Genomic DNA, 72,089 nt, shown 5'->3' with positions numbered 1-72,089 from the left:
GTTTGAACACCCAGTGATCATCCATGTTTGTGTTCGTTTGGAGTTCCCGGAGGTCTTAGCTACGCGCTTTGCCTCAAGATCTCCGAACTCGACCGTTTAGTGTCTGGTTTTGTACCAAACACTTGTATTTTTCCTTGGAGGGGCAGGGAATGCCTTGTGAGGCATCCCCACACATCACTGGCCATGGCCATAAGCCACCGGCTGGTGTTTTGATGCCATCGGCAATGTATATTGCCGGTCGGTATTATTTGCTGCCGGTCGGCACTCAATTTTGACAAAATGGCAATTTTGAGCAGCCGACTACTGTTCATCTGCTTTTGCAGATATTTTAAAACAGCTGGCTTGCATTTTGTTCCCCTCCATACACGTGTATGGAGGGATGGCTTCCTTGTTAGCTTACCCTGTAAGCTTTACAAGATTGGCTCCTCTATAAGAGGAGCCCTCCCCTCTTGGCTATAGGTTAGACATTTTAGAGACAAAAAATACAGAGGAGAGCTCTGGATTAGGGTTAGGGTTTGTGTCACACCTATCTCCATTTCTCTCTCTCTTTTTACCTTTGTGTGTGTATAAGTGTATTTGTGTCTTACTATTGCACACAAACACATAGTGTTACACCTTCCCTTGGCTACTGAGGTTCTAAGAGGTTGTTCTTGAGGTTTTTGGGTGGTTTTGAGCTTGGAGGAGCAGCTGGTCCACCATTGTTGAAGAGGTCTCCAAGGGTAAGAAATTAGTCCCTTTTTACCCCATTTTTGCATTGTATTTTTGCCTATCTTAGAACTATTTTTGAGTTTAGTGTATAATACAAAAAAGTTCTGTTTTTAGGCCCTCTAAATAGTTTGTTTAGAGTGTTTTGTGGTTTGAGGTTGTTTGAGCCCTCCTAAGCCTTGTAAGGCTCCATTTTGTGCTATTTTGTGTAAGCTCTGAGACCTTAGTGTTTGGGCCTCCTCACCACTGAAATCTTGAGGGATTTCAGAGGTGAGGACGGTGCCTTGAGGTCCCAAGAAGGAGAGGGCCACCCCCTCTCCTTGTTGTCCTTGAAATGGACCATTTTTGGCCTCTTGAGGGAGCACCTAGCTAAGCTTCATGTTGACCATGCCTTGGCTGTTTTTTGTGCTTATTATATCATAACATGCCTCTGTTTTTTGTTGGTTTTGGTATACCATGCATGCTTAGCATACCTACCTTGTAATGCCATGTTTAGGCCTTAACATGCCTTAGGTTGTGAGCCTTTGTTCTAGCATGTTTTAGGTCTAGTTTTGTGAAGCTTTCATGCTTATTTTGCCATGTTTAAGGTCTGTCCATAGTTGTTTAGGTCGACCATGGCATGCATTGTATAGCCCCTTTGCATTTTTGGTTTGTTGGCCTTAAGTGTGTGAATGTGTAGCATGCATCCTTGCCTTAATTTAGTAATTTGGGACCATTTGCCATGTTATTTCAGTCCGTTTAACATGCTTGTATGCTTGCCTTGGATGCCTCTTTGAAGCTTTGAAAGCTTGTCTTGCATGCTCCATGTTTTGGTCAATGTGCATGCCTTTGAATTTGAGCCGCTTAGATGCCATCAAGGTGCCCCTCGAGTGTTGTCTAGGCCTGCCGTAGACCTATTTTAAGTCCTCTTAGCCTTGTGAGGCTTGGTTGATTTAGACTTGGTTTAAGCCTCTTGGCTTGTCCTGGATTTTGGCTTTGTTTGCATGCTAATGTTTGTCTTGTTTAAATGGGCTTAGCACCTTTTGTAACATGATTTTCAATGCTTAACTTGCATGCGATTAGTCCATGTTATGCCTCTCTCAAGTGTGCTTGAGAGTCGCCCTTTTGTGCTTGAGTATTGGTCCTTGTATACATGCATGCTTGCATGCCATTAGTCCTTCATTTTGGGCACTTTGGCCACTGTTTTTGGGCCTAGTGAGGGTTGCCTAAACCATGCTTAGGTCCACCCTTTGCTTGTTTGCATGTTTGCCTCGCGTATTTTCTTGCATAATTGCATGAATGCATTGCATTGCCATGTTGCATCCTTAGCTCACATACCTAAGATTGTATCCCATTTGCATGCATGCTTGGCCTCTTGAAGTGCTTGTGATAGAGGTTGAGTCCCATTGGTTTGTTGGTTTGCATTGCATTTGACATCAAAATGTGCAAACTTGGCCCCTTGGGCCATCACGCATGGAAATGTGCGATTGATGGTCCGAGAACCAAGGAGCGTATCCCTTTGAGTCACTAACATGATAAGGGACATGATTGGTGCACACATTGTTTGAATTGCATTGCCATACTCTGCCTTGTCCTCTGCTGCTGTCGATTGCAGGTTCTGCAGGCATTCTCTGCCGACCGGCATTTTTCAGTACCGACCGGCAACCCAGTGATGGCCGATGGACTCATTCACATCCGGTGACCATATACCACTGCCGGTGGATATTATACTCAGCCGGTGGTGTCTCCCAGTGTCCAGGGAAGTAACTCTGAGACTTTGACAGTCTTCAGAGGAGTATAGCAGGGAAAATAGAGGCAGCTCATGTATGGCAGTGTACTTCCGAGCAGGACCGAGCATGCATCTCATTGGGCTCTTTTCCCAAGGCGACTTATCTGTTTTTCCTAGCTTAGTTAATTTGTCAATTAATTAGGTGATTTGTAATAATTAATTAGCTTGTAGGTTAATTATCTGTACTATTCTTTCTGTCCCTCCGAGCGAGGATAAATTTGTAATAAGTGTAGGTGAGTGTGTGCATGTCTTCCAATCCTCACTTCTTTCTTCCCTTTTATTTACTTGCTTATGATGGTAGACTAGGGCATATTTAAATTAGCATACCTTATGCTATGCATGCGTGCATCTATACATTTGTCTTGCATGCACCAGGCTCGGTACATCATGCTAACTGCATTTGTATTTCAATTCCAAATTGAACACGTGCATCAACTGATTACATTTCACATACCATGTTTAGGTTAGCCGAGCCTACTCTAATTGCATCCTGTATGTGTTGCATTAGACATTCAAACATGGACTTGGATCATGCATTGTTTACTTACGAGTTTATTGTTTTGGCATGGAGTACGGTGTAAGTATTTTCATGTTTTAGCGTATCGCATGCGTGTGAATGCTATCATAACAGCATGTTTGCCATGTGGCTAGCTGCTTATGTGATATAACTGCTTGAATGTCTGTGGGTGAAGGTTGGATTGTCTGAGTTGGAATAGTTCATTGAAATCCGTGTTTTAGCCTACTTGCGAGTAGCAAATTCCAAAACATTTTTCAAAAACAAACGGATATGCAATGCTTATTCCCAAATTAGGCAATCTAGTCTATACTTGTTTGCTGTGCGCATAACATAGTAATTCTAGGCTAATAACCGGAATAAGAACACATAACGTTTTCAAAAATGGATATCACGGTTAGTAGAGGTCGGTCTTCGGACCGGGCGAGAGGGGGTGCTCATAGCTGACCTTCCCCAATCGTACCCAAGCTCCCGAGCCGAGGCAACTCTGGTGATGACGGACACGTGGCCTTTGGCACCGAGTCAGGGTTTCCTAAATTTCCCATTTTAAAATATTTAGGTGGCGACTCTGTATCTGGCAAAGCAGTCCATGTTTGGCACTTCTTTTCAAAAAATCTGTTTCTCAAAACGATTTGTCGGATTTGGACTCTTTGGTTCAGACTTAGAACCGTGTAACAAAATCGAGTCGGAGCTGTAGCAGCGGGGTCCCTCGCGGGCGCGTCTACAACAAGGAACTTGAGGTCTGCCTCTAGAATGTGCATCCTGATAACAGGAAATGAGTCGAAATGAGCATTGGTAAACACTTGTGCCCCCTTTTCCCTTATACCTGTTATTTAAAATTACTTTCCTTGGGTGTGTAATGGTATTGATTTTCCATACTTCTTTCATGTAGCCAAGTCTCCTATCAAGACCACTCCTTTGGCTATAGAGATGCCTGCTCAGGCTGATGCAACCCCTAGAAACAAAGTCAAGGCTCCAATGAACCCATCACAAAAGTCCAAAGGTAACCCCTTGAATACCACCAGTTGTGTAGGGTTTGTACCTTACAACCAAGGTGTTGAGATTGAAAGGAGAACTAAGAAGAGACACGAATAAATTCAAGAAGTTCTTTTTTCTTAATCTCAATTGGAGGGTGGTGCAGCTCTTAAGAGGAGATAAAAAAGAAAACAAGAACAACCAGTTCCTCCTCAAACTACAGCTCCTGTTGCACCAATTCCTTCTCCATCTAGCAGTTCTTCCTCCCCATCTATGATGGTATAGATTTTACTCAAACCTTGCTAAACCACTATATATCATGTTTAATATACTGACACTGCATTCACTTTTCTTCTTTTCAGACATACAAGAAGAGAAAACTTCTCTCTCATGCTGTGTCTCATTCCTCTCATGAAGGGCTGCCTGAAAACCAAACCAACCTGCCCTCTTTTTTGCCTGAAAATTAGACCAACTTGATCTCTTCTCAAACAAACTTAGAGCAACAACATTCTCAACATGAAGAACAGACTAGTCAAGAGAGAGCAAGCCTAATAGAATTGGCCCCTGAATTAGCCCAACTTCTGTCTGACATTCCTCAAGGGATAGCTTTAGGGGACTTAATGGTCTTCCCTCTTAGAGAGGTACGCCATGGAACAAATGAAGTCATCAATTTTCCTGGTGTGGCCTCTTCCTTAGAAGAATTAGAAACCCCTAGCCATGTTAGAGAAACTCCAATTGACTTAGGCCATGTCAGAGAAACTCCAATTGATTTAACCGATAACCTTGACAACCATACATCTCATGTCGATAGAAGTTCTCCTGTCCATGATCCTGTCCTTGAACAAGATGATGACATTCATTAAGACAACCATGTCCCATTCTACAATTAAGGGAATCAAGCTGACAAAGCTGATACTAAAGTTTTGGGGAGTGAATCAACTTCAAATGAAGAGAGGACCCCCTCTGAGGGGATAACGTACCCTTTTAGCAAATATACTCAGCCCTTATCTGCCTCTTCACAACAATTGGAAAAAATGCCAATGGTAGATGCTCCCATCTTCATTTTTTCATTCAAGGGGAGGTCTGCTCACACTTCTCCACTATCTCAACCCGAAGTTCCTGTTGGTCAAGAGACCTTATCCTTATCCATACCAATCACCATGGACATGGGGGTTCAAACCTCTCACATTTATAGTCCTATCAAAAAACCAACTCCAGATGTTCTGGCCACCAATACTTCTATTGCTCAAACATACCAACACAGGTAACACTTTTCTTACACATATACATGTAGACACCCCATTTTTGACCGTCCTCAAGACATGGACGTCATCGTTTGAACACTCGATGATCATCTATGCTCGTGTTTGTTTTGAGTTTCTGAAGGTCTCGGTTGTGTGCCTTGCCTTGAAGCCTTTCAACTTGTCTATTTTGTGCTTGGTTGTGGACCAAGATCTTGTGACTTTGTTTCTGAGGGAAGAGGGTGGCCTGCTGGCCATCCCTACAACCCATCGGCTAGGCCCCATGCCCATCGGCCATGCCCTCTTTCCATCGGCCATCAGTGGTGGCCGGTCGGCTTCACTGATGGCCGGTCGGCACCTTGAATGGCCAGTCGGCCATACTTTTTGGCCCAGGCCCTTTTTCTTGCTTTTGCAAACATTTTTATTGCCACCCGTGCCAGCTGGTGAGCATAGAACTCATCGTCCATACACGTGTATGGAGGGATTGCACCAAGCCTCTAGCTTGTTCAACAAACTTGAGATTTGGATTTCTATAAGATGGGAGGTCCCTCTCCCTTTCCAGAAGTTCAGAAATTTTAAGATACAAAATATATCCCTCTCTCTCTCTCTATATTTCTCACTCTCTCTCTCTCTCTCTCTCTATTTGCACTTGTTTGTGCCTTAAAGTGGTTTTTCTTCACACTTTTGCACTAAAGCACCTAGTGAAACACCTTCACTCATGAGCTGAGGTTCTTGGAGGTTGCATTTGAGTGGTTTTAGCTTGGTTTTTGCCTCTGAACTTGCTATTTTTGTTGTGTTTCAAGGGTGAGTCCCATATCTTCTTTCAAGCTTTGTTTTTGGTTCAGTATTTAGCCACCTTTGCATGCTACTTTTGGCTTAACTTTCAACTACAAAAAGCTTCTTTTTTTAAGTATTAAAAATGGTTGTTTGAGGCTTGGTTTGAGTTAGGGGTGGTCTACCCCCTTTGGTGGCTTGTTTTGCTTTGTTTTATGCCACCTCTTTGGGCCTTTGAGATCACCTTCTCTTGGCCTTTTAACCACTAAATTCTAGAGGAATTTCAGTGGTGAAAAGTGTGTTTTGAGGCCTCAAATAGGAGAGGGTTGCCCCCTCTCCTCTTCTCTTGTTTGCTTGTATTGGTGGCTCACCAAAAGAGCATGTATTTCTATCTTCTTGAGGCTTTGTTTGAGCACTTTTTTGTGATTTTTCAGACCTGCCATGACTCTATTTTTGGCTGTCTTGGTCACCCCTTGCATGCTTCTTGTACTTATAGTATAATCCTACTTGTAGCTTTGCAAAGTAGCACGGCTTTCTAGCATGTTTAGGCTCTATCTTAGCATGTTTCAGGCCTTGTTTTGCCATGATATAGCTCTGTTTGGGGTTGGTTTGGTTGCCTCTTGCATGCTTCATACCCTTGTAATGCAATCCTCCCTATAGCCTTAACATGCATCATGCTTTGGACCATCATTTTAGCATGTTTTTGGCTCCACTCCAGCAAGATTTTACTCATGTTTTTCCATGCTTAAGCTCTATTTTAAGTGATTTTGGTCATGCATGCCTTGCTTTGTATAGCCATAGTGCAATCTTGCTCACTAGCTTTGAGTTTCATAGTCTCTAGCATGGCTTACTTGAGTTGTTTACATGCTTTGGCCTCTTTTCTACCATGATTTCAGTGTATGAAGTGTAGTCATACTCTCTCATGCTTCACTCTTTCAATGCTTTTGGAGAGTTATGATTTATGCCTTAAACATGAGCCAATATGTATGCCATCTTGCCTAAGCTTTTGGGCTACCATTGCAATGTGTTTTGGGTCTTATTTTGCCATGATACAACTCTATTTTTGGTTGATTAGAGCATCCCTTATTTTCTTCTTACATGTGTAGTGTAATCCTCCTCATTGGCCTTGCATGCTCCATGCTTCATGCCTCTAATTTTAGCATGTGTTGGCTATGTTCAAGCATGTTTTTGGCCTTGTTTTGACCTGCCTTTGGACTATTTTGAGTTACTTTGGCCCTTTGGGGCTGGCTTGATATGACTATGGTGCAAGTACTTTGCTAGCCTTAAGCTTTGAGCCTCCTAGCATGCCTCATTTCTCATATGTGCATGTTTTGGCATCATTTGAAATGATATTTCAGAGCATATAGTGTTGTCACACTTCCATGTTTTTCACTCTTTAAGTGCTCTTAAGAGTTGCACCTTTATGCCCTATTCGTGGGCCAATGCATGAGCATGCATTTTCTTGCTTTTAATGCTAGCATTTCGGAGCATTTTGGCCACTGTTTTGGCATGCAAGAGGTCTGTTTGTAGTTGGTTTAGCCATTTAAACTTGGTATTGCATGCCTCTTATGAGATGCTCTTTCTTAGCTTTGATGCCTTAAGCTTCTAAACTTGCCATACATGCATTGTTTCCGTGATAGAATCTTGTGCATGCCATTCTAGCATTGATAGAAGAGCATGTCTGTAGACACCCAATTTTTGACCGTTCTCAAGACTTGGACGTCACCGTTTGAACACTCGGTGATCATCCATGTTCGTGTTCGTCTTGAGTTCTCGAAGGTTTTGGTCACGCGCCTTGCCTCAAGACCTCTCGACTTGTTTGTTTTGTGCTTGGTTGTGCACCAAACACTTGTGTTTTTGCTTCTGAGGGCAGGGAATGGCTTGTTGGCCATCCCCACATCTCACCGTCCTTGGCTTGAGGCCACCGGCCCTGTTTTCTTGCTACCGGCCAAAGATTTTGGTCGGTCGACCATGTTTTTGGTCGGCCGGCCATTTTTGTTGGTCAATCGGCCATATTTTCCAGCAGACCCCTTTTCATCTGCTTTTGGAAGATATTTTATGCCAGCTGTCACAGTTGGCATCCACAATACACCCCCTCCATACACGTGTATGGAGGGATTTGCTCCCTTGTGTTGGCTTCTCCAAGAATCTTAGAAATTGAATTTCTATAAAAGGAGGGCCTCCCCTCCCTTTCCAGAGGTTGAACAACCTGTGATATATGATGTATATCACTCTCTCTCTATATCTCCCTCTCTCTCTATATTTGTGTGTGTAATTGTGTTCAAAAGGGGTTTTTGTTCTTAGTTTTGCACTAAGACACCTAGTGTTACACTATACTTTGGTTGCTGAGGTTTTAAGGGGTTGATTTCAGAGTTTTGAGTTGGTTTTTGATCAAAAAGAGGTGCTGGAGTTGGTGTTCTTGAAGTGTTCTTCAAGGGTGAGAACTTACTTTTTTATTTCCCATTTTTGCTTAAGGTTTTAGACCTATTTTCATATTGTTTCGAGCTTAGTGTATAACTGATAAAAGTTCTATATTTTTATGCTTGTTATAGTTGCTTAAGGTCATTTTGGTGTTGGGGGTTGTCTACCCCCTCTTAAGCCTTGTTTGACCCCTTTTGTGCCTTCCTCTTTAGGCTTTAGAACCCTTCATATATTGACCTTCTCACCACTAAAATCCAAAGGATTTTTAGTGGTGGAGAAGTGGTTTTGAGGTCTTGTATAGGGGAGGGACAACCCTCTCCCCTTGTGACTCATTTGCTTGCATTTAGGGCTCATAAAGGTAGCATGTTTGCATAGCTTTATTTGGCTCCATTTCAAAGGGTATTTGGTGTTAGTCTATCATGTTAGATCTCTGTTTCATGTTGGTTCGATGGCCTATTGTTTGCATCATGCACTTGCTTTGTAATCCCCTCTATTGTCAAAACATGTATCATGCATTTAGACCATCATACTTGCATGTTTTAGCTTGACTTCATGAAGCTCAAGCTCTGTTTGTTGTTGATTTGGTCATGTTTGCCATGTTTCATATAGCCACCATGTATCCTAGCTTGTTAGCTTTGAGTGTATGAGTCATGAGCATGCTTTATTTCAGTTATTTCAATGATTTGGAATCATTTATCATGCTATTTCAGTCCATGCTCCATGCTTGTATGCTCGCACCTTAAAATAGGTCATTGTGCATGCCTCTTTGCTTAAGTCCTTGGGCTGCCATATCAGTGGGTTTTGGGGCTCCTTTTGGCATATTATAGCTCTGTTTTTCTTTGAATAATCCATGCTGTGTGTGGTTGAGGTAGTTGTAGTGGAGTGCTCTCTTTGTGGCTTTGAATGCCCCTCATTTTTGTGCCCATTTCCTAGCATGTTTTGGTCTCATCCCATGCATGTTCTAGCATTATTTTGGCCTGCCATGGGACTGTTTTGGGTTACCTTGGTCCTTTGGGGCTTGGTTGACATGGCCCTGGTTCAAGTCCTTTGGCTAGCTTTGAGCTTTAAGTCCATTAGCATGCCATGCTTGTCTTGTTTAGTTGATTTGGCACCACTCTTAACATGATTTCAGAGCCTATTGCATTGTCATATTCTCATGTTTGTCACATCTCACTCATATTTGAGGATTGTGCATTGTTGCATAGTTTATGGATCAATGTGTGAACATGCGTGTTTTGCCCTTTCGGCGCCTTAATTCATCACTTTGGCTACTGTTTTGGACGTGGCTGAGGTCTTCCCACTATGGTGTAAGTCCATCTTTGTATATAGCCACATGCTTAACATGGTACATCTTGTTGCATACTTGCTAGTTTACCTTTTGTCACATGCTTGTGTAGGTTGTTTTGCATTTGGCATGCTCGCTACTTTAGCCTTTGTGTGCATGCTTGAGCCATGTTGCACTTGGCATATTCATGTTACATTGCATTACTTTGAGTCGGCATGCTCATGTTGCATTGTTTGCATGCATTGCACTATATTTGGCATACTTGCGTGCATTGCATTGTTGTTTGGTTTGGGGTGTCAAACCAAACATGAGGATCAAGGGACGTTTCGTACTTAAAGTGATGAAGCGCACCTCAATTCTCGGTCGCCGACACTCTTGACCCAACATGATAAAGTGTGTAGCATTCATCTATTTGTTGCATTCATGCCATATTGATATGCACCTTTGACACCTTTGGCCATCATGCATCGAAATGCGTGATTGGTGGCCCGAGGGTCGAGAGCCATACTCCCTTGAGTTCATAGCATGATAGGGAGGGTGGTCGTGCATACATTTGGCTTGCGAATTCCATGCCATGCACTGTCTGTCCTCTGTTGCAGCAAAACCAGTGTTCTGCAGGAATAAATGGCCGGTCGGCAACTTTCAGTGCCGGCCGACTACCAAAATCGAGCCGGTGATCCCATTTTTTGGTCGATGACCATATTTCCACGGCCGGTGGTGTTTTCTCTTGGCCGGTGGCATCCCAAAGTGCTGAGGGAGTGGTTCAGAAGCAACCTTAGGTTTTTCACAATCCTCAGAGGTGCAGAACAGTGCAAATAGAGGTAATAGAGGCATGGCAATGGGTTTATGAGCAAGGTGAATCGAGCATGCATCATCCAATCATTTCGAGGCAGTGCTGCGGCGGCCTCTTTAATTTTATACTTAGATTGTTTTGTAATTAATTTATTAATTAATTAAGGGCTTTGTAATATTTGATTAGCTAGGGTAGTTGATTAATTATTCGGTCTGTATTATTTATTCGGACCCTCCGAGAGAGGGCAATGTTGTAATAAGTGTGCGTGTGTGTGATGCATGTCTTCCAACCCCACGTATTTCTCCCTTCTATTTACCAGCTTATGATGGTTAGTTTTAGGGCATGTTTCAATTAGCATCCTTATGCTCGCATGATTGCATCCATTCATTTGTCTTGCATGCACCGGGCTCGGCGCATCATACTAACTGCATTGTATTTAAGTTCCAAGTTGAATATGTGTATCGAATTGTCGCATCTCACATGCCATTTTAGATTAGCCGAGCCTATTCTAGTTGCATTTTGCCTACGATGCATTAGCCATCTTAACATGGACTTGGATCTTACATTTGATTACTAACATGTTCGTTGTTTTGGCTCGGAGTACACTGTGAGTGTTTATGCTTTAGCATCTTGCATGTATGTGAGTGTTAACATGAAAGTATGCTTGCCATGAGGCTAACTGCTTATGTGATATAACTGCCTGAATGCCTGTGGGTGAAGGTTGGATTACCCGAATTTGACCAATTCATTGAAATCCGTGTTTTTAGCCTACTTGTGAGTAGCAAACTTCAAACCATTTTCCAAACAAACGGATGTGTGATGCTTTGCTCGAAATTAGGCGATCTAGTCTATACTTATGTGTTGTGCGCATCACATAGTAAGATTAGCTAATTAACCGGAATAAGAGCACATGTATTTTCAAAAACAAGATATCATGTTTAGTACAGGCCGATCTTTGATCGAGCGAGCGAGGGTGCTCATAGATGACCTTCCCCAATCGTACCCAAGTTCTCGAGCTGAGGCAACTTTGGTGATGATGGACACATGGCCTTAGGCAATGAGTCATGGTTTCCTAAATTCCCCCAAAATAAATATTTAGGTGGCGACTCTGTATCTGGCAAAGCAGTCCATGTTTGACATTTCTTTCTCAAAAATTAGTTTTCCAAAACGATTTGCCAGATTTGGACTCTTTGGTGATTTATCAGTCTTGCATTGCACTTTGCAAGGTCAGATTAAGAATCGTGACAAATGAGTCCGAACTGTGGTAGCATGAAGCCCGAGGGCGCGTCCACAATGTCGTTTGCATGTCGTTACATTGCATTGTGTTTGCATGTTGTTGCATTGCATTGTGTTTGCATGTTGTTGCATTGCATTGTTGTTTGCATGTTGTTGCATTGCATGTTGTTTGCTTGTTGTTGCATTGCATTGTGTTTGCATGTGTGTTGCATTACGTTGTATTTGGATCGAAAGTTGATCCAAACACGAGAAACGAGGGGCATTTCATACTTGAAGTGATAAAACGTGCCTCATTTTTTTGTCACCGTTCCCCTTGATTGTGCATGATAGTGTGGAGGCCTCTCGAGTCCTATGTGTTATTTGTGCATTCATCGACATTGTACAAGCTTGACTCTTTGGCCATCATGCATCGAGATGCATGATTGGTGGCTCGAGAGTCGAGCACTTCATTTCTTTGAGCTTGAGACATGATAAGGAGTGTAGTTGCACACATATTTCCTTACAAATACACTGCCATGCCTCTGTTTGTGCTCTGTTGCAGCAAAATGAGAAATTGCAAGAAGCAGTGGCCTACCGGCCATCAAATCTGCCGACCGGCCACCAAGGTTGCCGATCGACTATCAGAAGTGGCTGATGGCCATCAACTTTGGCCGATGGCCATCTTTCTTGGCCGACCATCCTTCAGCATGTTCCTAAGGTGGATCAGAAGCATCTTGGAAGTTGGCACAATTTTCAGAAGTCCAAAAGAGTGCAAACAGAGGCATCATGAGGCACGGTAGTGGATTTTCTGGCGAGGCAATCGAGCATGCATATCTCCCTCCCCTCGAGGCCATTTTAATTGCTTTGTTTAGATAGTTAATTTGTTGATTCTGTAATTAATTAGTTAATGTATTTAGCTAATTTATTTCATCTTTGTAATATTCTAATTAGCTTAGTATAGCTAGTTTCAATTCAGTTTATAATTAATTAGCTTAGCGTAGCTAGTTAGTTGATTTGTTCGGATCCTCCATCGAGAGGGCACATTGTTGTAATAAGTGTGCGTGTGTGTGTGAATGTCTTCCAACCCCACGTCTTTCTCCCTTTTACTTATCCGCTTTCAGTGGTTAGATTAGGGCACATTTCAATAAGCATACTTATGCTTGCATACGTGCATCATTCATTTTGTCTTGCATGCACCAAGCTCAACGCATCATTCAAACTGCATTGTATTTCAATACATATTTGAATACGTGTTTCAAAGCATGTTATCAAATTGCATTCATATGCCATCTTAGATAGCCGAGCCTACTTAGTTGCATATTGCATGTGTTGCATTAGGCATCTTAACATAGCTTGGATCATGTATTGATTTCTAACTAGCTTATGTTTTGGCTTGGAGTACACTGTAAGTGTTTACGCTTTAGCATCCTTGCATGTGTGAAAGTGACTACCATGATAGCATGCTTGCCATAAGGCTATTTGCTTAACTGATATAACTGCGTGAATGCCTGTGGTTGAAGGCTTCATTACTTGAATTGGAACAATTCATCAAAATATACGTTTTAAGCCCATTTGCAGTGGCAAAACACCATGTTTTCTAAGCCCACTTGAGGTGGCAAAATCATGTTTTAAGCCCACTTGAGGGTGGCAAATTCGCGTTTTAGCCTACTTGCGAGTAGCACTTTCAAACCATTTTTGAAAACAAACATGAGATGTTTGGTTCCAAATTGAGCGATTTAGTCTATACTTGTATGCTGTGAGCATCACATAGTAAACTAGCTAATAAACCGGAATAAGAACACATGTGTTCTCAAAAACAACATATCATGTTAGTAGAGGCCGATCTTTAATCGAGCGAGCGGGGGTGCTCATTTCAGGACCTTTCCCTCTCGTACCCAAGTTCTTGAGCCGAGGCAACTTTGGTGATGACGGACACATGGCCTTAGGCACGAGTCAGGGTTTCCTAAATTTTCCAAAATAAAAATTTTAGGTGGCGACTCTGAAATCTGGCAAAATAGTCCACGTTTGGTGCTTTTTGATTAAAATCGATTTTCCAAAATGATTTGTCGGATTTGGACTCTTTGGTGATTTATCAGTCTTACATTGCACTTTGTGAGATTAGATTTAGAACCATGACACGAGTCTGAACTGTAGTAGCTAAGAACAACGATTCGCGCCCTCGCATGTGGAGCGGAGTTCAGGGCGGTCTACAGTTTCTGGCGACACTGCTGGGGACTTAGAGAACTTGACTCGAACTCATAATATCTTGTTTTGTCTACACTTATGTGTTTCTTTGCATTGTATTTGCATTGGTGTGCCTAGGACATCATGTTTGCCGTCTGCTATTCCTGAACGGTTTGCTGAAGGCTTGCTTGGAAAAGTGTGCCGTAAGGCTGACCGGTTACGGGCTCTGCCATGATGGGAACACAAACCTCAGTTGTTACCGAGGCACCCTTTTTGACCATTCGACCTAGTTGCATATCGAAAACTATAGTGACCATTCCAAGCTAGGACAGGTTGCTTACCTGATTGTAGGTTGTTTGAAACCGCTGCGTGCGCAGTGAAACCCTAGTTCCTGACAAGATTAGGGATGGCAATAGATAACCTACCCTGTGGGTATCCATGGAGACCCAATCCAATTATATGGGTTTTTCCCTCTTTTTCTTATCCATTGGGTAGGGTAAGTGATATTCTTTAAATATCCACAGGGGATGGGCTAGGGATGGGTTGGGGATGGGTACCCACTAATTTTCCCATATTTTTATTTTTTATTTTATTTTATTTTATTTTTTATTTTTTTTAAGATTCACAACCAAAATTAAATATACATTCAATCTTTTTTTTTTATTTATTTACTTTTTCAGGTTCACAACTTTTTTTTTTTTTAAGATCCACAACCAAAGCTAAATATACCTCCAATCTTTTTTTTTTTTTTTTATATTATTTTTAAGGTTCACAACCATTTTTTTTTTAATTTTTAAGATTCACAACTAAAGCTAAATATGCATTCAATCTTTTTTCTTTTGTTTTTTTTTTTAAATTTTTTTTAAGGTTCACAACCAATTTTATTTATTTATTTATTTATTTTTTTTAAGATTCACAACCAAAGCTAAATATACATTCAATCTTATTTTATTTTATTTGACTCAACAATAAAATCAAATACACATTAATTAATATTGTCACATTATTCTTGTCAAATTTTATGCATATCTAGAATTTTTTAAATTTATTTAAAAAAATTGAGGACACTGTCTAGTGTAGGTTTCGGTTTGCTTTTCTATGTTATTTTATTTTGTTATGTATTGTAATTTTCAGAATGATTTGCTTGTTCTGAAATTTCAATTAACGAGTATGAATCTATTTGTTTTATGTAATCACACAATTTATACAACATATATATATATATATATATATATATATTTGAAAATAAGGAAACTGTAGAGAATCAAAACAAGCATGAGTCGTGATTGGTTAGAAATGATGGGTACAAAGATTTATTTGCTAGAAAAACAAAAAGGGGATACAAAGTCTTACTAAATAATTTTTTTTAAATTAAAAGAATTTTTCTTAGTTATAAACAGATTTAACTGAAATCAGCTTGTTTCCCAATGTTATGCTTCATTTATTTAGATAGAAAATATTTTTTAATGAAAAATATTTTTTATAAAAAAAATTAAAAATATATATTTTTATATTTGGTGGTGGTGGTGATGGAACGAAGGTGAAAGTAGAGATTGTTACATAATGGTTGGGTGATGGCGGCAGTGATGATGGTAGTGGCTATGGTGATGGTAGTGTGACAGTGAAAGTGAGAATAGTGGTGATGGTGTTGTGAAATTAAAACAAATTTAATTGAAAAAACATTTTTTGTTTTTTAAAAGTAACTAAAAACAAAATTCGTGGGGGACTAAAGGAAGAAGATGGATGATGGATTGGGTATGGTAATGCATAGATATCTTAAAATGAGTGGTTCAGATTTGTTAAAGGTATAATTAGATTTTGGATACATTAAAATGAATGGGTCAAATTTGCTAAGAGAAAGATGGTTTAATGTCTAAAATGTCCGTGGCTAAAAGATCAACAAACAATTCTTTGTTTATGCCCTAATGCAATTTAATATGAGTCTTATAACACTTTTTTCAAACAGGTTCTTTCACATTTTATTTCTTCAAACAGACTCTTATAACATTGTAATCAGGTTCTTATAACATGTAGGGGAGAGTGTGAGAGTGAGAGAGAGAGAGATGGTTGTAATTTTTTTTAATCTTCCACGTTCTTCCACATTTTTTTTTCAATTACTAAAACTTATTTGATTGTCTCAAAATTATATATTTGATTATTATAAAACAAACTTTTTAATTAATTAATTAATGTGTATTTGATTTTATTGTTGAACCAAATAAAATAAAATAAGATTGAATGCATATTTAGCTTTTGTTGTGAACCTTAAAAAAAAAAAAATAAATAAAAAAATAAGTTGTTAACATTAAATATATAAAAAAAAAGAAAAAAAAAGAAGGTTGTTAACATTAAATATATTAAAAAAGAAAGAAAAAGAATTGAAGGTATATTTAACTTTTGTTGTGAACCTTAAAAAAAAAATTAAATAAAAATAAAAAATAAAAATTGTTAACATTAAATATATTAAAAAAGAAAGAAAAAAGATTGAAGGTATATTTAGTTTTTGTTTTGAACCTTAAAAAAAAAAAAAAGTGGTTGTTAACATTAAATATAAAAAATAAAAATGGGGATTAAAGTGGGTTGGGGAAAATCCATACCCATTAAAAAATGGGGAGGGTGGTACCCATGGGGAATGGGGAATGGGGAATGGGGAAAATTTATTATAGGGGAATGGGGATGGGGAATTAATATCCACCCCATTGCCCCCCATTGCCATTCCTAGACAAGATAGGACAGGGAAACCCTACCCCTCCATAGGGGTGTTTTGGCTCTTACTTGCTTGATATGTGCTGTCAAAGTGTGTCTTTACAGGTTGTATGTGTTAGTTTGCAAGTCTGGGTATCAGGCCTGCTGGCATTAGTATTTGGGGGAATCAGTTTACCTGAGGGTATCAGATTTGAGGCAGTGATTTGGGAACAATAATCAGTGTTGAGAACAGTGTGTTCAGTTTACAATGCCAACTGTGTGTTGTGTTTATTTAAGTCGAAATGCTGTCCGTTTTTTTGGTTGTTTGTTTCCTTATTATGCTTTATTTATCTTTTTGCAAGGTAGTTTAGCATCATTGCTTCCAACCAGGCATATATTTCCTAAGCACTCAGGATCAGAGGTCGAAGGCTTCATCGATCCGAGGATCTAGTTGACGGACAAGCAGTGTTCCTTTCATTACCCCCAGTTACTAGATGGAGGTCAGTTAGTCACAGTTTATCAGTACAACGGTTACCAGATCAGCGGTCCTTATCCACCCCACCAGTGAGTAGTTGGTTCTCGGTTTCCGTTTTTACCGCAGAGAGAGATATACTTGTTATTCAGTCAGATCAACACCTTATGGAAAGTGTGGAGGACATGATGCGTCAGCTCCAAGAGACTATGCAAGCCATGCAGCTACATGCAAGCCATGCAGCTGGATGCTGCTTGCCAAGCAGAGGTCGCTGCGCGTCAGGCAGAGATTGTAGTTCAATAGACAGAACTGATCGCCAGGCTCCAGCAACAACAATAACCTAAACAAGTCGGAGCATCTGCTTCGCATCCACCCCGCCCCCACTTAGAGTTTCAACACTTGGGGAAACTGCAGACGTCCAGGAGAATACAGACATCCCAACAGGGCCAGTTCCACCCCCAATCCTACCTCAGCTGTCCAAAGCACTGACTAATCTAGTGGATACACTGTTTGAATTTGAGGTGGATCCAACAGCACTGAAAGTGAGCAAATTAGAAAAGCTGTTCAAAAAAGCTCAAGGCATTAATTCCATTCCGGACATAGAGGATGGATACACCGATTCGGCGGTGACTTTGCCGGACCTGTTCAAGTTGCCACATATAGACCATTTTGACAGTTCTGGGGACCCCATGGTACATCTGCGATTGTTCTTGGATATCCTAAGGCCAATGGGTCTCTCCAGATTGCAAAAGCTTTCCTTCTTCGGCCGGACCCTGTCGGGTGTTGCGGCTATTTGGTATGCAAAGCTGGGGGACTCTGTCAAGAGAAGCTGGGAGGAGGTGGCTGAGGCCTTTATAGCTCAATACTCCTACAACACGCAGATTGATATCACAACTCGTGATCTCGAGACAACCAGACAAGAGCTCACTACAACAAAAAGTATAATTAATAACATTTGTCTATAGCATTTTTTTATGAATGTTATAAAATAAAAGGTATACATAACATTTTTTAATAAAATGCTGTAAAAGATTTTTGAATAATAACATTTAATTTTTTATAGTAATTTTTTATATTTTAATAGCAATTGAAAACCAATATTAAAGCTTTCCTTAGTACGGAACTTCAATCAACAGGATATAGCAAAGAAAGAATGCTATTGAAACCTGAAAGAAAAAAGGCGCTCCAAATTTGCCGCGTTTTTTCCATTCAGTTCCCATCTCTTGCACGACCCCTCTCTTGCGTTGTATTTCTTCCACATATAATCGCAAATCGAGCATACAAAAAAACCCTAGAAAACACTTGGAATTTGTTTCAAGTTTTTGCGTTTGATTTGGCAAGTTTGTGTCTCCGATTGGACGAGTTGGTTGATTTACTGGATCAGAGTTGTAAGGAGTTGAAGCTCTGTTATTCATCGTTGAAGTTTCATAGGTAATTTGATGTTTTATGTACTTCTTTGTCTTTGGGTTATTTTTTTTTTTTTCCGAAAAACTGAACCAAAAAAAGAAGAAGAAGAATAAGAAGAAACACTCAGTGCTCTGTTATTTTGGATGATTTGGTTTTAATTTAGTAAGAAGTACATTCTCTGATATATTGCACTAGTATATATTATTATGCTTCTTAGGTGCTTGATAAAATGCCACAAAGAGTGGCTGAACTTGTATACTGTTTTCTTATGAGTTTTTTTAATATCTGTATTAGTATCTATATCTATATCTATATTTATATATATGTACACATAAAGATAACCACTATATTTGAAATTTATCATGTTATTATATATGAGAACTCACCAAGGAGATGAAAAGTTTGGTGAAACAAAAATGTTATATATAGAAGCCATCACAAAAAAAAAAAAAAAAGGATTCTGGATTTTTATTTTTCTTCTGTTTTCAAAGAAAAAAAATTATGGTTTATGGTAAAATGGCAATAACATTGGCTAAAAGTAGATATTATATCAGTGCATTATATTTTATGTCAACATTTCCAACCATTTGTGAAGTTATGTGTGAGTTTTTCTTCTATCCATGCCGTCATTAAAAACACGATGGGTAAAAGAAAATGGGTAGGTGAGTAAGGATTTTTGGCCTATTGATATAGCAATACTATGTAGTTTGAGGTTGTTGTTTAACTTTTATGGAGTATAGTTCGATCGGGTTACATGTAGTTCTTCATGTGATTGTTATTGAGTTTGGAAATTGTTGACTTTAAAGATATTGTTGGATTTTGAATCATTATTTGAAATTAATCTATGACCGATTGAACCCAAAAAAAAAAAGGTATGTGATTTAACTCCAAATAAACTGTATTTGGATATGTAAATTTGGATTTGTAAATGAAATTAAAATTTATAGATTTAAATTGATCTCAAGTTATGGGAACTTAATTAATATTCAAAACTCTCTTTGTAAGAGTTAAACTGATTATACCTGAGCAATTATGGACCTTTTATTAGATATTAGTTAACAGCAGCAACAAGCACTCGAATGGACACATCTACACCCAATCTGCTGCTGCAAACTGCCATAAACTGTAGAACTGAGAACTAGCAGCCAACTCTTATATACAAGCTGAACCAAGAAATGAGAAAATAGAACTGCAAACTGACCTCTCCCTCTTATAATATCCATAATTTAGAAAGTCAGTTTGTATGGTTTCTTAATATAGAACGTCAAAAGGATACTTGACAATAGTTTAAGGGATCACTGTGTAAATACCCTTTTTTTTTGGGTCCAAAAGTTGAAAGAACTAGGGTTAAAAAACGTGCACTTAAACGAAGTAGAATGTTCTGAATTTTTCTTGGTACGATTTTTTCTTTTTAAACTGTATAGTGATCAAGTACTCCAACCATATAACCGTTAACTTCCCACCATGACTATCGTTGAACACTTCAGCCAAAAAGTTCACAATACCACTTATTATGCCACTACACCGTACTACTCGAAGAAACTCATTACCCCACACCAAAACAAATATACACATATACGAAAATTCTATACCATCTATACTATTATATATGTGAGCACCTAAATTGGTGTCTTGAAGCTTTGTCTCTCTTCATGCTAGGTGTCCAGAGATCTATCAAAAACCAAAAAAAAAAAAAAATACTAGAGAAGAGAATGGGCCAACACTTAGAACTGAAGACCACAAATTTAATAAGGAAAAATCTTATCACTTGAGATTACAACTAACATATTTTAAATATTTTATTTGTTTTTATCTACACTATTATATATGTGAGCACCTAAATTGGTGTCTTTTAAGCTTTGTCTCTCTTCATACCAAGTGTCTAGTGATCTATCAAAAACCCAAAAAAAAAAAAAAATGCTAGAGAAAAGAATAGGCCAAGACTTGAAGTTAAGAGCACAAATTTGATAAGGAATAATCTTAACACTTGAGATTACAGCCAATATATGTTAAATATTTTATTTATTGAACTTGCACACGCATCACGTGAGCCACCTACTATCTTTTATAAGTCCTACAACAAGATGTTAATTATTATTACCATTTGTTTTGAGAGATAGAGGAGAGATTGAAATTGAGATGGAGGTAAAATTTATTAATATTGTATTAGTGTTTTAATGCTATGGAATATATGTATCATATACACTGTTAGTTACACATTTTTAAAATTTTTTAACATTATTAGAAAATATGTAATTTTATTTATGAAGTACAAATTATGTATCAAAAAACAATCCGTAATATTCGTCACAAATGATGCAAGAAAAAAATGAAATATTTGCCTCAAAAAATAAGTAAAAAAAGTTATATATGATACACAACTACTTAATATTTATTATAAAAATACATAACATATATTACAAAAATATGTAAAAATTAGGATTGTACACGGATCGGATTGATCAAGTTTTAGAGTAAATTACGAACTGAACAGTAGGAACTAGTTTATATATATATACTGCAAACTGATAAGGAACCAAACAGTAGGAACAATAGGAACATGGATCGGATTCTTCTATGTCTTGTTCTTCATCACAATTGGTCGATCAAGTAGTTTGACATATCTAATGCTTTCCTCCATGGAGTTCTTGAAGAAGAGGTGCATATGTTGCAGCCTCTTGGCTTTTTCATCCTACTCAATCCACTCATGTCTGCAAACTTCACAAGGCCTTATATGGGCTCAAACAAGCACGTAGAGCCTGGTATTGCACCTTCTCTGCATTTATTCTATCTCAGGCGTTTTAGAATAGTAAATGTGATTCATTTGTATTCATTCAGAAGTATGATAGCACTGTTACTGTGCTTTTAATCTATGTTGACGACATATTACTCACAGGAAATAATGATGCTCATATTACCTCTCTTATTGCTCATATGCATGAGGTTTTTTCTATGAAAGAATTGGGTCCTGTGTCCTATTTCTTGGGCATTTCAGTTCAAGCTATTGCTACTGGTTATACAGTTTGTTAACAAAAGTATGCTCATGACATACTTGTGCGAGCTGGATTAGCTGAATGCAAGCCCTGTTCTTCACCTATGTCTGTCAAGGCTAGTCTCACTAGTTCTTTCACTGAATTGTTTGACAATCCGTCTCTTTATCGCAGTATAGTTGGGGCTTTGCAGTACTTAACTATCACCAGACCTACCATCTCCTTTACTGTTAATCAGTTGTGTCAACATATGCATGCCCCCAACTTGGGTCATTTTTTTGCTGTTAATCAGTTGTGTCAGCTTCTGTTCCTATATATGTCTATTAGAGATATTAGATATTTGTTAGAGTTAGATATTAGTTAGAAGATTGGTTAGAAGTTTGTTAGACAAGTTGTTAGATAGTTAGACAGTCATTATACAAATGTCTATATAAACAATAATGTAGCTACAATACAAGTATTGAATAAAGAATTGAGGAGTTTATCTTTTTTTCATTGTGATGAAGAGCAAGACAAAGAAGAATCTGAATACAGTAGCAGTTGAAGTCACAGCTTATGTTGCTACAGTCTAAGACATTAGTACCACCACTATATCAGCAGCACTCACGCCCATCTCACAGCTGCAGCTTCAGATCTAGCTCAGTTTCTGTTGGTATATCTGTCTATTAGAGATATTAGATATTTGTTAGAGTTAGATATTAGTTAGATATTTCCAGACTAAAATCAATCAAGTTTCTGTCAATGATCCGGTTACATAACCTGAATCAGGTTCGAAGATGCCTGGATTAGTAGGCTTACAGCAACAGCTTCAGTGGTCTAGTACATAAATCTATTGGGATGGTCTGATTCTTATTCTGTTCTGTTCTAGCTTTCTGGGTGAGCAACTGCTGCTTTGTGTCATTAATCCTGGTTATTGCCTTGGTTCTGGCCCTGGCGAGCAGCAGCAGCAGTATTGGGTTTGGTTGGAGAGCTCCTGAGAAAGTTGTTACTCTTGTATAGTTACCTACTACTGTGTGTACAGAGGTGTCACACAGGGGAGGCTAACTGCTAGTTGCTGTTTTGTACTGCTATTGCTGCTGTTTCATTATAGAAAGAACAGTTGTAGTTGCAGAGAAGAAAGTTGGACTAGGAGGGTAGAAGATCTGTAAAGACCTGCATCTGCAATCTGCCATAGGCTGTAGAGTAGAGAAAAGTAGGATATTAGCCAACTTTTCGATGCAGGCCTCAACCTAGAACCAACCTGGATACACCTCAAAAAAGCACATAGCTAGCCAATGAGACTTCAATACCCTGGATATGGAGAAAATGAGACCATAACAAAGAGGGACAGATCAACCTGCAAGTATACATGAAACCTTTTTTTGGGTGAATAAGTCATAAATAAAAACGAAGAGCTCACACGACTAGAAGGGGCATAAGAGGCATACCGCAGGCCCTACACCACCACTATACATGAACAAAAACCAGCCAAAAGCCACACAAAGGCAAGAGAAAGCAAACAAAAAATAAAAATAACAACCAAAAATATACAGCCCCAATACACAAACACTAGGGACTAGAGTTTTCTTTAAGCTATGGAAAACATTCCAAACGAAACTGAGAAGACTTAGACCAAAACAAGCTGCACATCAGATTTCGATCCTTTTAATGTGTTCAGGGTCCCCATACCAGCTGTATGTGGACCATGAACTCACCCTATAATCCCAAAAGCTGAATCAATGTCAGCACAAAGATACGAGTATTTTTCCTTGCACAGCCCGCAAGGGTAGGCCACAAAATATTCACCTGAACATCAATACTAGTATAGACTAAATAAGAATGACTTTTACAATCAAAATTAAAGGATTTCTTCACACTTGAGGCGCTTAGAGCAGCCATCATCCCTTGCTGCCAGATTCCTAATTCCAGAGGACAAACTACTAGCAAGTGTTCCCAGTGGCAGAAGACATCCGACAGACATTTTATGTAACCCTTCTTTCCAGCAACAGACTTGAAACAAACACGCAACCCGGTACATGAATTCCTATCACAGCTAAGAACCAATGCTCTATGCCATCGGCAAGAAAAAGCTTTACATACGAACCACAAAAAGCCAACATTATATGAACTCACATCACTCAACCCATAATATGAGACCTCACTACACTCTAGAAATGTTGACAGCAAGCAACTTGCAAGATAGAACAACAATTCATAAACATGTAAACAAGTTAGCAACAAAACTTCTCAATATGGGCAGTGAAAGGTATGTGATTTAATGTCCTCCCTACACTCAACCCTCTATGATATGGTCTAGCTCCCAGAACAGTACCTTCCAACCTGCACATTAACCATACAATTAGATAACACTCTATTTATGCTCCCATTCACTCAACCCACTTGAAGTGATCTCACATCCCTAAAAACTCTTCTAATCGGATCCAGAGAGGTAACTCTATTCTTCAAAATTGAATCTGGCAACCTCCATGTCTCCAGAGACAACCTATCACTTTGATTACTGTTTAGGTTAGTAACAGAAAACATTCGAAATCGAACCATATCAATTATTTGCTTAATAACCACCTCCTCGGGGAGGAACTCTCCATTAAAAAATCTGTTATTTCTGGTCATCCACAATTGGTAAACTGTGCAATTAAAAACCAATCTGGAAATGACCGAAGCTGAAACCATGGCAGATCTGGCCAAGAAACATTTAACTTTATTTTCATGACATTCCACACTCTATCAGAGAAAGGGCAGTGGAAAAACAGGTGGTTGTGATCTTCATAAGGGTTATGGCAAACATATTAGTTTAGTTATTTATTTATTATATGTATTTTTATTTGATTTGGATATTGCTTTGCTGTTTATTAGAACTATATTTGTTTTATGAAAATTCATGTATATTATGATTCTCTTTCTTTATTGCATTCTTGTTTTTTTTTACTCTAATCATATGATCTTCTCATTATACATGACCATTTATAGGCAATTTTATATTTTTGCGTTCTTATGAAAGTTAAGACAATGGAATTGATGCCTATAAGACACTTTTAAAATATTCATTACAGTTATCACAAAATGTCTCAAACCTTAATATAGCCTTGGTGTAGCATTGCCTACGACTAAAATTCATAAAGGTCATGTTCGAAGACCTGTATATTTATGTATCATAGTTTATTAAGAAATCCCTATTTTCACTATTTAGATGCACTTCTATTTGTGTGAAATTTCTATGCACTTCTATTTGTGTGAAATTTCTCCACCTTTCTGATCTAAGCAACTATATGTATTACTTGGCCATATTAGGAAAACCGTTACTTCGCGATTAGTGATGGAGAAAGATTGGGTACATCTTAATAGGTAATGAAAATTATATTTGGAACCTGTTGTGCTGAAAATATTCATTCTCAAATGTTTTGATAAATTTGGACTTTGAATGGTAAAATAGAACTACAGATGAATACATGAAAGCAGCATGGAATTTTGTGGACATGGCTAAAAGGAATGCAGGGTATCCAGAGAAGATTATATGTCCTTGCAAAGATTGTCGAAACTTAAGTCACCATTGTATTGAGGTTGTGTATGAGCATTTGGTCATAAAGGGAATGGATGAAACTTATACAAATTGGTTTCATCATGGAGAACAACCACATGTCAGTGATAAACCTGATATGGAAATGTTAGGCTCATACAATTTATTTAAAGCTGCATGTGCGCGAGATGACAATTATGAAAAATCTGTTGACGAAAGTGGGGATGAGGATTTTTTCAAATTACTGGAAGATGCAGAAACTCCATTATATTTAGGTTGTGAAAAATACACAAAGTTGTCAGCAATTGTAGCTCTTTACAAGCTCAAAGCTGTAAATGAATGGTCTAATAACAGTTTTAATAAACTTCTGGAGATATTACATGATATGTTACCAATGGGAAATGTCATTCTGAAGTCTGTATACTCTGTGAAAAAATTTGTCAAAGCATTTGATTTAGGGTATGAGAAGATTCATGCTTGTGTGAATGATTGCTGTTTGTTTAGAAAAGAGAATGCTGAAATGGAGAGTTGTCCAAAATGTGATTTTTCACGATGGAAGGTCGATCAACGCACCAATAAAATTAAAAAAGGTGTTCCTGCTAAAGTGCTAAGATATTTTCCTATAATCCCAAGGTTTAGGAGGATGTTTAGGTCATCACAAATGGCTGAAGATTTAAGGTGGCATTCTGCTCATAAAAGTGAAGATAGCAAGATGAGACACCCAGTTGATTCTTGCTCATGGGACTTGGTAAATAATAAGTGGCCACTCTTCTCATCAGATCCTCGCAATCTGAGACTAGGTCTAGCGGCTGATGGTTTCAATCCATTTCGTAATTTGAGTTCTACGTACAGTTGTTGGCCCGTGATGCTAGTTGCATATAACTTCCCACCATGGTTATGTATGAAAAGAGAAAATGTTATGTTGACATTATTGATTCCAGGAAAAAAGCAACCAGGTAATGACATTGATGTATATTTACAACCGCTTATAGAAGACCTGCAAGAGTTGTGGAATAATGGGGTGAATATTTATGATGCTTTCACAAAAACTGTTTTCAATTTGAGGGCAATTTTGTTATGGACAATAAATGACTTTCCAGCATATGGAAATCTCTCTGGGTGTACTACGAAGGGTAGAATAGCATGTCCTATCTATGGCAACAATACATATTCACAGTGGCTAACATTTAGTAGGAAGTTTGCATACATGGGCCACAGGTGCTTCCTTCCGCCATCTCACCCTTTTCGAAAGAAAAAAACTTGGTTTGATGGTAAGGAAGAAAAGAGAAGAAATCCAAAAATCATGACTGGCAACAACATTTGGGTTTCTATTAAAGACATGAAGAATGATTATGGAAAAAGTGGAAAGAAGAAGCGAAAGCGAGATAATGAACCTATTCAAACGTGGAAAAAGAGGTCAATTTTTTTTGAATTACCTTATTGGAAGGTAATTGTTATTGACTATTTTGATATATCTTATTTATTTATTCTTTATTTTTTTTGAGTTTTTTATAGTAGCAATTTTATAAGTGTTTTTATAATGATTTCTCAGGAACTTACATTACGTCATAACTTAGATGTAATGCATATAGAGAAAAATGTTTGTGAGAGCATCATTGGCACCTTGTTGGATATCAATGGAAAATCAAAGGATGGTCTCAATGCTCGTAAGGATTTACAAGAAATGGGAATACGACACGACTTGCATCCAACAGACCATGGGACTAGAACATACCTCCCTGCAGCTGCACATACACTATCAAGGACTGAAAAGAAAATATTTTGCAAGAGGTTATTTGACCTAAAGTTACCCGATGGGTATAGTTCAAATATTGGGAATTGTATATCAATGGAGGAATGCAAGATTATAGGCCTCAAATCCCACGATTGTCATGTTTTGATGCAACAATTGTTGCCTGTAGCTTTGAAAGGATTAATGCCGGAAGGACCAAGAAATGCCATAATTCGGTTGTGTTCATTCTTCAACAAAATATGTCAACGAGTCCTTGATAGAGAACAAATAGCTGCCCTCGAAGAAGAAGTCATTGAAACCTTATGCATGTTTGAAAGGTTCTTTCCACCTTCATTCTTTGACATCATGATACATTTAACGATTCACATAGGACGAGAAGCACGATTATGTGGACCAGTCCAATACCGTTGGATGTATCCCTTTGAAAGGTGAACACCTATTTTATGATTATTAAATATGACTATGTGTTAAGAAGTATCATTTTAATATGATGTTCATTTTTCTGAAGATATATGAAGATACTCAAAGGATATGTTAGGAATCCTGCACGACCTGAAGGCTGCATCGCAGAATGCTATCTTGCAGATGAGTGCATGTCATTTGTAATAAAAATATGAAGACAACTATTGAAGTAGATTATCAAGTAGGCCGCAATCAAGATTTTGATAATGATGTGATACTTGAAGGTCGTCCAATTTCAGGTGGAACATCAATCACATTGAGTGATGAATTGTTGGAAACTGCACATCGTTGCGTGTTGTTCAATACAGCCATAGTGGAACCCTATTTGGAGTAAGTATGATAGAATTTCCAATGCATAATTTACTACGTACCTGATATCAGTTATAAACCACTTACATATTTTGTTTTCAATCAGGATGCATTTAGAGGACTTAAAGCAATCAAACAGGAGCCTTGGTCTTCAAAAAAATAAAAGCTTACTTTTGAAGCGACATGCTGAAAATTTCGCAACATGGTTAAAGGAAAAGGTTACATGTTATTTCAAATCTGTTTGTCTAGAAGAATATGATAACATAACATATGAATTTATTTCCTTATTTTTTAACAGATTCAGTTTCATACCCCATCAACTAATGAGTTGGACAATGATGAGGTGGACAAACTAAAATGGCTTGCATATGGTCCTAGAAAGTATGCAATGTCCTATAATGGATATATAATTAATGGGCAGCGATTCCACACAAAGGAAGCAGAGAAGTCAACTCAAAATAGTGGTGTTTCTATTGAAGCTAGCACCATGTGCAGAGCAAGTGCAAAGGACACTTCACAAGTTGTTGATGTCGTTGCATATTATGGTGTGATCAGAGATATAATTTTATTAGATTACCATACATTTCAACTTCCAATATTCAAGTGTGATTGGGCAAATATTGGACATGGTGTTAGATTTGAAGATGGTTTTACACTTGTTAATCTGCCCCAAGATGAGAACCAATATGAGAGGGAGCCTTTTATATTGGCCTCACAAGCAAAACAAGTGTTTTATTCGAGAGAAACTGATTCATCGAATTGGTATGTTTTACTAAAGGCACCGCCAAGAGGTTATTATGAGTTGGAAATGTATGATGAGAATGAGGATATGTCTTCCAGGCCACAACACGTTTCATCACTTGATTTGAACATTGATGATGATAATGACGAAGGCAGTTTTGTGAGAGAAGATTGTGAGGGCATATTGGTGTGATTTGTGTGCTACTCTTGAAAAGATTGTAGTTTTTATCTCAAGTCTTTTTGAGTTTATAATGTTATTTTGAAATTTCTTTGTAAAGCACTAGTTTACATTCTAAATTTGTTTCAGAATTCTTTATGGTGGTTTGAAACAAGATAAAAGAGTTTTAACTTATGATGAATGTATAATATTGCACTTTAAAAGTTTTTATTTAAAATTTTTTGGGAAATGATGGTATGTACAGGGTTTTTTTGCTTGGTCATTTCTATCACTTTTGTAGCCTTTATGTATTTTTAAGGTATACAACTCAATTCTTGTTTCAAAATACTTTCTTTATTTCAATTCATTTCTCTAACTAAGTTTGGAATTTGATGCTATGTTATTATTTTGTTGAATAGGTTGGCTACCATGGTTGCTAGTTGTAAGGGGAGGTTACGTCCAAGGCAGACATCAAGTGAAGTCTCTCTTGAAGGACCATCCAACCTCTTGCCTCAAGATTCCGTAGAAACAACTGCAGTTCCTACAGAGGATTCACAAAGTCTTAAACGAAAAAGGGGCCCAACCAAATTGAAAACAATTGCAGTGGATGGCGGAAGTCGAATTGAAATACTGTACAATGACTTGGGTCAACCAATTGGTGATGGATCAGTCAAATTATCCTCCTTCTTAGGAGCTCTTGTTCGAGAGATTGTACCTGTAACACTTCCTGATTGGAGGAAACTTCCTTCGGGGATGGAAGAAGTCTTATGGAAATCTATTCAGGTGTAGTATACCAAACTTAAATATCTTTGCTTTGAACATAAAATAATCATAACATTAATGGTAATACAACTTGCAGGTAAGATTTAAGGTAGATGAAGAGTGGCAAAAAGATCATATATTTATGTCAATGGATGATCTTTGGAGGGCCTCCAAATCAAGATTAGTTACCAAAATAAGGAAAGCATCAAACGAAGAAGAAAGGCTTAAACTACGACCTGATAACATCAAATCAATTCATGAGTGGAAGGATTTCTTGAAGGAAAAGACAAGTGAAAAGTTTAAGGTAAGAAACTTCTGAAGTTGTCAATACTATTTTATAAAGGCAACATATGATAAAGACATTCTATTGTTATCAACACTATTTTATAAAGGCAAATTGTATTTGTATCACTACTATTATGTTTCTCCACCTTTTTGTCATGTTTTGTTGCAAGGGGATCACTAATCATCATTGTTGATTGATCTTTCTTAGGGAGCATGCTGTTATTCCATTAAGCAAGTTAATTGTCTATTTTACTATAATGTTGTATCAATTTCAATAAAATAGAATGTTTTCGTTGACCAAAAAAAAAAAAAAAAAAACTGAAATTGATTAATTGCTTTAGGCTAAAAGTGAGAAATTCAAAGCAATTAGAAGGAAACAACTCCCACATACATGCAGTCGCAAGGGATATGCACGGTTGACTGAGGACATGGTAACATTAAATTTTATTATAAATTTTATTTAGTTCTGTTTGTATTTTTTTTATAGTATGAATCTTTTGTTTCCCCCCTAGAAAAACAAGGGTGCAACCTCCTCATCTCTATCTAGAGTTCCTGTCTGGATTCAGGCACATACAAAAAAGAGTGGTGAACCCATAAACACAACTGTTGCTGAAACTATTGTAAGAACATTTCTCTATTTAATAATTTTTATTTTTTATTTTTTATAATATATCTTCATATTCATATTGGTCATCCTTATCTACTCAGACATAATAATAATATTATTTTTTTTTAAGGATGAATTGAAAGAAGTTGAACTTGATGATCCAGTATCATCATCTATTCTTAAGGTAAAACAAGATGCTCTTTCAAAAATACTTGGTCGTGAGAATCGCGGGCGAATAAGAGGGCTTGGCAAAGGAGTTACTCTTACTAAATTATGTGTACTCTCGCAAAGGGATAGTTTTAAAACTCAGGAAAAAGAAGAAGCTACTCAATTGAGAGAAAGAGTGGCACATTTGGAGAGTGTAGTTAGTCATCTAATGAGAAATGAGGCAAGTAGTTTTATGCATTTATTAAATTTACTTATATAGGTTTCAAACCTTTTAACATAATTACATTATTGTCTTTCATTTTTTGGTGTCAGAAGCAAGCAAGCGAGGAAGGATCAACAAGACCTATAGTTTCTCCCTCGGTAAAAAATATTATTTACATTCCATTTTACATGAAAGTAGTGTGCGCACATGCACACACATACATTTCCATTCTATGAGTATATTTATATGTAGAGATCAACTTTATAATACCACTTAAGGGGTTTGGGTCTTCACTATTCAGTGATACTACATGAATTAGAAATACTTAGCTAGAATGTGAGGGGTTCAAACACCCCAGATAAGATGATGGTCGTCATAGCTCCCCTTAATGATTGGAAGGTTGATCTTATTACAATTACTTTCATGTTTTGGAAAATGTAAGGGGACTGTTTCTATAATATAATTTAAACAGCTTGAGTAATGTTACTTCAATAAGTTGTTTACTAATACCAAGTAAAAATAAGAAGTTAGGGAAAAAAATACATACAGGCAAATAAACACACTAGGATACGTACATGCACGAAGCAATTACTAACCTTGCGAAGGCAAAATGAACTCATTTTCTTCTGATAAAGAAAAATGGTGGTCAACAGAATAGCAATCAAAGGAAAAAAATAATGCCTCCCAAAAAATCTACTTATATAGCCTCCCTTCATCTCTGCATAAACACTCAAACAACAGAACTCCTTCTCAGTCAAACCTCATAGCACTGGCGTGTTTCTGCTAGGTGAGGACTTCAAAGTTCTTCAAGTGAAAGATTTTTCAAAAAGAAACCCTCATTGCTTTTAGTTGCAAATTGTTGAAAACTTCAGCTGAGGACATTGAAAAAGGAAAACAAATGATCAGCTTAACTAAGATTCCAAATAAATTGCACACATGCAGTTTATCTTCAGTCATTATTATACAGACAGTAGTTTTTTCACCTTTTTTTAATGGAGAGGTGATAAAAGCTATGGCATTGGGTCATTCACTAGAATGTTAACTGTAATTAGTTCTCTGGTTGAGGAATACTCAAGGCAATGTTCACAGATGGATTTTACTCGCAATATTGAAATTTCGTGGTTGACTCATGAGCTATGTCACACAGACTCAGGTAAGTATCAGGTGCGGGTTCAAGTGTTAGATCTTCCTAAACCTAAATCTTAGGATATTGGATATGCATCCAAAAGTTGGGAATGGATAAGGGGATACATGTTAAACACACACACACACACACATATGTATTGCTTATTGTATAATCTTCTTAGATCAGATGTTATACATTATTTAAAAATGTACTTCAAATAAAAAAGGATTTAGGAAAACATAGAATTTGCATAATAGAAATGTTTTCTTTACTAGCAAATGCAAGTGTCTTCTTCTTCAAACATCATACAAAATTAGAGGATCCAAATGTCTATATTGGGTACAGGTGTTGGACACATATCCCCCATGTTTACCCTTGTCATATCCAGTGGACACAAGTACAATGGGAGAAGTAGAAAAGTCTGTGTAACACATCTTATGAGTATTGATTTAGACAATTAAAATTCTTGGTTCACTCATCATTATAGTGTATATATATAGAGAAAGAGGGGCGCTAACAACCATATATGAGTGACAGTTTCTCTTGTTTGTCATTGCCTTGTTACTAAAATGTCAGAACACTAACACCCCCAACAAGAAATGCAAGTTGCTGGATTGGATGGGGTCAGGGGAAGTAGTTGCTGAAGGGCGTTGGTCTTCAAGTGATCCGAAACAACTTGTCCATCACATTCCTATTGGACCTAATGCCATGAGAGTATGGGTAGATCTCGTAAGAGAAGCTGGAGCATATTTATGGAGGCCTACTGCTGACATGACTTACATTGAAGACGCTGTGGGTACTACAGTTGCATGGCTAGCTGACAAAGTTGTTATGGGGCAGTGATCACTTCTACAGGTTGGTAATTTTTTAGAAGATTACAAATATTACTCTTCATGAACAATTTAAATCTTATTATATTTGTTTTTATTTATTCCACCTGCAGAAATGTATTTGTAGAGAATGTAGAAATGTTTTTTTTTTTTTTTTATGAATAGACAGGTCGGATCTAAATCGGAATCCTTATAATGCAATAGAAGTATATTTATTAAGAACAGATCAACCCAAATAACAGCCCACAAATAGCATACACCAGCAGATGAGCACTGTTAGACATATCAGGAAGTGGCTTCCTCAATTCCTCACTGAACCTTGCATATCAATTAGATTTCAAGCCAGAACCCACCAGCTCCACCCTAAACAACAGACAACATAACAGCAGCAGACAACATAACACCCTACCCACTCACCCTTGGAATTCCATGATTTTATCCACTCAATCCAGAACCAACCAGCAAACAGCAGATAGCAAACCAGCCACCAAACCAGCCACACTAATTTTCCTAAAACCTCATACAGCAAAAAGACCTCCAAAACCATAAAGCAGACCAGCAACCAACACTCCCAAAACAAATTAGCAGCATGCAGATTAGCTTCCAAATCAGCAAACAAATTACCAGCATGCAGATCAGCTTACAAAGTAGCAGCTTGCAGGTCAACATATTCTGAATCTGGAAGAGATCACCAGCTTGGGTGTGTTTCTGCTGGTGTATGCTGTGTTGTTGATCTGTTATATGCTGGTGTATGCTATTGGCTGATTCTGGTATGCTGTGTTGAAGAAGTGGTGTTTTAGTAACTTTGGTATTTTGTTAACAATTTGTAATTTTATTTTGATCCAGCAAATCAAAGGATAACATTTTGTAATCATAACATTTTGTAACTTTTAACAGATCAAAGGATAACATTTATCGAATGTGTTGTTAGATTAGGTATATAACAAATCAAAGGATAACATTTTGTTAACAATTTTTGTCTGCTGTGTTGAAGAAGTAGGCATGGTGCTCTGCCTTTGCTCCAGTAGAGGAGTGCTTTGTTGCTTTTTTGCTTTTGTTTTGATATAATTTTATTTTTATTTTTCCTTTTTAATGATATACAGTATTGTTAAACTGATTATACTTATTGTGACGTGTTGATTATTGTTTTACAGTTATTAGGTTTGGAAAGAAGATGGAACCAATAGAAGTCAGCTTGGAAGTTTGTGGGTGCAGAAAAAGGAATTTGAATGTGTTATTGGCTTGTACATACCGACATTATGACTTTAAGTTTTTGTTTTTATTTTTATTTTTTTGAACATAGTGACAGATTGTGTTTTGGTACTTTATTAAGACAATGTTATGACGATTTTATTATTTCTTGAAATTTGCGGTGATGAGTTATTTTTCAATGATAATATTGTTTTGTATGTGATGGATGAAAATGTGTTTGTTGCATTTACAGAATTTAGGTTTCCAATATTGGTGTTGGAATGGATTTTTATTATATTTATAAATGGAAAAAGCTTCGGACCCCCAGTGGGGGTACTGCGGTCGCCTCTCATTGGTCCAAAAAAAAAAAAACAGTTATTTATTTATTTTTATTTTTTTTTATGTTTTCCACCAACCCCGTGCTGCCATGTCACTGGGGGTGCGACTCCCACTGGGGGTCTGAAGCACGGCTCATTTATAAATACTATATGATAGCATTTAAAATTGCTATCATAATGAGGTATTTGTAGCATTTAAAAAATGTTATCATGCTTTATTATAACATTCTTAGTTAGTTATGATATGGTAAATTGTAACATTACTAGATTGCTATAAAAACAATTTTATAGCATTAACAAAATGTTATCCTTTGGTATTTTTAGTAACTTTTAACTATTTCATAGCATTCAAAAATTGTTATAATATATTTACGATAGCGTTCAACGATAACATTCAATAAATGTTATTAAAAATGATACACTTTTAATAACATGGGCAAACATAGCATTCTAACGAATGCTATTGCTTACTTTTGATAGCATTCCTCGAATGCTATAAAATGTGTTTTTTGTTGTAGTGGCTGAAAGAGGGGCTTTCTAACTTTGTAACTCGTTGAAGGGCCAAAGCTTCTATGATGACCACCAGGCTGGTCGAGAAGGATCAGATATGGATGGTTGTGCGCAACCTCCAACCCAAGCTGATGCAAAAGACGATCGTCTTACCCCTTCCCACCTTTGCGGATTTACATGAGATTGGGGTATAGATTGAGGACGCCATGAAGCAGGGTCTAATTGACCACGAGAGGACGCAGTCCAAGAGGGCATTTACCCACAGTTTGAATGCAAGCACAAGTAGTGCTGCAGTTGTCAGAACTTCTGATGTAGGTATGGTCACCACCACCACTCCAAAAGCAGCCAATCCCTTTGCTGGTACTTCCACTTCAAACCCCCAAACTCCGAATTATCCACCCCGAGGCAAGAGGGTTTTCACCCTGCTGTATATGCCTTTGTCCAAAGCTCTCGGAGTCCTACTCAAGAAAGGACATCTAAAACTGTTAGAACAATGGCCTCTACTCGATCCTCTCCCTCCAAAGCATGACTCGACTAAGTACTGTGCCTCCATCAATAGCACGGTCACGACACCGACCAGTGCTTTAGGCTACGTCATGAGATCTAGGATCTCATTGACAATAAGGTAATTGCACCACCACAAAAGCCAAATGTCACAACCAATCCTCTCCTCCCACATAATCAAAACCCTCCCCCTACGTAGGTAAACGTCATCCAGTCAATGACCATTCCATATGACCCAAGCATATCACACCCTCCTACCTACCCAAGCCTGAGGTGTTCATCCTAGACAGCACAAACTTGTGCATGTTGAGCACCTCCGTAACCCAACCCGAACTGGTGGTGGTGACTGTCGAATACAGAACTAGGATGACTTTGGGGGCAGATGAGAATGTTGATTCAGAGCCCGAGGGGTCTGGGAGCTTCGTGTACAACCCGAGTGGTTATATCACATCAATAGATCAGGTTAAGCCGAGGGTAGAGTTGCCAGTTGGGGCAGAGATCAGTGTGGTTTGGTGTAGACATCCCATTTTTGACTGTCCTCAAGACTTGGACGTCATGATTTGAACGCTCGATGATCATCCATGCTCATGTTCGTTTTGAGTTCCCGAAGGTCTCGACTGTGCGCCTTGCCTTAGGATCTCTCAACTTGTCTGTTTTGTGCTTAGTTGTGGACCAAGGACTTGTGGTTTTGCTTCTGAGGGAAGAGGGTGGCTTGTTGGCCATTCCTACAACCCATCAGCTAAGGCATTATGCCATCGGCCATGTTTTCTTGCCATCGGCCATAAGTGTTGGCCGATCAACACTCTTTTTGGTCGATCGACACTCTTTTTGGTCGGTCGGCCATATTTTTCAGTCGAGACCTTTCCATCTGCTTTTTGCAGATATTTTGTGCCAGTTGTGACAGCTGGTGAGCACAATTCTCATCCTCCATACACGTGTATGGAGGGATTGCATTCAAGACTCAAGCTTGTCCAACAAGCTTGAGAATTGAAATTCTATAAGAAGGGAGCCTCCCTTCCCTTTCCAGAGGGTCTGAGAATTTGATATACAAGTCCTATATCTCTCTCTCTATACACATATATATATATATATATATATATTTTACCTCTCTCTCTTGTTTGGCTCTTGTTTGTGCCCAAAAGTGTAAATCCCTCACACTATTGCACACAAACACCTACTAGAACACCATCCTTTTGTTGCTGAGGTACTGAGGAGTTGATATTAGTGTTTTTGGGTTTGTTTGAACTCAGAGAAGAGTGCTAGAGTTGTGTTCTTGAAGGTGTTCTTCAAGGGTGAGATTCTAGCTTTTAATCCCCTATTTTGGCTTAAGCTTGTAGGCCTACTTGCATATTGTTTTAAGCTTAACTCTAAACTGTAAAACGTTCTACTTTTTCATGCTTGTGATGTTTGTTTAAGGTCACTTTTGTGTTGGGGGTAGTCTACCCCCTCTTAGGCCTTGTTTGGCCTTGTTTTGTGCCTTTCTTTTTGAGCTTTGGGACCACCTTGTTTTGACCTTCTCACCACTAACATCTAGAGGATTTTCAGTGGTGAAAAGGTGGTTTTAGAGTCTTGAATAGGAGAGGGACACCGCCCTCTCCATGTGTCTTGTATGCTAGTATAAATGGCTTATAATAGTAGTATGTTTTCTTAGTATGTTTTGGCCCCATTTCAGCAAGTATTTGGTGTTATTTTTCCATGTCATACCTCTATCTAAGGTTGGTTTAATAGCCTCTTACATGCATCATGCACTTGTAGTGTAATCCTTTCTATTGCCTTAACATGCATCTTGCATTGGGATCATCATTCTTGCATGTTTTGGCTCAACTCAAAGAAGCTTTTAGTCATGTTTTACCATGCTTGAGCTCTGTTTCATGTTGTTTTAGTCATGCATGCACTGTTTTGTATAGCCTTGGTTCAATCTAGCTTCTTAGCTTTGAGTGTCCAAGTCATTAGAAAGCATTGCTTAGACCATTTTCATGATTTGGCATAATTTCATATGTGATTTCAGTCCATGTAGTGTAGCCATACACTTGCATTTGCCACCCTTTGGATGTTTTGAAGGTTTGGTGTTTTATGCCTTGAGAATGGATCATTGTGTATGCCTCCATGCATAGGCCTTTGGGCTGCCATCTTAGTGGGTTTTTGGGCTTATTTTGACATGCCATAACTCTGATTTTTATTGGTTAAATCATGCCATGTTTGGTTGTCATAAGTGTAGTGTAATCCCCGTTTATTAGCCTTGCATGCCTCATGCTTTTTGGAATTTTGTTTTAACTTGTGTTGGCTAGGTTCAAACTTGTTTTTGGTCTTGTCTTGACCTATCTTGGGATTGTCTTGGGTGCCCTTGACCCTTTGGGGCCTGCTTTGCATGGCCATGGATTATGTCCCTTCGCTAAGTTTCAAGCTTTGAGCTTTCTTGCATGCCATCCTTGTGTTATGTGGTTGATTTGGCATCATTCCATGCTTAATTTTAGGGCCTACAGTATTTTCACTTATCCACACCTTTCACTCTTTAAGTGCTCTTAAGAGTTGGTGTCTTCATGCCTTAATTCTTGGGCCAATTGGCATGCATGTTTGTATGTGCATTTCATGTCATCAATTCATCACTTTGGCAAGTGTTTTTGGCATGGCTGAGGTCTGTCCATCTGTGGTTTAAGTCCATTATGTATGTGTCTTGGATGTTGTTGCATGCTTGTTCCATTTTGTGGTTTTTGCATGCTTAGGTTGCATTGCATTTTGCATGCTTGTTACATTTGCGTTTGGCATGCTTATGTTGCATTGGACAACATCTCCATGTTGCACGCATTACATTGTGTTTGGTTTGGGGTGTTAAGCCAAACACGAGGAACGAGGGACGTTTCATACTTGAAGTGATGAAACGTGCCTCAATCTTCGGTCACCGACCCTCTTAATCATGCATGATAGAGGTTAAGGCATTATGTGTTTTTGTGCATTTCATTCACATTGAATTGTGCGACTCGGTCTCTTTGGCCATCATGCATCGAAATGCGTGATTGATGACTGGAGAGTCGAGCACTACACTCCTTTGAGTCTCAAATATGATAAGGGGTGTAGTTGCACAACATTTTCTTGCAAATGTATTGCCATGCCTCTGTTTGTACTCTGCTACAGCAAAAGGAGCAGCCTGTAGGAAGAAATGGCCGATCGGCTATCTGGAGTGCCGATCGGCTAACATTTTTTGGTCGATGGACTCAAAAGTGGTCGATGACCCTTTTTCCTTGGCCGATGGCCTCTCAACATGTCCATGAGGTGGTTCAAAAGCATCACAGAGATTTGTATAGTTTTCAGAGGTGTAGAACAGTGCAAACAGAGGCAACATGAGGCATGGCAACGGATTTCCGAGCGAGGCGATCGAGCATGCATCATTCATCATTCCGAGGCAGAGCTGTGGCCGCTCAATTTAGCTTATGTCCTTCCTTACTTAGTTGGTTTTTGTAACTTAATTAATTTGTTTAATTAGTTAAGAGTTTTGTAATAATTAATTAGCTAGGGTAGTTAATTAATTAGTTGGTTTGTATTATTCATTCGGACCCTCCGTCGAGAGGGCGAATTTTGTAATAAGTGTGCGTGAGTGTACTGCATGTCTTCTAACCCCACGTCTTTCTCCCTTTTACTTAACCACTTACGATGGTTAGTTCTAGGTCATGTTTTGATTAGCATACTTATGACAGCATGTTTGTATACATTCATCTGTATTGCATGCACCGGGCTCAGCGCATCATACTAACTGCATTGTATTTCAATTTCTACTTGAATACATGATTATCAAGTTGCATCTCATATGCCATTTTAGAATAGCCGAGCCTATTTCTAGTCGTATTTTGCATGTGTTGCATTAGCCATCTTAACATAAGCTAGGATCATGTATTGATTACTAACTAGCTATTGTTTTGGCTCGGAGTACTAGGTAAGCTTTTATGCTTTAGCATCTTGTATGTGTGTTAGTGATTGCCATGATAGCATGCTTGCCATGAGGCTAACTGCTTAAGTGATTAACTGCTTGAATGCCTGTGGGTGAAGGTTGGACTACTTGAATTGGAACAATTCATCAAAATGTGTGTTTTAAGCCCACTTGAGAGTGGCAAAATCATGTTTTCTAAGCCCACTTGGGGTGGCAAATCCACGTCTTAGCCTATATGCGAGTAGCACCTTCAAACCATTTACAAACGAACATGAGATGTTTTGTTCCAACTTAGGCGACCTAGTCTACACTTGTGTGTTGTGCGCATCACATGGTAATTCTAGCTAATAAACTGGAATAAGAACACATGTGTTTTTATGAACAAAACATCATGCTTAGTAAAGGCCTATCTTTGATCGGGCGAGTGGGGGTGCTCATTGCATGACCATCCCCTCTCGTACCAAGTTCCCGAGTCGAGGCAACTTTGATGATGACGGACACATGGCCTTAGGCACGAGTCAGGGTTTCCTAAATTCCCCAAAACAAAATATTTAGGTGGCGACTCTGTATTTGGCAAAGCAGTCCATGTTTGGCACTTCTTTATTAAAATCAATTTTCGAAAACGATTTGCCGAATTTGGACTCTTTGGTGATTTATCGGTCTTGCATTGTACTTTGCGAGATTAGATTCAGAACCGTGACATTGAGTCCGAACTGTAGTAGCTAATGAACAAAACGGATTTCGCGCCATTTCGCCGCGCGGAGCAGGGACGTTCGGGCACGTCTACAGTTTCTGGCGACTCTGCTGGGGATTTAGAGAACTTGACTCAAACTCATGATATCTTGTTTTGACTACACTTATGTGTCTCTTTGCATTGCATTTGCATTGGTGCGCCTAGGACATCGTGTTTGTTGTATGCTATTCCTGAACGGTTTGTTAGAGGCTCGCTTCGAGAAGTGTACCATAAGGCTGACCGGTCGCGGGCTTTGCCACAACGGGAACACAAACCGCGGTTTTTACCGTCGCACCCTTTTTGACCATTCGACCTAGTGTATATCAGAAACTATAGTGACCATTCCAAGCTAGGATAGGTTGGTTACCCGATTATAGGTTGTTTGAAACCGCTGTGTGCATAGTGAAACCCTACCTCCTGACAATAGGACAGGGAAATCCTACCCCTCCATAGGGGTGTTTTTGGCACTCACTTGCTTGCTATGTGCTTTTAGAGTTGGCCTTTACAGGAATGCATGTATCAGTTTGCAAGTCTGTGTATCAGGCCTGCGGGCATCGTTATTTGGGAATCGATTTTTACCTGCGGGTATCTGATTCAGAGATTCAGATTCGAGGCAGTGATTTGGGAACAGTGATCAATGGTTGAGAATAGTTCTTTCAGCTTATGTTTGCCAACTGTGTGTTGTCTTTATTTAAGCTGTTATGCTATCCGTTTTCCTGCTCATTGTTTCCTTATTATGCTTTATTTATCTTTTTGCAAGGTAGTTTAGCACCATTGCATCCGACCAGGCAGATATCCCTCGAGCACTCTGGGTTAGAGGTCGTAGACTTAATCGATCCAGGGATCTGATAGATGGACAAGTAGTGTTCCTTTCTTTACCCCCGGTTACTAGACGGAGGTCAAAAAGGTGCAGTGTATCGGTACAGCAGTCGCCAGATCAGTGGTCTACCCCACCAGTGAACAGTCAGGCTGAGGTCTCAATTTCTACTACGGGGACAGATATACCGGTTGTTCAATAGACCAACACAATATGGCAGGTATAGAGGAGATGATGCGTCAGCTTCAGGAGAGTATGAAAGCCATGCAGTAGGACGCTGCCTGTCAAACAGAATTTGCCTCACGCTAGGCTGAGGTTATGGCCTAACAAGAAGAGTTGATTACTAGATTGTAGCAACAACAACCACCACAGCAAGCCAGAGCATCCGCTTCACACCAGGCTCCTCCCCTACCAAGAGTTCCAATACTCGTTGAGACCGCACACGTTTAATACGGACATTGCAACGGGGCCGGCTCTGCCCCCAACCCTACCCCAGCTATCTAAAGTGCCCACCAACCTAGTGGATTCATCCTTTGAGTTTGAGGTGGACCCAACAACGCTAAAAGCAAGCAAGCTTGAAAAGCTGTTCAAGAAGTCTCAGGGGATGAAATCCGTTCCGGATATTGAGGATGGGTACACCGACTCGGCCGTGACTCTGCCGAACTGGTTTAAAATGCTGCACATAGACCGTTTCAACGGGTCTGGAGATCATATGGTGCATTTGTGGCTGCTCTCGGATATACTAAGGCCGATGGGCCTCTCCAGATTGCAGAAGCTTTCCTTGTTTGGCCGAACCCTGTCGGGCGTAGCGGCTATTTGGTATGCAAAACTAGAGGACTCTGTTAAAAGGAGCTGGGAGGAGATGGCTGAGGCCTTTGTAGCTCAATACTCCTATAATACTCAGATCGAGGTCACAACTCGTGTTCTCGAGACAACTAGGCATGAACAGAAGGCGAGCTTCTCCGATTTTATGACCCGGTGGAGGGCTAAAGCCTCGATGATGACCACCAGGCCTGTTGACAAGGACCAAATTCGGATGGTTGTGCACAACCTCTAGCCTAAACTCATGTAAAAGATGATTGTCCTCCTCCTCCCCACCTTTGCAGATCTACATGAGATTGGGGTGCAAATCGAGGACGCCATGAAACAGGGCCTCATTGATCATGAGAGAGAGCAGCCCAAGAGGGCATTCAACTGCAGTACAAATGCAAGCACAAGCAATGCTGCAGCTGCCAGATCTTTAGATGTGGGAATGGTTACCACCACCACCCCAAGAACCCTTATAGCTACACCATTCACCGGCGCGTCCGAAAGTAGCTCACAAACAACCAAGTTTTCACCCCGAGGCCAGAGAACCTTCACCCCACTACACATGTCTTTGTCCAAGGCTTTGGGGGTTTTGATCAGGAAAGGGCACTTGAAGCCCCTAGAGCCGCGACCATTGCTAGAAAAACTTTTCCCCTCCCATAACTAGGTGAAGTACTGCGCCTTTCACCAACAGCATGGTCATGACACCGACTAGTGCTATAGATTGCGTCACGAGATTCGGGATCTCGTTGACAATTGGGTGATCGTGCCTCCGAAGAAACCGAATGTCACAACCAACCCTCTCCCACCACATAACCAAGCTCCACCTTCCAAACGCATCAATTTGATCTAAACTGGGGTTGTGTCATACGACCCTAGTATATATATCACCCCTTCTCACCTACCCAAGCCGGAGGTGTTCATTCTTGACAACACTGACTTGTGCATGTTGGACATCTCCGAAACCCAACCTAAAACGGTGGTGGTGGCTACAAAGACAGAAGTGGATCGGTTGTGGGGGCAGATGAGAATGCGAATACAGAGCCTGAGGGGTCTACAAGCTTCATGTACAACCCGAGCGGTTACATTACATCAGCAGGCCAGGCTAGGCCGAATGTGGAATTGCTAGTGGGGGCAGAGATTTGTGTAGTCTGGGAGGATGGACCTAATCAGGGGCTAGATGACCTAGCCGATTTGGGAGAAGACATTGCAAACCTTCAGTTTTTCAACGAACAAGACTCAAGGGATGTGACGGTCAACTGGTTTGATCTGGAAGGGTTAGTAGAACCTACTGGGTGGCTTAGCGACGAGCCAGATGTTGTTTAGCAACCTCAGCCAGAACAGGGTCCATTAAGGACGGGGACATCAGCTATGGCTGGAAAGGCAGAGAATCAGAATGCACTGATGGAGGGCACCGATGTTAAGAATTTTGATCAGAATACAGGCAATTTGGGTAAGGAAGATACTGAACAGCAGGCCGCACGGAAGCAGTTTGAGCGGGAAAGAATCGAGGATTCTGAGAGGGCTAGAAAGGCAAAAGCCCCTTCGGGGATAGAACGTGTTGTGTGCACAAGAACGAAGCATGCCGCGAGCACAGGAACACAAGGTGTTGCGGGCACAGGAATAGTTGTAACGGAGCCGGACAGGTGTCTGTCGATTGCCGATGGCATGTGGTGGGAAGATGGCGACCTATGTCTTGCCCACACCGATGAAGACTGGGGGCAAAGCCAGTCAGATGATACCTGGTATGTTGGCGAGGTTGACCATATGACTAGGAGTGGGTGGTATTTCACACCCCCGCACTTAGATCAACCAGAGGCGTCCAGAAAGGACAAAGAGGTACATAAGCAGAAAGAAAAACTGCTTGAGGAGGAGGCTGTACTGAAACAGTTTAAGAAGATACAAGCAGACATCTCCATCTGGGGACTACTTATGGCCTCAAGAGTCCATAGACAGTCTGTCCTTTTTGCGATGGATAAGGCTAAACTTTCAATAGATACCACGCCTGAGCAGCTGGTAGGACTGGCCTTTCCGGAAGGAGCTTCCCCGATGTTGACCTTCACTGACAAGGAGCTACTGCCTGAGGGTGCAAACCATAACAAACCTCTCTACATCTCTGTCAAGTATAGAGACAAATGGATACCGGTGGTTCTTATCGATAAAGGATTCGTTATCAACGTATGCCCGTCGAGGACGGCATATGCAATCGGGTTGAAGCTCACGGATTTTGTGCCAATTGCCTAGGTGATAAGGGCCTACGACAATACCAACAGAGAAGTGATGGGGACCGGGAAGATTCAGACTCAGGTTGGTCCAGGACAATAGGATATTGGCTTTCATGTCTTGGACGTTCCCGCAACCTTTAATCTACTCCTAGGGCGGCCGTGGCTGTACCAGGTGAAGGCGGTCTCGCCATACCCTGCACCAAATGTTGAAATACCCCCAAGGGGAGGGGGTGGCTATTGTTTTTGGGAATTTGTCAATCCATCCGCCGCCAGAGGTGTTTACACCGATTTTGGAAATCGAGAATGGCATGGAGGATGTGTTCCTGTCAGGATTTACCCTAGCTGAGGCTCGGGTCGTACAGAACATTTTGGTTGTTAATGAGGGGTTATATGTCAGTGCACAGTCAGTGTACCTCATGAACAAGCTCCAGCATATCCCTGGGCTGGGACTAGGAAAAAGTGGCTGGAAGGGCACACAGTATCGGCTGAAGTGCCGCACAACTTGTATACCTTTGGCTTAGGCTACCTACCTACCAAAGAGGACTGGGTAAGGAAAGACAAAGAGATGGCAGAAAGAGCCAGAGCCAAGTAGACTGAGAAGCATTATGAGTTGATGCATCGGCCTATTCAGGGCACCCTGAACGGACGCTTTGTTCGGGAGGGAGAAGACTTTCCATTCTGCGGCTTCCTTGAGCCATGGCTGAACGCAGAGAAAAGGCGCCTGCCGGGATTTGAAATCTTCTTCGGCTTGCAGTTGTCCAGGGATGATGTTGTCGAAGAGCAGATAGACCTATCAGCTGAGGCTGAGCAGTGTAAAGAAGAGGATTTCGAGAGCACCGAGATTGAAATGGGGGTAGTGCTAGCATGTCTACTCTCAGATCCTTTGATTGTACAAGAGTGCTTGGGGGATAACTCAGTGTCCATGATCGGGAATGACATGGCTGCGAGCCCATATTCAAACATTCTGGACGCGTCCATCGCACCCTCCATCGTCTGGCAGTACGAGGAGGGATTCTTATCGTGCATCACCGGGTCAGGTAGTGAGTGGGAATCTAATTCCGCCGAGTCTGTAGAGTTGGAATCAGGTTCCAGCTCATCTTAGTTTGAGTTCGGTATTCCTAGGGGGTGACAACCCAGATGCCACAGTCCTGTCTAGGTCATCTTTTTCTTTTTCCTTTGAGTCTATTGTAATAGAGGAATTAGGTGACTTGGAAGTGATTAATGAGAATTGTAGCCTTCGAGTACTTTTCTATGCCTTTGATTTATTGTATTAATCAGGATTTTCAAAATTTCGATGAAAACAACGAGGAAGAAATTCCTTCGGTTTTGAAACATTTGCTAGATCAAGAGCAGGAGAGGTTTGTAAAACTGTTGGTTGATGAAATCACCACAATTAATGTGAGTACTGAAAAGGACCCGCGGCTGGTCCAGATTGGGTCTACGTTGTCTTCAAAGGAGCGTGAGCGCCTAGTTGTTTTATTAAAAGATTTAAAAGATGTTTTTGCGTGGTCCTACGAAGACATGCCTGGAATCGATCCTGAGATTGTATAGCACTGGATCCCTCTTGACCTAGAGTCCTGACCAGTTAAGCAGAAGCTTAGAAGGATCCGCCTGGACTGGGCTATCAAGATCAAAGAAGAGGTCACCAAGCAAATTGACGTAGGGTTCCTGTTAGTATCTGAATACCTAACTTTGTTGGCCAACATAGTTCCAGTGCCGAAGAAAGACGGTAGAATTCGGGTATGTGTGGACTTCAGGGATTTGAACAAAGCCAGTCCGAAGGACGACTTTCCTCTGCCGCATATCGACGAATTAGTGGACTTCACTGCTGGGCATGCATTGATCTCATTCATGGATAGGTTTTCTGGCTACAATCAGATTTTGATGGCACTTGAAGACAGGGAGAAGACTGCTTTCACCACCCCGTGGGGGACCTATTGTTATAGGGTGATACCGTTTGGGCTGAAGAACGCTGGGGCTACATTTCAACGGGCCGTGACCACGATTTTGCATGATATGATCCACAAAGAGGTTGAGGTGTATGTGGACGACATGATTGTCAAGTCCAAGGAAAAAGAGGGCCACTACACTGCCTTGCAGAAATTCTTTCAACGGATCAGGGAGTATCGGTTGCGGTTGAATCCTCAGAAGTGTACGTTTGGTGTTACAATAGGGAAAATGCTGGGGTTCTTGATCACACAGAGAGGTATCGAGGTCGATCCTTCTAAAATCAAGGCCATCTTAGAAATGCCACCACCAAGGACTGAAAAGGAGGTGCAAGGCTTTCTGGGTAAAGTGCAATTCATAAGACGGTTTATTGCAAAATTAGCCTTGACTTGTGAACCACTCTTTGGTCTCCTAAAGAAAGGAAAGAAGTTCCAATGGAACGGCCAATGCCAAGCTGCTTTTGAACAAATCAAGCAATATTTACAGAACCCACTTGTGTTATCGCCACCTGAGCTGGGGAATCCGTTGATTTTGTACCTTTCAGTGATTGAAACTACAATGGCCTGCGTGCTTGCACAGGAGTCTGAGGACAAAGTGGAGAGAGCAATCTACTACTTGAGCAAGAAAATGCTGGATTATGAGACCTGCTACACTCCGCTGGAGAAGGCTTGTCTGGCCTTGGTATGGGCTACCAAGAAGCTGCGGCACTACCTGTTAGCTCACTTTGTAATACTGGTTTCGAGATTAGATCCCATCAAATATCTCTTCGAGAAATCGACACTTACGGGTAGGCTAGCTCGTTGGTTGCTTCTGCTTTCCGAATTCGATTTGAAGTACATGATGCGCAAGTTAGTGAAAGGGAGAGTGGTAGCGGAGTTCCTAGCCGATCATCCAGTGGAAGGGGATGAAGCAGTGGAGTATCTATTCCCAGACGAGGCCATTCTGCACATCGAAGAAGAGACTTGGACGATGTACTTTGACGGAGCGTCAAACCAATACGGGTATGGGATAGGGGTGTTGCTGATAGCACCCGACAATTCCCGCATACCCTTAGCATTGAAACTCTAGTTCAAAGTCTCAAATAATGAGGCAAAGTATGAGGCGTGTATTGTTGGACTAGAAGCAGCTCTGGAACTAGGGGCAAAATGGTTGGATGTCATTGAAGACTCGAACCTTGTTGTATCTCAAGCTAAAGGAGATTGGAAAGTCAAAGAAGAAAATATGAGAATCTACCACCAGACCTTAGACGTGCTGATTCCTGGGTTTGAGAAACTGAATTTCGCTCATCTGTTAAGAGAGAACAACAGGTTCGCAGATTTATTAGCAACTCTATCTACTATGATAGACATCCCTTTTAGAGTCTGGATGCGTCCGATCATCATCGAACAGAAATTTGCGCCGGCCTATGAGCTGATTGCTATCATAGATGAGGTACAAGATGAGAACCCCTGGTATTACGATGTCTGGAACTTCTTGGAAAAAGAGGCGTATCCACCAGGGACAAATGCCAAAGATAAGAGGGCAATTCGAAGAATGGCTACTCAGTTCATCGTCTGAGGGGGAAAACTGTATAAGAGAGGTCATCTCGGGATGCATAAGAATCGAAGCGCCTGATGGAGGTCATCCATGGAGGAGAGTGCAGAGCGCACATGAACGGGGTGACGGTAGCCCAGAAAATTCTCAGACAAGGTTATTACTGGTCCACCATGGAGGAGGATTGTATTGGCTTTGTCCGACAATGCCACAAATGTCAGATCCATGCAAACTACATGAACATTCCGACGTCGAAGTTGTACAACATGACTTCGCCATGGCCATTTTCAGTTTGGGGGATTGATGTGATCGGGCTGTCACTCCGAAGGGGTCCAATGGTCATGAGTTCATTTTGGTCGCGATAGACTACTTTGCGAAGTTGGTCGAGGTCCAATCTTATGCGGTGTTGAAGGCGGCACACGTTGCTAAGTTCATCAGGAACAACATCATCTATCGCTACAGGGTCCCGAATGAGATTATTTCTGATAATGGTTCCCACTTCAAGAAGGAAGTGATCGACTTGTTGGACAAGTACAACGTGGCTTTTCACAAGTCATCTACATATCGGCTACAAACCAACGGAGCTGTTGAGGCCGCCAACAAGAACATCAAGCGTGTTCTGCAGAAGATAGTGGAAACCTACCGGGACTGGCCAGATAAGCTGCCATTTGCTCTTTGGGGCTATCGGACCTCAATTCGAACTTCTACTAGGGCGACTTCGTATTCCTTGGTTTATGGGATAGAGGCTATTCTGCCCATCGAAGTTGAGGTTCTGTCATTATGGGTATTAGCTGAGTGTCAGATAGCTGAGGCAGATTGCCAGCAAAGCAGGTTCGAAGAACTCATGCTCTTTGATGAAAGAAGGCTGAAAGCACTGTACCATGTTCAGGGTTATCAAAGACGAATCACTAGGGCTTTCAACAAGAAGGTTAAGTCCAAGAATTTGAAAAAAGGAGATTTGGTGCTCAAAGACAACCGAGCTCCCATCTACGACCCTAGGGGCAAGTTCAGACCCAATTGGACTGGTCCTTACATCATTAAGTCTATCTGGTCGGGTGGAGTTGTCGTTCTGATGGACCTAGATGGCCTAGAGTTCTCCTAACCGATCAACATGGACAAGTTGAAAAAATACTTTCCCTGAGTGGCTCGCTAGGCCGAAAACCCGAAAGGGCGACCTAGGCAAAAGTTAGAGCACATAAAATTTGAAATGATAAAAACTGAGCTCGCAAGGTTGAAAACCCAGAAAGGGCGGCCTTGGCAAAAGTTAGAGCGCAAAAGGAGAGAGTTAACACACGAGTGAACCCAAGCCGAACTACGTAAGGCTTGATTCCCATCTTTGGGATACGTAGACAACTTCGTCTTGAAGTCCAGCCATAAACATCGCCCCGATCAACTTCGTCCATGTGATTATGTTTGGTCATCTTCGTCTATTCTGCATTCAAGATGCTCGGTTGTGATCTCTGTTACAGTGCTATTCAGACTAGGGGCAACTTTCCAGTTGCTGGGATCCGGGGTTTGTACACCTCAGTGATAGATTTCAAGCGTGTCCAGTTCTGATCCATATCGAAAATGATTTTGAAAAGTTTTAATAAAAGTTGATTTTCCTCAAATTAATCTTTTTACAACTTAGACCATTTTTGGACCAAAGGGAAAATTTTCAGTACCCACAACCTTCAATTGCATTGATTTCAATACAGAGTTCTCCTACTCTTGAATACAAATTGAAGTTGCTTTTCATTACATTCATAAAGAAAACTTGAAAGTTCTGATTAAAGCAAATAAATTCGGGGCATAGTCAGGTGTTCCTGCGTCCCCTCCCAGAGCTGGTTGAAGCCTCTGATGCCAAAATCGGCCCATTCTGCGCCTCCTCATCAAGCCAAGCTATGCACTCATCAGAGAGGGTGCAACTAAAAGTGGGAGCGGGAGCCAGAAGCTCTCTCGTCCTCCATGCTGCGGCATACCGAGTTAGCTGTGCGCCTCGGACCGGAAATGTAGTAGGGTACTCAATCCCTCTTCCGGGTGAGTCTGATCGTGTCCGAACCGGCGCCGTAATCAAAAAGGAAAGTAAAAGACACAGTGTGTCAGGCCAATCAACTGAATCCCGGGTTGATAGGTCACGCTGCAGCTCATCGCCGGTAAATTGAGCCAGGGGCAGCGCCAAGCAATGTCGAGAGCAGACAAATTGCACATCCAGTTGCACCACCATCCCTCATTAGGGGCATTGACTAGACGTCGTCGGAAGAAATAGCTGTGAGCTGAATATGCTGGGTATGAGTCCACAACCTTCAATTTATCCATCAACTATACCTGGGGAGGGATAAAAAAAGACAGATTAAAGAATATAGATGTGTATGTTGAGAGAAAAAGGTTTTGAGAGAAAAATCGAGCCTGAGGGCCGAGTGATGTGAGCAATATATGTGAGATGGGATGGGAAACATTACCGACAGTAGTAGTGGACTCCTTGCGAATCTAGTCGTCTCCCGGTGATGAAAAGCATCCAAACCCATCAATGTCTCAACTAGCGTCATGGTGATGCAACTCTTGCCCTCTTTTAAGCCTTCAGCAACTTCAATCAAACGAGTGCTAAACCCTCTAGAACCTGGGGTAAGCAAGAAATGGGACAGCATGCACAAATAGAGCGCATGTCGCCAATAGCCCTGCCAATGATGATCGCCGCGGTCACCGGCATCAGAAAATCGATGAATCAAGCTCGGAATGTCTAGCACTCTATCGTGAATCAATGACCGAGCGTCATGCAAAGTAAGGCCGCACATTCGTCCCAGGGCTTAGACGTAACCGAAGTGGAGTTGAGGCAAGATTTCTTCATTGCACTCGGATTCCATTAAAGCTTGGAAATCCTTGAAAGTAGGACACATCTCTTGTCTGTCAAAGCTAAAGATGTGTGTCACCAGATTCCAAAACCTTGCCGCAACATGAAGGAACGGAAAATGCAGCAGGGTGCGACTCAACGTGAATAGTGCATTTATGCCGAAGCCCCGGAAATTCAGCTTTTCCGAGCCATCCAAGTTGGCAATCCAATTTGTGAGATTTTAGACAAGAAATGCTTCCATTTGGTGCAAAAACTGAGATAAAATGGAGAAAACTACGAAGCTGAGGCTTTTGTAGAAGATAAGGTGTTGAGTGGAAGACAGGTGTCAGCATTCTGGAGGTGCTTGCCATTTTTGGCTGATCGGCTAGTAATGTTGGCCGATGGCCATTTCTAGTGGACGATGGCCTCTCAATTTGGCCGATGGCCCTTCATTTTGTTCTCTGAGCTGTTTATGTGTTGGAGATGTTGAGAACTTGTGACTGGTTCCACTTCAAATGCCTTTCGGTGATGATTTTGCGAAGTTACGCCTGTGTTGCTTCAATTTGTTTATCGAATTGTTGTACTTTTGTTTATCGAGTTGTATTTTGTATTCTTAAAGTCTTTTTTTTGCTTATCGAGTTGTATTCGCATTTGGTTAGTTTGTCAAATTCTTTGTTTTGCTTATTGAGTTGTTTTGTTGTCAGTTGGTTCACTACCTGATTAATTGCAATTCGATTGTTTAGTTTTCAAAACAAAGTTCAATCTCATTTACATTGTTATGCAATGCGATGCGATGCGATGCGATGCGATGCATAGAATGTACAAATGTAACACTTTTTCAACAAAAAAGAGTTGTTTCATTCCATCATATTTTCTTTTGCAAAAGTATATAGTTTTGAAGAAAATAAAACCTGCTTGAGGCAGTACAATGTGCAAAACTACCAGTAAAAGGAAAAATAAAGCAGAAAAAGAAAAGTAACAAAATGTCTGGGTCGGCGCCGGTAGCCTCAAGTGCGGGAGTTCGTCCTGGTCCTCTTCCTGGACGAAGGTCCAAGGTCTCCACTGTTAGAGTTTGAATTGGAGCCATCGTCGGCCTCATCCTGAGATGACTCTGCCTCCGCATCGGACTCGTCGTCATCTAGGGTGGGCTCCCGCGAACTGCCCTCGGTACGGGTACGCCTATGTCTGCCCCGACTATGTATTGTCATCCCCCGTCTGACTCCCCCTGCTGCTCTAGGAGGCGCTGAAGGTCCTGCTGAAGCACCCCCTGCGGCCGGTATGTGGAATGGGGCCTAAAAAGGACAAATTGGCAGATGCATCAGTTATGCTATGCGAAGTCGAGTATGGTATCGAATACAGTGTATGAGTACAGTGTATGAATGTTGTGAGCAGTGCATGAATACCGAATACAGTGTATGAGTATAGTGTATGAATGCTGTGAGCAGTGTATGAATATCGAATACAGTGTATGAATGCTGTGAGAAGTGTATGGGTGCCGTGAGCAGTGTATGATTACAGTGTATCAGTGCTGTGAGTGGTATGTGAGTACAGTGTATCAAGCGCCGTATTGATAAGGTGATGCATTAGATCATGTATGGAACAGATTATGCAAAGTCTTGAGACCGAGGTTGAAAGAACTCACCGGGATACCGTAGATGGTCAACAGGTCAATACTCCTCTGAAGCATCCCCATCACCGAGGCTGTCAGCTCCAGTGATTGTCTAGTGTACTCAATTGAAGCCTGTAAAAGTGTTGAAGTGGTTAGTATTCTGCGGGATATCAAATGAAATGAAATGACTGTACAGAATGCAAAGTATAGTACATACCAGGGTCGAGCCGCGGACTCCGACAAGCTCATGATCAGCCGAAGGAGGAGCGATGGGTATCTGGTAAGTCTCCCCACCCTGTCCTCGGCATGTCATGGTGGTGGGCAGGGCTGCCATTCAACTCCCCGTCCCCCCCAGGACCCACTCCTGCCACGGACTTGAGTCACCCTTGGTGCTTCTGCTCCTGCTACTGGCGCTGCAGGCCTCTCCCTTTCGACTTGGCGAGCACCGATCAGAGGCCGCATGAGATAAGCTTGGATGAACTCGGTGTAGTCGCCCTCGTCTCTGAAGAAGTCAGAGTCCCAGCCGATTGTGTAATCCATTATCTCCTCCAAGGTGTACCTCTCGGTAGCCCTCGTATGGGTAGGAGGTGGCCTCGGGACTATCTGCTCTGGTAGGTCGAGGGTCTGAAGTAGAAAGTGCTCCACAAAATACCAAGCCCGGCAGACTGGACCCTCCAGCAAAATTCAGAACCGGGCAGTCTCTCGAGCACCCGCATATTGATCTCTCACTGCCTCCGGCAACACGACCCAGGGCTGTTAGGTGATCTGCAAATGATATACAGTTCGTTATCTGCTGTTGAAAGTACAATACAAAGCGAAGCTTAAATAAACTGTAATGTTTGAAATACCTCAAATGCGGTGATGGTGTTGAAGTATCTACAGAAGAACAGGAGAGACTCCCGCGGCCTCCGCTCGCATCTCACATTGTATCGATGAGAGTATGGGACAGTGGGGGGGATCTTTACATCCGATACTGGGACAAGCCTCGAAAAGTAGGCTTACACCCGCAACTACAGAGTGTAACAGGGTAAGAATCAGTATGCTTATCTGTAAGGCAGTATGCAGATAAAGCAGATTGCGCGTGTGCAGTGTATGCAGTGTACAACCAGTGTAAAGCAGATTGCATATTGTGTAGTGTGTGTAGTGTACAACCAGTGAAAAGTAGATTGCGTATGTGCAGTGTGTGTGGTGTACAGATAGTGTAAAGCAAAATTGTAAAATAGAAAGGGAAGGTGTACCTCCCAGGCTCATTAGTAGCCTCCGAGCAGATGTCTGCTGCGGCGGGATGAAGAACTCATGTATCCGTAGAGCGTGGCCAAGCCTACGCCACCCCAGTCGTAGCGACGGATCCTGGTCATGTCCACCAATGCACTCAGCAGATATAGGGCGACAGTGTTCGCCTGGTCGGCGAATAAGGTGGTGCCCAACAAAAACATGATGAATCCACGAGCGTACTGCTCCACCTCCTCGCGGGTCGTAAGAGCCTGTATTCGAAACTGGTCCTTGAACAAAGAATACCTCACGAACCCTGGCTGGGAGAGAGGTGGCCGAGCGCCGAGCAGGAAGATTTGGGCAGCGTCCCACTCACCCATATTGGTGTCAAAGGGAATCGGATCACTCCCTACTCCGATGCCAGTAAGCATGCAGAAATCGAAAGGAGTCATCGTCATCTCCCCTGCAGTAGAAAGGTGGAAGGAATTGGTGGTGTCCCACCACCTCTCCACCAGGGCACCAAGAAGGGGCCTACTCGTAGTGTGGCGTGAGAGTCCCATGCAGAAAGTGCCGAAGCAGGCCTGATCGATGACATGGCGAATCGTGTCGGGCAACTCCATGTACTAACCTCGGGCGATGGTGTTTCCATACCCCCGAAAGGCATGGGAATCTCCCTGTGTTCAAAATGGATAGATGGGAAGCAGTGTTAGAAATACAGTATTTTTAATGCATTCAGAATTGATAAAATGCAACGTGTATGCATGTAATCGAGTTTACACAGATATCGGGTGTGAGTGTGCTCGCGATGAACTAAGCATGTGATGTATCAGCGTTTTTGGGCTATTCAATTAAAGAATAGAATTGGCTATTCAAGATATCCGATTTACATTGTAGAAAGTAAAAGAGGGGAAGAGTATACCTCAGCGGCGCCGTAGGAAAGGTGTGACTCTAAGTTGCGTAGCAGGAGCTCCAGTGGCGCACTGTAGACGTGCTTGAACATCCCGGGAAAATCCCGTTTTGTTCATTGGGCTCACTACAGTTTGGACTCAATGTCATGGTTCTCAATCTGATCTTGCAAAGTGCAATACGAGATTGACAAATCACCAAAGAGTCCAAATCTGGCAAATCGTTTTGAAAAACTGATTTTTAGAAAGAAGTGCCAAACATGGACTGCTTTTCCAGATACAGAGTCGTCACCTAAATATTTTATTTTGGGAGAATTTAGGAAACCCTGACTCGTGCCTAAGGCCACGGGTCCGTCATCACCAAAGTTGCCTCGGCTCGGGAACTTGGGTACGATTGGGGAAGGTCATGCAATGAGCACCCCCGCTCGCCCAATTAAAGATCAGCCACTACTAAACATGATATCTTGTTTTGGAAAACATATGTGCTCTTATTCCGGTTTATTAGCCTAGAATTGCTACGTGATGCGCACAACATACAAGTATAGACTGGATCGTCTAAGTTGGAACAAAACATCTCATATTTGTCTTTGAAAGTAGTTTGCTACTCGCAAGTAGGCTAAAATGTGGATTTTGCCACCCTCGAGTGGTCTTAGAAAACATGGTGATTTGCCACTCTTAAGTGGGCTTAAAACTCGTAATCGATGAATTGTTCCAATTTAAATAATCCAACCTTCACCCACAGGCATTCAGGCAGATATATCACATAAGCAGTTAGCCTCATGGCAAGCGTACTATCATGGAAGTCACTCATATACATGCAAGGATGCTAAAGCATAAGCACTCACCGAGTACTCCAAGCCAAAACAGAAACTAGTTAGTAATTAATGCATGATCCTAGTTCATGTTAAGATGGCTAATGCAACACATGCAAAATGAGACTAAGATTGGCTCGGCTATTCTATGATGTCATGTGAGACACTACAGATAACATGTATTCAACTCGGAATTAAACTATAATGCAGTTAGTATGATGCGCCGAGCCCGGTGCATATAAGACAGATGAATGGATGCAATCATGCGAGCATAAGGATGCTAATTGAAACATGCCCTAAAACTAACCATCATAAGCTGGTAAATAAAAGGGAGAAAGACGTGGGGTTGGAAGACATGCATCACACACACGCACACTTATTACAACAGTTGGCCCTCTCGACGGAGGGTCCAAATAAATAATACAACACCAACTAGCTAATCTAAGCTAATCTAATTAAGCTAGTTATTACACAACCAAAATGAATAATAAATTACAGCTAATTATTACACAATTCTAATTAATTAACAAACTAACTAAGTAAGCAATTAAACTAGCATGCAAACTACATGAATGTGGACTGCCTCAGCTCTGCCTTGAATGATAAAGGATGCATGCATCCTCGAGTCGCCTTGTCGGGAAATCCCTCGTGACGCCCCGACTTGCCTTTGTTTGCAATTGATCTCAGAAACTTGCACAAAGCTCCAGAAGGCTGAAACTCCACCCTGGGAATCTGTGGGAAGGCTGCCGACCAACTATTGGCCTTGGAGGCCACCTACCAACCACCTTTTGTGGGAGAAACCAAAAGGGGTGGTCGGCCTGCCAGAAAAGCTGGTCGGCCAACCAGTTTCTCCCTCTGGTTTCTCGTTTTCCGCAACAAGGAGAAAGAGAGAAGCATGGCAAGGTATTTTCAACATATGTGTGCACGACCACTCTCCTCATCATTGTACAAGCTCGAGGGAGTGTAGGTCTCGATCCTCGGACCACCAATCACGCATCTCGATGCATGATCACCAAGGAACCGAATTGCATAACTTAATATAGAATGAATGCACATATGAACACATAAATGCCTAAACTCCATCAAGTGTAGTCAAGAGTGTTGGCGACCTGGAATCGAGGGACGTTTCATCACTTCGAGTATGAAACGCCCCTCGTTTCCTGTGTTTGGGCTAACTCCTATCCGAAACACAATGCACCAAACATGGCATGCACTGATGTAACTCTAGCAGGCAATCCTACTGCAATATCACTTAGCCATGCGAACATGCACCTAGCATACACAATGCTAAAACTACATGGCATGCACAATGCTCATGACACTATCATACGCAATGCACATGGAAACTAACATACACAATGAGATGAACAAGGCACGCACAATGCAGTGATCAATCATGCGACAACATGGCACTCAATGCTATGAACTACAATGGCATGCTTGATGCAAAATGGACTTAAACCAAAATGGATGGGCCTCGGTCACACCCAAATCACTGGCCAAATATGATGAAAACAAGACTCCAAAACTCATGCTAGCATACACAATGCAAGGGCCCCGAGCCTAAGGCACAAAAACACAACTTTGCACATGCATTGAAAGGACTAAACATGGAGTGCAATGGCATATATTCTAGCTCTGAAATGGCATATAACATGACTCCAAAATGACTCTGAATCATGCAAACAACCCACACAACGCATGTTGAATGACTCAAGCATTGAAACTAGTGAAGTGCATTACACTATAGGCATGCAAAGCGATGCTCAAATGGTGAAACCAACTCCAAACAAACCCTATGCAGGCCCAAAACAGTAGCAAATTGGGTTGGGATGATGGCTTGAAAGGCACAAAAGTGAAGCTCATGCAATGGCTCACAAATAGGGCATAAATGCGCAACTCTAAAGAGCACTTAAAGCATGGAAAATATGAAAGTGTAGCACCCCTATAGCCTCTGAAATATCATGCCCAATGATGCCAAAACATGTAAACAGCTCAAGTTCAGCATGCAAGGGACCTCCAAACTCAAAGCTAGTCAATACTATTACACAACAAGTATCCATGGCTAGCATTTTTCGACCAAGACGCCTCAAGACAGAGCTAAGGCAGCCCGAAATATGAACAAAATTAGTTTGAAGTGTGGCCAAAATATGCTAGAATAAAGGGCCAAAACAACATGCATTGTGAGCTAGTGAACATGAGTTACACTACAAGCATATGAAGCATGTGAAGGACTACCAAACCAAGCAAAAATAGAGTCATGGCATGCCGAATGATGGCCAAAAACCCACTGAAACAAGACCAATACATGCATGAATGACATGCTCCTTTGATAAGCCATGAAAGGGATTACTCTACACATGCAAGAAGCAAGCAAAAGGGGACCAAACCAGCCATGGTCAGTGCCTAGGCAGGCCCTAGAAGTCACCAAAGAGTGCCTGAACTAGGCCTCCAAATGGTATACACATATGCTCCGTTGGTAGGCTAAAAATGCTAGTAAGCAAGACAACAAGAGAGAGGGTCACCCCTCTCTGCTCTAGGCCCTCAAAGCCACATTCTCACCACTGAATATCCACTGGATTTCAGTGGTAGGAAGGCCAAGCAAAGACTAGCTCAAATGCCTTATGGCATGCCACAAAACAAGGCTAAATAGAGCATGCAAGAGGGTAGATGACCCTCAACACCAAAAGAGCCTTAAACAAGCAAGAAAAACACTTAAATATGAAGCTTTTTTCAGTTGACAACAAAGCTCAAATAAGCATGAAAATGAGGCTAAGAGAAGGATCAAAACAATGCTTAAAAGAGGGAAAAGGAGTTACCCTTCCAACTCAGCAAAACCAGCAACTTTTCTGAACCAAAACCCAACTTTTGAGACCTCTCAAAACCCTCCAGCAACTCAGTAACAATGGTGGAGGTGTATAGTTATGAGGTGGTGTGCAATAGGCCAAGAACAAAACACTTTCTAAGCCTAAAATATAGAGACAAAGAGAGAGATATAAGCTTTGCCTTAGAGCATTTTTTCAACCTGGTATAAGGAGAGGGAGGGCTTCTCTTATAGAGTTTCAAAGCCAAAGCTTCTCCAAGAAGCTAAAAATTTGGTTGCAAATCCTCCATATACGTGTATAGAGGATCCAGTCTGTGCCTTCCAGCTGGCACAACTGGCATGCACTCAGACAAACAAAACAGGAGGAAGCTGGTCGACCAGAAGAGGTGGTCGGCCGACCACTTTCCCTGGTCGACTGACTAGGGCAAGTGGTCTCCTAGATAAAAACTGGTTGGCCAAGGCAAATGGTGGTCTCTACTTTGAAAGCAAGCTAGTGGTGTGGTGGGAGACCAGCAAATGTGGCCCCAAGATCAAGAAAACCAGCTTCTCGACAAGAAAATCGGCTGGCGGGGAGAAAGTGGTCTCCAAGGAGAAAAGGTGGTCTCCCACCCTTGTACCACCTCCCAAACAAGGAAAACAAGGTTCATGCCAAAAATGAACCAACACGGATGCAAAATGAGTGTTCGAGGGGCAAAGCTCGTGGCTGGGTGCCCCGAAAACTGGCTATTGAGCACAGAAAGTGGCGTACGACCACAAAAGTGGTCTCCCGGACCACAGTGCCCCTCTAGACAGAGGAAACAAGGTGTGTTCCAAAAATCGTGCCAAACAGAGAATGTTAAGCGGTCCCGAGCTGAGGCGCGCGACCGACGGCTCCGAAAACCGGAAACTAGTCTCCAAACGAGAACAATGGCCTACGACCACGAAAAGTAGTCTACGACCACTGAGAAATGGTCTACAAGACCTCTCCCTCCCTCCGGGAAGAGAAAACAATACTTAGTTCATAGACCGAGTCAAAGCACAAAAAGTTCCGAGGCTCGGAGGCAAGGCTCTCAGCCGAAACCTCGAAATGAGCACAACATCCGCGATCACCGAGCGCTCAATCGATGACGTCTGAGTCTTAAGGTCAGTCAAAAATGGGGTGTCTACAGTTGCCGCTCTTTGACAGAACTCGAAAGTCATAAGTGACGGGAGTGAATCTCAAAGCCCAGAGACAACCCATTTTTGACAAGGCCGAAGACTTAGACAAACAGGCAAGATAATCAAAGAGATGTGCCCGTAGGCAGGGGCAGAATGCAAAAGACATGCACAAGGGCGAACATAACTTATGATTATGCAAAGATAGCTGTAACGAAGCAATCATAGACAATGAATGCGACAGTTTTAAGCAAGTGGAGAAAAACCAAACTACATTACATGCATAAAGGATGTAAGAAGATTATGCAATCTTATCGAGCATGTGCGATAGATACACAAAAGTGAACGAAGTCTGATAGATACTAAGAGTAAACATGTAATGGATACACAATGTGAGTGTGTGATAGATACACAAAGCGAGCGTGTAATAGATACACAAAGTGAGCGTGTGATGGATACACAAAGTGAACGTATGATAGATACACAAAGCGAACGAGTGATAGATACACTGGATGTGAACACAAAGTGTGATAGATGCACTAAGTGAACAAAGTATGATAGATACACTAAAGGTGAACACGAAGGGTGATAGATGCACTAAGTGAACAAGTGTGATGGATACACAAAAGGTGAACACGAAGTGTAATAGATGCACTTAGTGAACAAAGTATGACAGATACACTAGAGGTGAACACAAAGTACGATAGATGCACTAAGTGAACAAAGTATGATAGATACACTAGATGTGAACACAAAGTGTGATAGATGGACTAAGTGAACAACTGTGATGGATACACAAAAGGTGAACACAAAGTGTGATAGATGCACTAAGTGAACAAAGTGTGATGGATACACAAAAGGTGAACACAAAATGTGATAGATGCACTAAGTGAACAAGTGTGACAGATACACTAAGGGTGAACACGAAGTGTGATAGATGCACTAAGTGAACAAGTATGATAGATACACTAAAGGTGAACACAAAGTGTGATAGATGCACTAAGTGAACAAGTGTGATGGATACACTAAAGGTGAATACAAAGTGTGATAGATGCACTGAGTGAACAAGTGTGACAGATACACTAAAGGTGAACACGAAGTGTGATAGATGCACTAAGTGAACAAGTGTGATGGATACACAAAAGGTGAACACGAAGTGTGATAGATGCACTAAGTGAACAAGTGTGATGGATACACTAAAGGTGAACACAAAGTGTGATAGATGCACTAAGTGAACAAAGTATGATGGATACACAAAAGTAAATGAAGTGTGATGGATACACTAAGGTGAATGACCTTAAACGAAACTTCTTTGAATGAACCGTACATACAATATTGCCTGGTTGCGCCATTTTCAAATGAACCGTACATACAATATCGTGCATGAATGAGAAAGAAACTTGATAGGTATAATGCAATACAATGCATGATGTTTAAAGAACGCAATAAACAAACATAGCGGCGCTTTAGAAAGCACCTCACGAGGTGAGTGGCGATGAACCGCTCTACTTTGACGGGGATCTCCCCTCGTGCTCTTCGAACACTTACCTTCAACTCACAGTACAAAGGCTCTGAAATACTGACAAGGGTTCTTCACGTAGAACACTCTGGATGCTACTTTTCTTCCTGATCATATTCACAACTTTCCCTATTCTCTAACGGGGTGACAGACTAGGTTGGTTCAGTATCCAGAATTGAGGTGCATACACGTTATCTTAACCTATGGGGCTTCCATACAGATTTCAAGCTGAGGACACGCCTCTGGGTATTTAAACTAGACTTTAGTGTCGAAAATCCCGAACCTTTGCGTTCTTAGGCAACTGCCATTCGAACTCTAGTTTCCACCATCGCAGTTGGTCTCCTTGGAACTCATTGCGAACACAGCCAAGATGCCTCTGGTAGGGAATGGTACTCAGGGAGAGCACTTTTGATCGCCATTTTGGTTTGAAGCAGACTTGATCTTGAGCTTGAGGTAGAGGCACACTCATACTTCGGAGCATTGGCAAGACCTGAGGAGGTACACACGGAATGCAATCTCGGAACTTACTGAAGTTGAAACAAACTCAAATACCCGACATTTTCTCTCTTTTCTTTTGTTTTGCAGTCTGGAACCCATATAGCTTCAGATAGGTCCTGGTTTTACTGTTCCCGCATGACCCGGGGTTGAACCCTGCGGTTTTATAAAAGAACCAATCCTGTTTTGCACAAATATTGAGAACGACACAGCACTCGGAGCGCAAAACGATTTTATTCGTGAAATTGAAAGACGAGTTCCTGATCGGGGGTATTGAGCCTACAACTGAACACAGCGCACTACGACTCAACAATGGAAAACAAAAGGTAAACAACCTAAACACATCGAGTAACACTCGAAATGACTCAAAACAAGAATCGAGATAAAACAAAAAGACACGACACTCAGACGTGCACAAGGAGCCTGTTTCTCTAGGTATTGTTTTTCCACCCTTTCTCATTTGTGATTCTCACATCACTCTACCCTCAGGCTTTTTTTTTTTTTTTTTCCTGAAAAAGCCCTTTTCCTCACTTTTTTCTCTCAGCGCACATCTCTCTATTCTTCAATCTCTCATTTTTTTATCCCTTCCCTGGGTGGTTGATGGATAAACAAGAAGTTGCGGACTCTTGCCCCTAGCATTCTGCTAGATTCTCTTTCTTCTACTCACAACAGTGAACTTCCCCCACAAAGGGATTGTGATGCGGCTGGAAGTGCAGCAGATCTGCAATTGACATTGGTTGACGATGCTCTACTGGGGAGTTTGGACGTGATTAGATCTGTCCAGATGAGGGAATGGAATATCTTGCTTCATTCCAGTTCGTGCTTCGCGCTTAGCTTGATACCTCGCTGCTTGGAGGATGAGAGAACTTTTGACATTTTGCTGTTAGTTTCTGTTGTGTCCTTTTCTGGCAGATACAGTGCCCTTTCTCGCAAGTATGTTGACAATGGAGAAAGACAGAACACCTGACTTAACTGTGCCCTAGTTCATTATTTTGACCATTTTTTATTTTTGACGTTCTGCTAAAACAATTTTGATCAACATGAGAGTTAGATTAACATGCTTGTTCGATTTTATGACTTAAAATCATGCAAGTTAGGTTATGAGCACTGAAAATTTTTCTTTTTTGGTCCAAGAAAATGCCCTAGTTTTGGAAAAATGGAATAATTTTTGAGAGAATTAGTCAACCTCAATAAAAATTCTCAAAAACTATTTTTGAAAATGGCCACTGCTTGACCAACGTGGAATTGACTCTTGAGATGCACAACCACAGATCCAAAAACAATGGAAAATTGCCCCTTGTCTGAAGGACATTGCACGACAATAGAAAGTTGCCCCTTGTTTGAATAGCACCGCAGCACACTGTATGGCAACGAAAAGTTGCCCCTTGTTTGAATAGTACCGCAGCACATTGTAACCGATTCTCATTATGAAGGTCACAACCGAACTCTCAGATACGGAGAAGACCAAGATGATCACAACCATTACATGGACACAATCGATTCAGAAGTGTTTATGGCTGGACTTCAGAATGAAGTTGCCTACGTATCCCAAACATGGGAATCCAGCCTTACGTAGTTCAGGGGTAAGGTACACTCGGGTATTAACCTCTCTTTTTGTGCTCTAACTTTTGCCAAGGCCGCCCTTTCTGGGTTTTTAACATTGCGAGCTTTGTTCTTCTTTTCTTTTTAATTCTTTTCATTTCTTTTCTTCTTTTCTTATTTTCTTCTTTTTTTTCATTCTTTTTCATTTTCTTTTTTTTTGTCCTTTTTCTTGCTCTAACTTTTGCCTGGGTCGCCCTTCCGGGTTTTCGGCCCAGCGAACCTCTCAAGGGTAAAAGTGTAGCTTTGTCCATGTCAAATGGTTTTGAGATCCTGAAGTCATCTGAATCCAGGAGAATGGCTGTTGTTCGTTGACGATGCAGGAGTCCATCCAATGGGGGGCTGAATTTTCCCTTAGTGTTATGGATAGGAACTCGATTATCCTTCAGTAATACTTTCTTCTTTTTTCCCTTCTGGGATTTGGCATTCTTGCTGATCTTTGTTAGCTTGAGAAACATCCCAATTTTTTGACTCTTCGAGCACCTTTGACATTTTTGCCCCTAGTTCGAGCTGTGCTTTTGATCTAGCTTTGCAAGCTTCTTTTGACGACATCTGATCTTCTTGATCTGATTTTCGTGCCCCTAGTTCGAGGGCTGCCTCGAATCTGGCCGCATAGGCCTCACATCATGATTGACCTTTGAACATTCTGAATCCAAGTTCAAGGTTTGAAAGCAAAAGGGAGTCTCGAGGCTGAGAGCGATCCTAAGCTGCATAATCTCAAGAGCGATTCCGCACAGGTCTTCGCAGGACCGCGTAAAACATTTTTTTTGAAATCTTTTAAGAAAGCGACTAGTCGTTCGCGCTGAAGACAATGCGGAACCAATCTGGAGCTAGGATCCTTCTCAGTACTCACATTAACAAACATGATCTCATTCATTAAGGACTTAGCATGCCTCTCTTTCTCTCAATTGATCAAATTTTGCAAATCCTGAGGAATTCCTTCCTCTTCGTTTTCATCACAATGTTCAAAAATGTTTTGAAAAACTTAGGTCGTTGTAATGACTTAAAGGCACAGAAAAACAGGTGAAAAGCACTGCTGTTTCATTCAAGTTTCCTGGCACAACAGGTTCAAAGCAGAAATAAGCACAAAAGCATGAAAACCATAGCTGTTTCAATTAGATCTTCTGGTGTAACTGGCTCCCTGGCAGAAACAGACTCAAAAGAAAGCGAAAAGACAAACACAAAACAAAATAGTGATATCCGAGGTAACGCCCCCGGGATCACCCGATTTTAACAAAAAAGGACTGACTTGATACAACACGACAGACCCAACTGACTTAGTATGAAAAGACTGACTCTATACAACGGGACAGACTCTAAACGACATAACAAAACTGACTCAACACGCGAGTCAGAAAATACAAAAACCAGCATTCACAAATGCTCAAAATAGTGCGTGCCTTATGCCACATCTGGAGTAAACTGACTGCCGCCCGCAGGTAGTTCATCCCCTGATCACATATTCATACTATCCCCCAAGTTCACTGATCCAGTGGCGATAAACTTTGCTGAGCTGGTGCGGCGATGACCTTTTTGTCGAACAGATCTTGTACATCATGGCGACGACGAAAGTAACTGTCAGTGTCATGACCGATTTGTTGATGGTAGGCACAGTATTTAGTCTAGTCATGCTTTGGAGGGATATGATCGAGTAGAGGCTGTTGTTCCAACGGTTTCAGATATCCTTTCTGGAGTAAGACCTCTAGAGCCTTTGACAACGACATATAAAGTGGGGTAAAAATCCTCTTGACTCGAGGTGGCTATTTGGTTTTTTGTGAGCTACTTGCGGATGCACTGGTGAATGGGGTAGTTATTTTTGATGCTGTGGTGGTGACCATGCCCACTTCAGAAGATCTTGTAGCTGTATCACCTCTGGTGGTCGCATTCGAACTGCGGGAAAACGCCCTCCCGGGCTGCTCCTTCTCCTGGTCAATGAGGCCCTGCTTCATAACGTCCTCGATCTATACCGCAATCTCATGTAGATCTGCAAAGGTGGGGAGGGGGAGAACGATCATCTTCTGCATGAGCTTGGGCTGGAGGTTGCATACAACCATCCGAATCTGATCTTTGTCAACAGGCCTGATGGTCATCATCGAGGCCTTAGCCCTCCACTGGGTTACAAAATCAAAAAAAATCTCCTTCGGCTCTTGCCTAGTGGTCTCAAGATCACAGGTTGTAATCTCATTCTGTGCGTTATAGGAGTATTGAGCTATGAAGGCCTCAGCCATCTCCTCCCAATTCCTCTTGACGGGATCCTCCAGTTTTGCATACCAAATAGCTGCTACACTCGACAGGGTCCGCCCAAACAAGGAAAGCTTCTGCAATCTGGAGAGGCTCATCGACCTTAGTATATCTGAAAACAGCCGCAGATGCACCATAGGATCTCCTGACCCGTCAAAGCGGTCTATGTGTGGCATCTTAAATTGGTCTGGCAGTGCCACGGTCGAGTCGGTGTACCCATCCTCAATATCCGGAATGGTCTTCACACCCTGAGACTTCTTGAATAGCTTTTCAACCTTGCTCACTTTCAACACTGTGGGGTCTACCTCGAACTCAAAGGGAGAATTCGATTGGTTGGTCTGAGCTTTGGATAGCTAGGGTAGGATCGGGGGCAAAGCCAACCCTATTGGAATGTCTGTATCATCCTGGACGTTAACTGTCCCCCGAGTATAGGAACTCTTGGTGGGGGAGGAGCCTGGTGTGAAGCAGATGCTCCAGTCTGCTGCTGTAGCCTGATAATTACCTCTGCCTGTTGGGCCATGACCTCAGCCTGCTGTTTGGCAAATTCTGCTTGACGAGCAGCGTCTTGCTGCATGGTTTTCATACTCTCCTGGAGCTGACGCATCATCTCTTCCATTCCCGCCATACTGCCCTGATCTAACTGATCTATCGGTATATCTGTCTCTGTGGTAAAAGCAGATATCTCAACCCAACTGCACACAGGTGAGATGGATAATGACTGCTGATCCGAAGACTGTTGAACTAATGATCTATTCCTGACTGGCCTTTTTACCCTACCTCTAGCGAAGGAACACTGATTTTCCCTTGAACTGAATCTCTGACCTGACAAAGTCTATCAGCACAAGTCTAATGTACCGGGGGATATTGGAGCCTTCTGAAGCTATAGTTCCCCGACAACCTAGCAAAAGAGAAAACAGACAGCATCTCAGCTTGATTTCACCAGAACAGGTATATGCATAGTTGAACGACTGTGCTCTCTACTGAATTCTGCCCAAAACTCTGCCTGTAAACTGATACCTTCGGGTAAAACTGATCCCCCCAAAATACCGATGCCCTCAGGCCTGATACCCAGACTTGCAAACTGATACATGCATTCCTGTAGAGGCATACTCTAAAAGCACATAGCAAACAAGTGAGAGCCAAAACACCCCTATGTTGGGATAGGGTTTCCCTAGCCTATTTTGTCAGGAACTAGGGTTTCACTACGCACGTAGCGGTTTCAAACAACCTACAATCGGGTAAGCAACCTGTTCTAGTTTGGAATGGTCACTATGGATTCCGATATGCACTAGGTTGAATGGTCAAAAAGGGGGCCCCGGTCAAAATCGGGGTTTGTGTTCCCATCGCGGCAGAGCCCATAACCGGTTAGCCTTATGGCACGCTTCTCAAAGCGAGCCTCCGGCAAACCGTTCAGGAATAGCAGATGGCAAACACGGTATCCTAGGCACACCAATGCAAATGCAATGCAAAGAAACACATAAGTGTAGTCAAAACAAGATATCATGAGTTCGAGTCAAGTTCTCTAACTCCCCAGCGGAGTCCCCAAAAACTGTAGACGCACCCGAACGTCACGGGAAAATCCCGTTTTGTTCATTGGGCTCACTACGGTCAGACTCAATGTCACGGTTCTTAATCTGATCTCGCAAAGTGCAATACGAGATTGACAAATTGCCAAAGAGTCCAAATCTGGCAAATCGTTTTGAAAAATGGATTTTTAGAAAGAAGTGTCAAACATGGATTGCTTTTCCAGATATTGAGTCGCCACCTAAATATTTTATTTTGGGAGAATTTAGGAAACCCTGACTCGTGCCTAAGGCCACATGTCCGTCATCACCAAAGTTGCCTCGGCTCAGGAACTTGGGTATGATTGGGGAAGGTAATGCAATGAGCACCCCCGCTCGCCCGATCAAAGATCGGCCACTACTAAACATGATATCTTGTTTTTGAAAACATATGTGCTCTTATTCCGGTTTATTAGCCTAGAATTGCTACGTGATGCGCACAGTATACAAGTATAGACTGGATTGTCTAAGTTGGAACAAAACATCTCATATTTGTTTTTGAAAGCGGTTTGCTACTTGCAAGTAGGCTAAAATGCGGATTTTGCCACCCTCGAGTGGGCTTAGAAAACATGGTGATTTGCCACTCTTAAGTGGGCTTAAAACTCACAATCGATGAATTGTTCCAATTTAAATAATCCAATTTTCACCCACACGCATTCAGGCAGATATATCACATAAGAAGTTAACCTCATGGCAAGCATGCTACCATGGCAGTCACTCATACACATGCAAGGATGCTAAAGCATAAACACTCACCGAGTACTCCAAGCCAAAACAGAAACTAGTTAGTAATTAATGCATGATCCTAGTTCATGTTAAGATGGCTAATGCAACACATTCAAAATGAGACTAAGATAGGCTCGGCTATTCTACGATGTCATGTGAGATGCTACAGATAACATGTATTCAACTCGGAATTAAAATACAATGCAGTTAGTATGATGCACCAAGCCCGGTGCATGCAAGACAGATGAATGGATGTAATCATGCGAGCATAAGGATGCTAATTGAAACATGCCCTAAAACTAACCATCATAAGTTGGTAAATAAAAGGGAGAAAGACGTGGGGTTGGAAGACATGCATCACACACACGCACACTTATTACAACAGTTGGCCCTCTCGATGGAGGGTCCGAATAAATAATACAACACTAACTAACTAATCTAAGCTAATCTAATTAAGCTAGTTATTGCACAACCAAAATGAATAATAAATAACAGCTAATTATTACATAACTCTAATTAATTAACAAACTAACTAAGTAAGCAATTAAACTAGCACGCAAACTACATGAATGTGGACTGCCTCAACTCTGCCTTAAATGATAAAGGACGCATGCATGCTCGAGTCGGCTTGTCGGGAAATCCCTCGTGATGCCTTGACTTGCCTTTGTTTGCAATTGATCTCAGAAACTTGCACAAAGCTCCAGAAGGCTGAAACTCCACCCTGGGAATCTGTAGGAAGGCTACCGACCAACTATTGGCCTTAGAGGCCACCTGTCGATCACCTTTGTGAGAGAAACCAAAAGGGGTGGTCGGCTTGCCAGAAAAGCTAGTCGGCCGACCAGTTTCAGCCTCTGGTTTCTGGTTTTTTGCAACAAGGAGCAAGAGAGAGGCATGGTAAGGTATTTTCAACATATGTGTGCACAACCACTCTCCTCATCATTGTATAAGCTCAAGGAAGTGTAGGTCTCGATCGTCGGACCACCAATCAAGCATCTCGATGCATGATGGCCGAGGAACCGAATTGCACAACTTAATATAGAATGAATGCACATATGAACACATAAATGCCTAAACTCCATCATGTGTAGTCAAGAGTGTCGGCGGCCGGGAATCGAGGCACGTTTCATCACTTTGAGTATGAAATGCCCCTCGTTTCCCGTGTTTGGGCTAACTCCTATCCCAAACACAATGCAACAAACATGGCATGCACCGATGCAACTCTAGCAGGCAATCCTAATGCAATATCACTTAGCCATGCGAACATGCAAAGGATGAGCACGTGAACATACACCTAGCGTACACAATGCTAAAACTACATGGCATGCACAATGCTCATAACACTATCATACACAATGCACATGGAAACTAACATACACAATGAGATGAACAAGGCACGCACACTGCAGTGATCAATCATGCGACAACATGGCACTCATTGCTATGAACTACAATGGCATGCTCGATGCAAAATGGACTTAAACCAAAATGGATGGGCCTCAGTCACACCTAAATCAGTGGCGAAACATGATGAAAACAAGACTCCAAAACTCATGCTAGCATACACAATGCAAGGGCCTCGAGCCTAAGGCACGAAAACACAACTTTGCACATGCATTGAAAGGACTAAACATGGAGTACAATGGCATATATTCCAGCTCTGAAATGGCATATAACATGACTCCAAAATGAATCCGAATCATGCAAACAACTCACACAGCGCATGTTGAATGGCTCAAGCATTGAAACTAGTGAAGTGCATTACACTATAGGCATGCAAAGCGATGCTCAAATGATGAAACCAACCCCAAATAGACCCTATGTAGGCCCAAAACAGTAGCAAAATGGGTTGGGATGATGGCTTGGAAGGCACAAAAGTGAAGCTCATGCAGTGGCTCGCAAATAGGGCACAAATGCACAACTCTAAAGAGCACTTAAAGCATGGAAAATATGAAAGTGTAGCACCCCTATAAGCTCTGAAATATCATGCCCAATGATGCCAAAACATGTAAATAGCTCAAGTTAAGCATGCAAGGGACCTCCAAACTCAAAGCTAGTCAATGCTATTACACAACAAGTAGCCATGGCTAGAATTTTTCGACCAAGCGGCCTCAAGACAAAGCTAAGGTAGCGCAAAATATGAACAAAATTAGTTTGAAGTGTGGCCAAAATATGCTAGAATAGAGGGCCAAAACAACATGCATTGTGAGCTAGTGAACATGAGTTACACTACAAGGATATGAAGCATGTGAAGGACTACCAAACCAAGAAAAAATAGAGTCATGGCATGCCAAATGATGGCCAAAAACCCACTGAAACAAGACCAATACATGCAAGAATGACATGCTTCTTTGATAAGCCATGAAAGGGATTACTCTACACATGCAAGAAGCAAGCAAAAGGGTACCAAACCAGCCATGGTCAGTGCCTAGGTAGGCCCTAGAAGTCACCAAAGAGTGCCTGAACTAGGTCTCCAAATGGTATAAACATATGCTCCGTTGGTAGGCTAAAAATGCTAGTAAATAAGACAACAAGAGAGAGGGTCAGCCCTCTCTGATCTAGGCCCTCAAAGCCACATTCTCACCACTGAAAATCCACTAGATTGCAGTGGTAGGAAGGCCAAGCAAAGACTAGCTCAAATGCCTTATGGCATGGCACAAAACAAGGCTAAATAGAGCATGCAAGAGGGTAGATGACCCTCAACACCAAAAGAGCCTTAAACAAGCAAGAAAAACACTTAAACATGAAGCTTTTTTCAGTTGACAACAAAGCTCAAATAAGCATGAAAATGAGGCTAAGAGAAGGATCAAAACAATGCTTAAAAGGGGAAAAAGGAGTTACCCTTGAAGCTCAAAAAAACTAGCAACTTTTCTGAACCAAAACCCAACTTTTGAGACCTCTCAAAACCCTCCAGCAACTCAGTAACAATGGTGGAGGTGTATGGTTATGAGGTGGTGTGCAATAGGCCAAGAACAAAAAACTTTCTAAGCCTAAAATATAGAGACAAAGAGAGAGATATAAGCTTTGCCTTAGAGCATTTTTTCAACCTGGTATAAGGAGAGGGAGGGCCTCTCTTATAGAGTTTCAAAGCCAAAGCTTCTCCAAGAAGCTAAAAACTTGGTTGCAAATGCTCCATACACGTGTACGGAGGATCCAGTTTGTGCTTTCCAGCTGGCACAACTGGCATGCACTCAGACAGACAAAACAGGAGGAAGTTGGCTGACAAGAAGAGGTGGTCGACCGATCACTTTCCCTGGTCGGCCGACCAGGGCAAGTGGTCTCCCAGATAAAAACAAGTCGGCCAAGGCAAATGGTGGTCTCCACTTTAAAAGCAAGCTAGTGGTGTGGTGGGAGACCAGCAAATGTGGCCCAAAGACCAAGAAAACCAGTTTCCTGACAAAAAAACTGGCTGGTGGGGAGAAAAGGTGGTCTCTCGCCCTTGTATCACCTCCTAAACAAGGAAAACAAGGTTCATGCCAAAAATAAACCAACACGGATGCAAAACGAGAGTTCGGGGGGCAAAGCGCGCGGCCGGGTGCCCCGAAAACTGGCTGTTGAGCACAAAAAGTGGCGTACGACCACAAAAGTGGTCGCCTGGACCACAGTGTCCCTCTAGACAGAGGAAACAAGGTGTGTTCCAAAAACCGTGCCAAACAGAGAATGTTAAGCGGTCCCGAGCCGAGGCGCGCGGTCGACGGCTCCGAAAATCGAAAACTAGTCTCCAAACGAGAACAGTGGCCTACGACCACGAAAAGTAGTCTACGAACACTGAGAGATGGTCTACAAGACCTCTCCCTCCCTCCGGGAAGACAAAACAAGACTTAGTCCGCAGACTGAGTCAAAGCACAAAAAGTTCTAAGGCTCGGAGGCAAGGCTCTCAGCCGAAACTTCGAAACCTCGAAATGAGCACAACATGGGCGGTCACTGAGCGTTCAATCATTAACGTCTGAGTCTTAAGGTTGGTAAAAAATGGGGTGTCTACACGCACCTCGTGCATAGCTCCTGAACTGGCAGATGCTATCGGGAGGTAGTATGTGTATCGCCGGCTTGCAAGTCGCCAGATCAAAAGGTCGAACGCTCAGCGGCAAGAGCTCGACCTCAGGGTCCGTATCCATCTCTGGGGGAGTCGCACCCCGTGGAATGACCTCTACCATCTTAAGAAGAGTGCAAAAATGGCCGAGGGTGTGGAAAATGGTCAAGAATGCCAAAAGTGAACCAAAAGTCAACCCCGAGGGGTGAAAAATGGAAGAAAATGATAAGGCTCAGAAGATGGGACGGGAATCAACGTAAACTCGATGGGAAACAAACCCCAAGTAGTGGAAATCAAGAATGCGGCATTGAAATCGTGTTTTGTTCGGTTTAAAGTGTTTGGAACGAAGAGGTTTTCGCGAATCGGAAGTTACGGGAGGCTCAAAAACAAAGGAAAAGCTCGGATCTAAGGGCGGGAAATGACCTAGAGAGAGAGCAAGGATTTTTGGCAAGGGAGAAGTGAAATAATAGGGTTTGAGGCCCTATATTTAAAGACTCTAGGTGAAATGTCAAAACTGCCCCGAAATTGCCATTTTTGGCCGATCGGCCAAATTGTTAGCCGACCGGCAAAATTGTTGGCTGGTTATCTCCTTTTATGACCGATGGATGGCCGATGGCATCCCCTTGTGGTCGATGAACCTCCAATGCCCTTGTTTGGGTAAGTATTGTTGATTGGTACCCTCATCTTTCAAGAAAGTGCAAGAAAACACACTTTTGAAGCTTAATCGACCTTCGTGTTGACCTCAAACCGTGCCTTCCATGTGCGGCACTCGATACGCGTGAGGTGTATACTTTTCGTATCCTTTTGTATATTGTGAAATTCGAGAATCGCTTTGTGTTACATTACAATGTTTTGTCATGTTTGTAATAAGCGAGCTTGTTATGTGTCTTTTCGCTGTTGCATTAAGCATGCTTCGTCTTACTTTGAAGTTGCATCTTAACATCGTGAATAACATGCCTTTACCATACTTCCATTGAATATATGCCTCTCTTTGTTCCTCACATTGTTGCACACATTGTATGTGTTGTCGCGCATGCTTTACTTACATGTGTTTATGCACCTTCTCGCATTGTTACACACATTGTATGTGTTGTCGCGCATGCTTTACTTACATGTGTTTATGCACATTCTCGCATTGTTACACACATTGCTTACGTTGTCGCGCATGCTTTACTTACATGTGTTTATGCCTTCATTGTTACACACATTGTATGCGTTGTCACGCATGCTTTACTTACATGTGTTTATGCACCTTCTCGCATTGTTACACACATTGTATGCGTTGTCACGCATGCTTTACTTACATGTGTTTATGCACCTTCTCGCATTATGACACACATTGTATGCATTGTCGCGCATGCTTCACTTACATGTGTTTATGCCTTCCTTGCTACACACATTGCTTGCGTTGTCGTGCATGCTTTACTTATATGTGTTTAAGCCTTTGTTGCCACACACATTGTATGCGGTGTCGCGCACGCTTTACTTACATGTGGTTATGCACCCTTGGCTTGCGTTGTTGCGCATGCCTTTCTTGCATTGTTATGCGTACACTTAGGTTGTATTGTCACGCACCCCTTCCTTGCGTTGTCACGCATGTTTTACTTGCATTGTCACGCATGTTTCACTTGCATTGTCATGCTTGTTTCAGTTGCATTGCTATGCACCACCTCACTTGCGTTGTCGCGCACACTTTTTGCATTGTTATGCACCTCTCTACTTGCGTTGTCAAGCACGTCTTGC

General features: G+C 41.5%; 1 protein-coding gene across 1 annotated transcript; it reads left to right on the top strand.

The window, feature by feature from the left end:
* The first annotated feature begins 24,875 nt into the window (after positions 1 to 24,875).
* Positions 24,876 to 27,313, top strand: LOC145819478 (uncharacterized). Its single transcript, XM_082913480.1, has 3 exons — positions 24,876 to 26,390; positions 26,496 to 27,013; positions 27,205 to 27,313. Exons 1-3 carry the CDS (start codon positions 24,876 to 24,878, stop codon positions 27,311 to 27,313), a joined length of 2,142 nt encoding a protein of 713 aa, XP_082769606.1.
* Positions 27,314 to 72,089: the final 44,776 nt, after the last annotated feature.

Source organism: Camellia sinensis, chromosome 1 (genome assembly GCF_055761805.1).
Source record: "Camellia sinensis isolate YWXY chromosome 1, ASM5576180v1, whole genome shotgun sequence".
Classification (NCBI taxonomy): Eukaryota; Viridiplantae; Streptophyta; class Magnoliopsida; order Ericales; family Theaceae; genus Camellia; species Camellia sinensis.
The sequence above is the reverse complement of the archived record's forward strand: the minus strand, read 5'-3'. Positions and strand labels throughout refer to the sequence as shown.

Coding starts and splice junctions, on each gene's coding strand:
- LOC145819478 (XM_082913480.1), top strand. CDS start 24,876: ATGAAAGCAGCATGGAATTTTGTGGACATGGCTAAAAGGAATGCAGGG. Junction 26,391..26,495: donor TTGAATTACCTTATTGGAAG/GTAATTGTTATT, acceptor ATGATTTCTCAG/GAACTTACATTACGTCATAA. Junction 27,014..27,204: donor ACCTTATGCATGTTTGAAAG/GTTCTTTCCACC, acceptor ATTTTTCTGAAG/ATATATGAAGATACTCAAAG.